A 65621-nucleotide genomic window follows, 5' to 3' on the forward strand; every position below is an offset into this window, starting at 1 on the left:
AATTTAATAGCTAAAGAATACCTATTACAAAGATTGTCTTCAGAATATATATGAGGCTCCACAGATCCTGAAACCAGTGGTACCATGACTGCCATAATAATTTACTGTAATATCAGCAGGTAAATTAACCCAGAGACAGCTTCGTATTCTGACTGTGTTGATCACATTGCATGCTACTGATGTCTATAGCAAGAGCCAGGCAAAAAATCTGAGCACAGCTTCTACCACTTGGAAACAGGTATGACAAAGTCAGAAAAGGTTTCTCAGCATGGATGTGATCAGGTATTGCTTGAGATACAAACTCAGAACAGGTAAAAATAAAGACGAGTATCTCAGATTACTTCCTATCTTTATACCATTTATTCCTACAGTCTTCCTAGAGACTGAAGATGCATTCTCACCCCTTTCATTAAAAGTCCATTGATTTTAATTTTTAAAAATGGACATTGTAGATAAAGGTTTGTTTATTTACCAGAATTATGGCAAGAAATATTTTTCTGTATCGGTTCCAAATGAGATTATGAACTATTTTTGCTGCTGAAATATATTAGGCAAAAACTTAGTATCATTTGATTATCTTGGCTATTTTGAATAATCTGCAACTACAAAAGCACTAAAAGCCCAATATATGTCAAGCCTGTTATGTTACACACACAAAAGTGCAGAAGCTGAACTCAGTGGATTCACAATCACTTTTCTGTTTAAATAAGCATATCTTTATGTCTAGATTAACCTGCCATTCCCAGTAGTGAGCAAAGGCGATGATGATGTGGTTTTCCAGTGTAAAATTGAGCTGTAGTTTGTATCTTTACACAGAGGACTGAGCTGTTATGACTACTGGGCAATTTGGCTCCTCCAGTGCCTGGTGATGGAGATACAAAATGCACAGAAAAGTTGAGCCATCCACCAACATGTTTGGTTTGCCATCCCACCTCTACTTTACAGGAGTTTGTGCAATAGGGCTATTTCTGCTGTAGGACTGAGACAGTTTCCATGGTGTTCTAATTATTCCATATTTTGGACAGAAAGATATCCCTGTTTTTTTCTACCTGAGAAATGCACCCTTATATTGAGGGCCCATAATGATTTAGACCCTTATTTGAAAAGTGATTAATATTCAAAACAGCATTTAAACAATTACCTAAGAAAATGGATGTATTAAAAACTTGTTATAATCAGAGGATTGTGAATAAAAATGCTAAAAGTATCTATTAGTTCACCTTGTCCTTAATGAGAATGAACTGGAGCACACATTTCAGCTCTCTGCTGAACAGTAAGCATAGCTTTGTCTTTTTGTTACAAAAAATGGAACAAATAAAAACATTATGTAAGAAATCTCCCCAAATGGTAGCAACAGTTGTGAGAAGTATCTTCTGGAATGTATCAACCCCACCCGTGCCTCCTTGAGTCAGGTCTGCATTCAGATCAGCTTCATGGGCCATTGGGAGGAGGATCCTCTGGTCAGGATACATGGAAACTTTCCATGGGTGTTCGCCAAGAACAATATATCTACCTAAGGTATCGCATCGTGTTATGGATGGTGACTTCCTCCTATTCTACAGCAAGAGCCTACCTTTAGGCTAACAAGCAGGGAGAGCTAGTCAGGTCATGCTTAGAGACAGCTCAAGGAAGTTGTTCTGGCCTTTAGTTCATAGAATCATTGAATGGGTTGGGTTGGAAGGGACCTTTAAAGATCATCTCGTTCCCACCCCTCCGCCATGGGCAGGAGCACCTTCCACCAGCCCAGGCTGCCCCAGCCCCATCCAGCCTGGCCTTGAGCCCTGCCAGGGATGGGGCACCCACAGCTGCTCTGGGCAGTCTGGGCCAGTGCCTCGCCACCCTCATCATTAAAATTTCTTCCCAATATCTAATTTAAAATTTACAGTCTTTTAGTTTTAAACCATTGCCCCTTGTCCTGTCGCTACAGACCCTACTAAAAGTCTGTCTTCATACTGAAAGGCCACAATAAGGTCTCCCTGGAGCCTTCTCTTCTCCAGGCTGAACAACCCCAACTCTCTCAGCCTGTCCTCACAGGAGAGGTACCCCAGCCCTCTGATCTCCATATCCCTCCTCTGGACTGACTCCAGCAAATCCGTGTCTTCCTTGTGCTGACGGCCCCAGAACTGACACAGAGCTGTGGGGGGTCTCACAAAAGTGGCACAGAAGGGCAGAATCACCTCCCTCGCCCTGCTGGCCACGCTGCATTTGACACAGCCCAGGGTACGGTTGGCTTTCTGGGCTGCAAGTGCACATTGCTGGACCATGCTGAGCTTCTCATCCACCAGCACCCCTAGGTCCCTCCTCCTCAGGGTTACTCTCAATCCATTCTCTGCCCAGCCTGTACTGACACTGGGCATTGCCCTGACCCAGGTGCTGCACTTGGCCTTGTTGAACTTCATGAGGTTCACATCAGCCCACCTCAAGCCTGTCAAGGTGCCTATCCTCTAGTGTGTTGACCATGCCACTCAGCTTGGTGTCATTGCCAAGCTTTTGCTGAGGGTATATAGTTGTCTCATTACTGCTAACAAACCATAAACCAACACAGAATTTTATTTTTACCTTGAGCCTTTCCATGCTTTCCACCATAGAGAATTCAGGTCCAAATGTGGCCTTTATAGGAGACAGCAGTTACTAAACCTTTTTGGATGGTTTGCATAGTAGTATTCAACCTGTGGCTTCTAAACCCACCAAGAACTATTCTCTTAGCCTAAGAACTGCTACTAACCTCCATATATCCTCCCCCAGCATTTAACTCCACTACCTGTGTGATATACAGAGCACAAATGTACTAAATTTACTGCACTGTAAGGTGAAGCAGCTTTGTTTATCCATGTAAGCAACAGCATGTAGCCCTTCTATTCTACAACTGGGACTATACAGTTATATATCTATGTATATGTATACGTATCCAAGTGTTGTGAGCATTGCCAGCCCTGCCTTCTGCCTCTGACTGGGCCCAGCTACTGCTGTTACATGCTACTGCTGTTACATGCCAGACAGTATGGCTGGATCCTAAACTATTAGTTGGGGGTGGTCCTTGGTCCATGGGAAATCCTAAACTTTACCCTGGGTTTGTCTGGAAAGTGTTGATGAGCTATGGCCTGTGTTAACAGTTTAAACAACAGACTTTGCATTGCACTGCAATGCATAGGATTGTGCCCTATGTAATTTAGAAGTATAAATATATAGGCTGAGCCATTATCTGCAGAGCTGTAGAACTGGAAGTTGATGGAAATTATCATGAAACATCCCAGTACTGGGGATTCATGTGCAGATGGGCTGAGGGACACACCAAGTAGACATGTCTAGTCAGTATCCCACAGGTATTTTAATTTTCCTTACCAGGGTGAAATCTGGCAAAATTCAGATTTTGTGTCCAGCTCTGGTAAGTCAGATGATATCTTTGGCTGGAGCAACATCCACAGTCAACACTTACTGCCAAGATTAAGACAATCTCTTCCTACATCTACATATGTTTCATTACTAGTTATACAATAAAGTCACGCTCTGATGCATTATGTCATTTGTGAGATAGTTTTACAGGAACTGTCCAGGTGATCAAACTTACAGCAGTTTAGGGAATTCAGAAATGTTTGTTTTTTTCCTTTTCTGACATGAGTCTACTAACTGTACTCATCTAGCCAGTTGTTTGGATCACGTCTACCTCAGACAAGTGTGAACTTGAAATTTGATGTACACCCCAGACAGCTGTGGTGTTTCCTTAGAAATCTTTAGAGAAGACCCAACATGTGGTCATCAGAAACCCCCTTGCAGACCTGAAAGGCTTCAAGTATTGCTGGCAAACGTTTGTCCCAGGCTGACACCTAAATTAATATAATGTAAGATCTGAAAATACAAATGGATATCTATTTAAATTGTATTTTAGGGCTCTGCTGCAGTTTATGCTGCTTTGTCTACTCACTTGCCAAAGGCACAAGATGAGGTCACTGGCAAGCACACTGACATGCTGTGATGAATAATTCCAACAGCTACCACATGCTTATGATAGTATTTGTGGTAAAGATGTTGCTCATGTTCCTGGAGCAGTGGTTCTCTAATGTTTTGACAGCAGAAGCCTCATGGACTCAATTTTCATTAATCTTCTGGTGGAGGCAAGAAAAATGATGCAACCATTTTCGTAGAAATGTCTTGACACCTCATCCTTGTCACCACGTATTACAGAAGCTGTGATTTGGAGAGTGTCTCCCTCCATGGAGAGATTCAAAAGCCATCTGAACATGGTCCTGGGAAACTGGCTTTCTGTGGGTCTGCTTGAGCAGGGGGGGGCTTGACACGACGTCCCTTCCAACCTCAACCATTCTGTGATTCTGTGTCTTCCAGACCACCAAATCGTGTATCAGAAATTAGATGGCTGCTCATTTTTACTGAATGTCATTGTATTATGAAGCAATTAAGAACTCCTAAAATTGTGTGAAATCTGGTCTGCCACTGTCTTGTTCAATGCTGACTTTGGGGAGAGAAATTCTTTGCATCCTTTGGCTCAGGGTCAGCTTGTCACAACCTAAAGGGTTACCCAGCCTGCAGGTGTAGAGAGATCGTGACTGCAGCTTCATCGGATTCTGAAATACAGAAAGGCACAGAGGCCTTTATGCTTTAAATTTCTTTATTACAGATTAGCACAAATAATCACCAGTAGCAAGTATACTACCACAAAATCACCACTAGCAGGTATACCTACGATTAATAGACATAATATATTTATATCTCAAGTTATTAGAAGTTCTATCAGCAATCAATCATATAGTAGCAATTAATAGCATGGCAGCAGTTAATAATAGCATCTACCAATCATATTGCAACAAGCACTAGCAGCAATAAACAAGAAGGTATATATTATTACAGGGTACTGCAAACTTATAATTAGTGAAGCAACTTATCAACAATATAATAGCTGATACACTTATGATAGATTATTTATATGGCTATATAATACCAGTATCAAGTGAATTCGATTTCAGAAGGGGAAAAACCTCCTCAAAGGGAAGGGAAAACCAATCCTAAAGGGGGACTCAACCATTTCAGAGGTGGGACAACAAGCCGATCTGACCCCAAAAGTGGACTCACAGGGGGACCAATAAGATAATGGATGGAATCTCACTTCAAAGATGATCTGTGTCATGGAGTCTGGAAGTGACCAGATGTCCCTGGTGAGAATCCAAGATGTCATAGAAAGTTCATGCAGAGAAATCAGCCAGGAAGGCAAGACAAGGCAAGGCAAGGCAAGGCAGGCCAAGGCAAGGCAGGCCAAGGCAAGGCAGGGCAAGGCAAGGCAGGCCAAGGCAAGGCAGGCCAAGGCAAGGCAAGGCAAGGCAAGGCAGGCCAAGGCAAGGCAGGCCAAGGCAAGGCAGGGCAAGGCAAGGCAGGCCAAGGCAAGGCAGGCCAAGGCAAGGCAGGCCAAGGCAAGGCAGGGCAAGGCAAGGCAGGCCAAGGCAAGGCAGGGCAAGGCAAGGCAGGCCAAGGCAAGGCAAGGCAAGGCAGGCCAAGGCAAGGCAGGCCAAGGCAAGGCAGGGCAAGGCAAGGCAAGGCAGGCCAAGGCAAGGCAGGCCAAGGCAAGGCAGGGCAAGGCAAGGCAGGGCAAGGCAAGGCAGGCCAAGGCAAGGCAGGGCAAGGCAAGGCAGGCCAAGGCAAGGCAGGGCAAGGCAAGGCAGGGCAAGGCAAGGCAGGGCAAGGCAAGGCAAGGCAAGGCAAGGCAAGGGAAAGGTATATGCAGAATGGGAAGCCCTCAGAGGCAGACACTCCGTTTTGGATAAAAAATATGTCTTTTTTATATCATAGAGACATACGAGCTTATAGGATATCACCAGTTTGAGGAGCCAGTAGATGCTCTTAATTCTGATTTTTCACCTGAACCACCCAATAGATGGTGATGGTTTTGGTTCTTTGAAACCAGTTTTATTTTCACAGACTGATTCCACTTTTTCAGGCAATAAATTGCTGTTACAGTTTCTTGTGCTTATCAATGGTATCTCAGGATGCCTCTGTCTTTTGGGTACCCTAGCTATACTTCAAAGAGGCCAGCTGCAGTTTTCAGGGATGTGTCTAGTTTGAAGGCTTAGTTCCCAAGCTCACAGCTCCCAGGCTGGCAGGCAATTTCTCTGCCAGTATTTTTCAGCAGACATTTTCTTCTGTTCAGTAATTTTTGCTTTCTTACCAGGCCACCTTTAAGGCTGCTCACATTGCAGCCTCCGCAGAGGAAGATACAGTCTGCTTGTCCTACATGTTTCTCTTTCTCAGCTGGAACTTCAGTCCCTTCTGAAAGGGATGCTGTTCTCTTAATGTACATATCTACCTTCACCTGTGTGAGCACCTTTATTTTTTCTTAAGAAAAGGGAGACTTTATGGAAAAAAATCTAAGATCCAGTTCTACTTTAGACAGGATTTAGGATGGATAGTACTACCTATTTATGCATTATGCTGTGGAGCTGAGAGAGGTCAAGAAGGTAGATATTATAAATCATCATTCACCCTTTTAACCAGAGGAATAAGTAGTACTGATGATGGTGAGAAATGCAGAAAATCGGGGGGAAAAAAGGAGAGGAACTGTAGAAAATAAGGGCAGAAACTACTGTTAGCCACTGAACACAATGTCATAAGCATTAAAAAATGCCATGTTTTAGAGTCAGTAAAAACAGGCTGCTTTCTGAGTGGTCTGAAAAATTCTAGCATTCCTTGTGTTTTCAGCCCTGTTAGTCTTTAAAATATTTTTTGTCAATATGTATTGCACTTCCGTGTAAGTCAAAGGCTCAATTTGTTCTTAGGTGCTTAGGTAATGAAAACAAGATCTTTGCAAACAGTTAAGACTTAGAAAAATCTGTGCATAAAAAAGTTTGCAAGATAAATTTTATTTTATCTTGTTAAATATTATGCCTCTGCCATGAGCTACCTTGAAACGTTGTCTTCATGATATTTTACAAAGGAAAGCTAATCTGGTATTTATGACCAACTTTGAATTGTCTGCAGTGAACCTACACTCTGTGTGTGTGTGTGTGTGTGTCCCAATTCCCAAGGACTATAAATCATGTATCTGATGTCTATGTTACCTGACTAAGGCTAAGGTGAATCACAGTTTCCCTTATAGCACATGAAATTGAGTTCTTTTTATAATCAGTTGTGGATTTTCTGCATTTTCCTGAGATTGACTGTACTTACCAGTGGCAAAAAGAAAGGAAAGGATTTGCAGGAACTACAAGAAGTCAAAAACAGGAACTTGCGGGATTGCAGCAGATCGATTTATAGTGTTTACAGATTGTGTGCCCAGATAATTTCAAAGCACATGGTATAAAGGGGTCAGATCAGCCTCATGCCAACATTTTTTGCAGCATCAGGCAAGACTGTCACTTAAGACCTAGCCAAAAGATTTACAATGTAAATGGCTAGTGCATATGGGCATGAGATTGCCTAAAGTCCCCAGCTGCCAGTGTAGACAAAGCCTTAATTAGCCAATAATGCTGGAAATTTGTGCGAGTATGGAAGTTTTCTTTATTCAGTAAGCAGTTCTTCAAATATTCCTGAAATGAAATCAACAACCGGTTTGACAAGCAACCGAGGAATGTAGCTTTAGCTCAGTATTTATTAACTAAAAATTCAATCAGTCAGCTAAGTTAAAAGTTTATCATTATATTGCATGAAACTTTTGGTACACTAAGCAAATGAGAACAAGTTTCTTTTAAGAGATTAGATATCTATATTTGGGGATCTAATTCCTTAAGGAAAAACGATTACGTGGCCAGTTTTTATAGATTTAGAGAAATACAGTGCCCATGAGAGTTATAAGCAATTTTAAACACTGCAGACAGTTGAACTACCTGTGCACACTGGGCTAAGAAACTCAACAGGTCCTAAAACTCTAGACACACACAGTTCTTAGAGGTGTTAAAAATATCAGCTTCTATATTCAACCTTTGATAAAGCCACCAAAGCAGACAAACCTCCTTCAGTAGTTTATTTTATCCTTTGAATTAATTGTGTTACCCAGCCCTTATTTTCTTAATGTCTGAAACTATGAAGCTGCAAAGAATGCTAAAACTTAGGCAGACAAGTGAACTTTATCTTATAATTCTAATTATGGAAGTCAATGTGAAAGTAAGTTTGCTTGTTTTTCTCAAATATTTTCTGACTGGTATAAACTTCTTGGCATTCTTTTGTGTATAGGCAAAAGAGGAGCAAGAAGTATAACAATATTATTTCCAAAAGCACAATGTTTCTGAATTATCTGATGCACTGGAGCAGAGAATGTAAAGCAACAAACAGCTAACCAAGCTGGTAAAATCTACACTAGGAGAATGGAAACCTGAATCTGATGGCACTGAGCAGCTCTGAAGGCTGATAATCTGTATCAGCTGCCAGCAATAATTTTTACTCTCCTCGGCTAAGATAGAAAGGGGATACTAAAGCAAAGCAAGAATCAGAAAAGGGTGAAGAGAAAGCCTTCCTTCAAAGATGAGATCTACCTGATGAGATTCAGGGCATTGATAAGGGGACTCAGGAAAGGGTTAAGGTTTAAGCTGTTTCATACTAAAAAAATGACAGTTTAAAGTACAGAGTCAGATTCTCATATATGCAAAGTCTTTGTGTATATGAGTGTGATTTTGGCAATGTAAACAGGTGAGATGGGATAGTAGCAAGACATTTGCTCACATTTGAAGTTCCCTTTAGGCTGTCACAGTAGACCAAAGAAACCTTGGTAGAAATGGAAGTTAGGTCAAAGTGTGTAAGGTACATACAGGCATGCAAGAATGATCAGCTCGGTGTTGATAAGGACATTTGAGATGTGTCCAAAATACTATTTTGAAGCACTTGCTTTGTCTCATTTGTATGCCATTCTCCTTAATTCTGGAGATGCCTGAATAGTTTCATAACCTTTCCTTGACAAAAGGGAGCAAACTCTCAAAATGTGTATTGTCTAGAGTTTTCCTATAGTTAAAAATCCTGTTATCCAAGTATACACCCCTCCTGGCTATCTTCACTCCAGGACTAGTTTGATGAAACCTAAACCTTCATGTTTAATGGTCCAAAAGCATCCAGGACAGTGGTGGGAAACCAATCCTAAGTATTGCTTGAACTATAAAATTTATGCTGCATTGGAAGAACCAATTTGCTGTGTAGCACTGCCAATAGCAGCAACAATGGCAGCAATACATCCCAACATTGTGCCAGGATTTTACTACTTGCAAGAGCTAGATACTGCTGAGTACTGCTGTTAGGATATGTGCTCAGTTTCAGAACCCATCTAATTATGTTACTGTTAAGTTCTCCCTACAACAGATAAGGCTATGAAAATGAGTGAGACCAGCATTTCTCTGCCAATCCTAGAACTTTATGTAACTTGGAATTCAGTTGTCTGAAAATTAGATAGACACCAGGTATTCATTTCTCCTTTGATTAATTGGGTAGAAGCTGCAGTACCAGGGAGCAAGGTTTCTTGTCTTCTTTGCAATAGATAAGAAGAAATGATTTTGTTTCATTCTACATAATTTCAAAATTTCAGAATAAATCTAGCGATCTGGATTTACACACCTTACCCCAAGAGAATCCCCTGCAGACACTGTCCTCCCCTTTGCAACAATGGACTAAGCAGGAAGTGAGTAGATGACAGTAACACTTGTGAAGATTCTGTGTGGCTTTAGTAATGTTGAGTTGGTTAATCCATTCCAAGTTCAGTCAGGAGGATTTGACTTGCCTGCTTGCTTTAAACAATACATGTTTTTATTAACAAATGCGTTCATATCTAGTATATAACGGACTACTTGTCATGTAAACCGAGATGGGATTAACTGTTATGGCCTTTTAAATTCAGAACAAATATGAGTAAATCAGTGTGAATATTACCCATGACTGCTTGCTTTACTGTGAATCAAAGAAGTCAACAGAGCGTGGTATCTGTGTTACATACATAAAAGAATAAAAACTCCTACCTCAGTTTTAAAGAACACTGAGTCTTGCAACCTTTGCTAACAGGTACTTTCAGTACATATTGACAAGGTCTCAGTATCTTGAATTTAGGTACACTCGTAAGGGTGAGATGGAGGTCATCTAACTTTAAGGGTGATGTTCAGCACTGGTCTGTAGGTTGGAGTATCTACGGTGTAATCTGTACATCTGAGCAAGATGACCAAGTTACTGTTGCTACCAGTGGAAAAATAGGATGGGATTAAACATTCACATGTAAGGTCATTTTAAAGCACTCAGAGGTGTCTTATCTAGCATTCAGCTGCTTCTCCAGAAGGCTTTGGGTACACTATATAATCACCCTTCCCTGTTAGACCCATGCCCAGAGGCATCTCAGATTGCTCTAGATACCTATGATGTATGGGCAAGCCCCTATGTCCATAGTGTTGACAACATGAGATAGTCTTAAGTGTGGCTAAACCCAATGAAGAAGAATGTGAACATCTCACCTATTTTATATCAACCTTAAAATGAGTTCGGTCCCCTCAAGCCCCTATTTTTTTCTGTCGCCTGTAAAGGAAGAATGGGGCTGACCAGATAAGGCATTGGCATCTATATGCTAGCCATATAAATATATGCAAATGAGTCATACTGTCCTACTCGTGGAAGTGGCATCCATGCCAAAGGAGTAACTGCTTCTTATATCCTCTGTTAGTATTGTTGCTGTGGGGCTGTTCTCACTGATGTCAAAGAGCAGCTGCATAGAGGGGTAAGAGCCATTCACTCACCCATCCGTGGTCAGCTGGAGTGCTGCCTCAGTGCATGTCTGTGAGTATGATACTATTTGCATCACCTGTTGGGAAAAAGCCTCTTTTTAAAAAGCAAGGAGAAGAGACATGCTGCTTTCTTTATATGACTTCAAAGAATAAAAGTGGTAAGTGGTAAATAACATGCCTAGGAGTGCAATGACTTCCCAATGTTCAAATGCGATGGCTCCTGTGGACCCATACCACCCTTACAAAACCAGTGTCAAATGAGCTGGTACCAGTGGAGCATATGCATACATTTTGCTGGTTAGCCTGGTGGAACAGAATTTTGTGAAATAAATGAAGTTGATAAAACCTGAAGAGATGGGGGGATACCAAGCCCTTAGCAAAGAGATGATTGTGGCTGAGCCCAAGCTGGAGGTGAAAAATCCCTTCTTTGCCTTTTCCCTTCAGTGTCCTCTGACACTGCCCCTTTTCCCTGTCCTACTCATAAGCACCACCCCAAGCCAACCGGTTGTTAGCATGTTCAATGCCATCCATTCACAATTCCTTCGAGAGATAAGAGCATCAGCAGGATGCATTAGGGTCAGGGTGTCATTCCTCCAGGACATGACTACTAGACATACCTGCACCCCTAACATGCACATAACCCATAACACAGGGATGCTAAATTAATCCTCTTTCTCTTCTTCACATGAAAAAGGTTAAAGATGATTGTGAAACACTCATCCTACTGGCCTGGAGCAGATGAGAACAGTCCCTCTAGTGTCATCAACCCGAACTAAAAAAAGAGGAAAACCACGTCAGGTATTCCTGCCCAGATTATAACCACAACTCTGGGCTTCAGGAGTGACGCAGTCTTCGAGGCTTAAAGAACACAGCTAATGGTAACTGCAGAGTAATCCATGCTAGCTGCATGTCCCCTTTCCTTTCAGCAGGTTTTTGCAAGTACGAAGGCACTTGCTCACAATGGAAACAGAGACACTCTTGCAGCCACCCACAGATCCAACACACCCATACACCCATACTATCCTGGTTCCTATAAAAGCATCATTGAGGTAGAAAAATACTGAAGAGGGTTATATCATTGACACAGAAGAGATTAGTACTTGTGGTACAATACAAAATAGCTGTTATAAGAACACATTTCCAAATTTAAATAACAACTAATTATGCCTACTGTGCTGTACAACTATAGTATGGCTGTATTATAACTTATCTATACTGTATCATCTTCCAGTTAGCCTTTATTTCCTATTAAGTCTTGCTGTCTATTAACTAGGAATATTTCTGCCTTGCCTCTCCTTGTATGCCAATCAAATTCCCTGCTAAAACAGCTGGAACTTCTTAATCTTTTTTTCCTCAATGTTATTTGCCTGGACACCGCTTGAGAAAACTCAAGAAAGATACTGTTTTTACAAAGGTGCGTCCAACTTTTGACCACAATGTAACTCTCAGAGATACTACAATGTTTTTGGTTTTGTTTTGTTTTGGGGGTTTTTCCCCATGTTTCTAAACTCCTAAAGAAAATTCAAGGTGTCTTGCCTAGCTGCAGATTTCTAAATGTTAGGGATCTGATCCAATCTAGTCTGTCCATGATCACTGGAAAAAATGAATCTCTTGCAGAGAATGTTTATCCTACTGTTTGGAGAAACCTGAAAAGGTGTGATGAACAGCCTTCCTTCAACGGTCTCTCTCTCTCCATCTATCACACAGGAAGCCTACACAATCCGTTAGACTGAGATCCTTAAGGTGAAAAGATTCTTAGGTCAGATGAATTCTACCCTCTGTCAAACTACTTTATAATTGCCTTTCCAATGGAGTAATTATGAATAAGATGAACACCAGATCAAAGGAATGAGATCTGATTTCTCCAACATTTTCTTTTGTATATAAGACCCCCTTTTTAATTCTGGAAGAGCCAAATAAAGGATTTTTCTTACCATGTAGGCAAATGTGATGCAGGAGCACACTTGTAACTTTTGCTCAGGCAGAAATTCAAGGTTTTGAGGTACAGAAAAAAAGGAAGCCTAACATTTAAGCAAACTGACATCTGTTTCATTAACAGACAACCTGGATAACTTGGGTTTGTGTGTAAGAGGTTTTTATTTGTCATAACTCTGCAGACTGAAGGAACTCTTTAATCAGCTTCAGCAGAGCATATTCCCCTAACTTTGGTATTTTTTCCCTCACAGCATTTAGCAATGCAAACAATATTGTGAATACCTGGAAGCATTGCAGCAGATTCACAGTAGCAACCTGTCATAGTCTGCCCATGTGAAATTGTTTCTGAGACAAAATAAAAGGAAATTACCAAAAGAAAATTACTGTCATTTGGGAAATTCGTATTAATTGCCTACAGTCATAGTCAATGTCAACTGACTCATCAAGGAACATTTAACATTAAGGTTTGAGTAGTCCCCAGAAAAACAGGCTCTCTGTTTTAAGTCACCTGCATGCTGTAACAACTGCCAGAATAGGATTTTCAGTAAGTCAGGCGCTCCATTGATCTGGAAATGACAAGATTTAGGACATATATTTACATAGAACAGAGGTGGGGACAGCTTGGAAAAGTTAGCAGGGTATGGAAATTTTCAAGAACGTAAAGCTGAGGTTTCCATCATGGACCATATGGGTGCCACTAACAGGCACTGCTAAATAGGTTACCCTGTATAACTAAAGCTATTGCAGATTGGCAGCAAGCACAGAAAAATGGAGAGGAAAGAGTGCTGGGGAGAAATACAGCAGTTATTCAAGCAGAGACGGTTTCAATTAAAAACAAAACAAAACAAAACAAAACAAAACAAAAAAACCCAGAATAATCAGTAGCTATTGTTGTCCATGAGCACCTCTACACAGCTAGACTACAGTAGAATCCCCCCATCTCAAGACAGTCAGAGGAAAAGGAATGAAAAAAGGCAGAAAGACCCAAATCATCTGTACTAATCCCTGGGATCTCTATGATTGTCATGGTGGCCTGGTTTCTGCAGGACACAGCCAATATATTTTTGCCATTACTGAAATTCTTGCTTATCTGTGGGAAACTACTCTCTTCCCCAACATTAACACAGATGAAGCTCTTATTTTCCTTTCTCCTAAGCTTCTTACAATGTAAGAACAATGAAATGGGACTTTCTTTTGGCCTCACCTCTTCCTCCCACCTTGATTTACCCCCCGTACCCATTCCCTTGTGTATTTTTATATATATTTTTTTTTTTTGCATCTCTGAGAAGGATCTGTATCTGTCTTCTCTACAGCCCCTGCTGAAATAGAAATTAGACATTCCTTGCTGTCCCTCTCTTCTCTAAGCTGAACAAATACAGCTTCCTCAGCATCTCTATTTATGTCATAACTCCAGCCTCCAGTCAGCTTCATGGCCTCTGTGGTACTTGAAATTTGCAAATATCTTGCTTATAATGTGTGCACCAAGCCAACAACACCCATATTGAGAAAATCCAATGGATAGATGGAAATCATTAAGTGTTCTAAACACTGTTTAGATTATAAACCATTAATCTTACAGTGTCCAGGTTACGTACCTGTAGTATGCAGTCAACATATGGCCCGAAATTCATGCTAATTTATAGTAAAGTAAAGATGGCTCTTATTCTGTGTGTACTAAAATGGACAAAGACTTCACTGGTGCAGGATGAGTACCAGTAGGAGTAAAAAAGCAGTGATTTCAAATGTACTGCATTGGTTTTGGGCTTTGGAAAGATCTGCTTCTTTTGTTTTGGGAGTTATTCTATTGTCCTATAATATTGTTCTTTTATTAGAGAACATTCAAATGGCACATTAAAGGTTCTATTTTTTAAAAAATAAGATACTAAAGAAACAGAGTAATTTAGAAAATTCTTTACATGTCTATCTGAGCAAATCAATTTAGCTGTGAGTTTTCATTTTCAAAGCTGCCTTGAGAGGATGAAGGTAGAATTCAGCTGACCTGCCCTTGAGCATGTATACAGAGGTGTCCATGTTCAAGTTAGGTTCCTGGGCTCCCGCTACAGCCAGCGCAGGTTGAGTCAACATAGCCAAAATTAATAGCTCTGCAGACTCCATTGATTCTCTCAGCACTGTAACGGGTAGAGTATCTGTCTAAGTCTTTCCCAAATAATGTCCAAGCATGGTTCAAGAACCAGCATGAGGCAGAGACCATCCTGAACAGGCAGTGTTACTGCAGTCATCCAGTTTGGAGGCTGACAGGCTCACCAACATGTCTCACAGCTAGAGATCAGCCCCTGGCACAGATTTATTTGCTATGCTTATATGTGTATACACATATGTATATTTCTGTATGTATGTACAGAGAGGGGGACAAGGATAGAGAGCCTATGTATGTACATATAGGACAATATATATGTAAATATATACACATACAACAAAGCCTTAGAGGATACAGAGCTAAGACCTAAACTCCAGCCCTTCCATTTCAAAATTTATTTACCTTTTCTTTCTTACAAACTAAATGTGTGACAGCATCACTTATTTGGCAGCATTTAGGCTCATATTTGTGTATTTACTCTTTTTATGTGCTGTGCCTTTCTTCTGGGCTTACTGTGCAAGTTCAAAACCTGAAAATTACCATTCATTTTATACATTAGGAAAACTCTGTGCTTCTAAAATCAAACAAGGTCTTTCAGAAGAGAAAAACATTGTACATGGAGCCAGCATATAGTTCACAAGTCTACCAACAAAATTATTGATGCTTTCTCCAGACTCATTTTTCTAGGCTCTGTTTTGGGTGCCAGCAGGATCCTTGATGGCAATTGCTGAGCTGTGGTTGGATATTTAAGAAATTACTCATCTGGACGAGGTATAACACCAAATGAGTACCCCTTGACATATGAAAACTCATGGAGATTTATCTTACTGAAGCAATAAACTATTTCTGCGTAGAGCCATTGCTTCCTAAGCTAAGCCACTATTACATTACGGCTGAATGACACAAGGTTACGCAGCTACCAAAGCATAGAAAAAAGCGTCAAGAACCTCAGAGGAAAATGAGACATTTATCAGTCCTGGAAGTTCAGGGGGATAAAAACAGTGATTAGCAAAATGGAGAAAGTGTAAAATTCCACCTGTAAATAACTATAAAAATAGTGTGAATATTTAATATGGATTTGGGGGATTTTTCTTTGTTTCTTTGGTCACAGATTCTTACACAACCTTGTTCAAAGTTTTATTTAATTACTGAGAAAATTTTAAATAAAAAGTAAAGTCACATCTGGCTTTAACAAAACAAAAAAAAATCTAAGTAGAAAGAAAAATCTTCATTAAAAAGTCAAAATTTTTGAGTGTTCAGAAGAAATTGGGATCCTTTAGTTATCTGTAAGACAGACATCTGTGTCAAAGATCTCTGTAATCAACAGAGTAGTACAAGCATTTCCAGAATGCAATGCATCTTTAGTTGTTCAAGTGGGTTAAATCATGCTCCATTGATGCTTTTTTCAGCTTAATCACTACAGGATATCTATATGACTAGCTTAGACCAGACATTAGACTCTAACATATGAAGACTTTGTTAAAAATTATCTTAGCATGCATACCTAAATATGGTTATGTTATCCTCTGATATAAAAAAGAAAAACACCATCTGTTTTGTATAACTGATCAATAATAGGCCCTTGTTCTTTTAGAAATGGAGTGAAAGCTAATATGAAAAAAACATTTGCAATGGAACTGTAACTGATTTTGAGCAAGGCAATTCTGGGCTTCGTGTGCAGATCTAGTGAATACAAAGAAGCTATTGAATGGTGAGACAATGGCAACTTCTTGAGATTATAAAAAAAATAATATAGAGAGAGCCCACCTTTGTCTATAATTTAATCCCCAGATGTACTGTCATGTAGCAACATTAAGGCATAATGAATCTGCTCTGTTATTTGCTTCGCTGTGGGCTTGGAGCCAGGGAGTCATTCTGCCCGAGAGACAAAAGACACTCTGTCTGCACAGAGATCCCTGCATCTTCCCGACACGTTTCCTCATACATTTTGTGAACTGTCTTTCCCCTCCCCTCTCCCTCTGTTATGTTAGCTGTGAACTGCAGTGAAAATCTGTCTGTGACAGACACTTTCGGTACTTGGTCAGCTGTCAGACAAGCGTGAGGTGAAAGACTTCAAATATGGCATTGGGCTCACAAACACACATACACACACACATAGAAACAGCCATCACTGGCTATTGCTCAGGTCCAAGCATGAAAACAAAAACAAAACACAGGAAAAAAATCAAATCCAAGGAAGAAAGTGCTTCTATGTAAGTCTCAGATCTTGCAAACAAAGAAGGCGTATTTAATGGTTTCATTAAAATCAGATTTGTAAGATCTAAACTCTAACTGCAGGGTTAGTAACATCTTCCTTCCATACCCAGAACTCACCTGTGGCAGTATTTACTCGAGGAGGTCTCCTCTTTGAAAGTTATTTCCATTAATGCCTAGACAAACATAAGGGAAAAAGGCTTGATGAGAAACCTGTGAATGGATGAATGGCCCAGGCTGACTCATAGAGTATGACCTACAAATCACCCCATCACAATCCACCTTCATTTGGGTACTTACATGGCACCTGGCATTGCATTTTCATCGGTCTACCACGGCAAGGGCCAGGCTGTTAGGATGCTGTATCCTTACTGCATTAGATTAGTACACTGCAGTGAAGTCACAGTGTTCATCCAATGTGCTAGGGCTCCAAAAGATATATCCTTTTTGGGTCTTGTACTATAATAAAAAGGTGTTGTCTTCTACAGGACCAGCTGAATCCTGCCTGCAAACACAATGCAGGATTCAGGGAAATAAAAGGAAGCATCTCAGCATCTCAGTCAGAGATCAGGACTGGAAAAGCCTTGTTTGCTCAAGATCTAACCAAATAAAGCATCTGTGCTGGAGTACACAAATGGCACAAGAAACTCCTTGATTTTCTGGAGACTCTGAGAGACATATTTTGGATCCACTGGTTGCATGACTCTTTCAGCATAATCAAGAAATCTAAACAAACACCATGGTCCCCATTACTATATCTAATATTCAAAGACATTCCTAATGTCTCTGGATGCCTGTAGACAACTGAATCTGCCAGTGATTACAAGAGTCAGGGCATGCAGGTCAAGTGTAGACACCAGCCATTAGGTGTGTGAACTTGAATCCTGCCACAGGATCACTCAGGCACTGCAGAGATACAGACGCCTGCAGAGGGTGGTTCACCCTTTCCTAAGACTCAGAAAAGACCTGTACAATAGAAATTGGATAGAAGTGTCTGAATTTTATGCTCATGGAGTATGGATTAGAGTTCTAAGAGGGACTATATGCCTAATATTTAGACAGCTGAGTCTCCATTTCTTTCCCTAAGCTTAGCTATTCCTGGCTGTGTAAGATGCCCTGGCATATCTGAGACAGCCACCCAGGGCTGTCAGATATGACAAAACATGAATGGTAAGCTCAAACTTCCTGAACCAGTAGCTAATGTTAAGGCAGAATATCTTACAGCATCTGAAGACAGTGCCAGGCGATGAAGTTGAGGTAACTGAATTCAACATCTGAAGGAAAGTGACTGGATCAGAGACTGGGCTATATTCAGCTGCCCAAGCTTTGGTATTTAGTGTCATTTTAGAAACCATGAAGATATGACAGACAACTTCTGGGAAATCCCCAAGGTTTGGAAGCATAACTGAGGCCAGGTAACATAACTCATGATGCCTGAAACAATAGGGATGTGATTCACTTGCCTGAAAATAGACATTTAGGGTTATTTTACGTACTGCAGGATGCCCTGTCTAGCCTTCACCTGACACTCCAGAAGGGCAGTCTCCTATAAGTGCTGTGCAATACCTGTCAGTACCATGCATATGTCTCAACCATGCTATAGCAAAACTAGGAACAGACATCCATGTTTCAGCAACAAAATCCTCTCTTACATGTCTCCACTTCAAACTTCCCTGAGCATGTGGAGATCCAACCTTGCAAGTTGTCACCCACACAGCACAGAACTGCAAGTACCAGCCAGCTAAGACACAGCTAAGCAGTACGGTGCAGTATGGTGTGTGATCAAAGGCAGATAACCCCCATCCCCAGGCAGCGCTCATGGCTCCATAAATGGAGACATTTCTTCCTTCTTGCAATTAATCCAAGCTTGCTCAGCCTTCTTTACTCTTACTACTGAGGACATACCCGAAGAGGATGCTCATCCCCTTCTGGTGGATGTAGAGTATACAAGATCTGCATCGTGCAAATCTCTCACAATGACATTTTTTGTAAGAGAAGAAGGAGAAAGGAAGGGCTGGCTTTGTGTACAAAAATTAAATTCCATTTGTCACTGAGCCACAAACTTCCTGCATTTGACAAGCAACTGTTTTCCTCTTGTTTCCTCTTATTGCATCCGGCAATTAATATTACTTCCCCTTTTCTGAGATAACTTGGCTGGACACATTCATTGATGCTTATTAAAATATGTCCAGGAATATTTTTACCACTGAAATTTTTAGAATCCTCAGGGGTTCTTGCCAGAGAGATAACAATCACAGTTACAACCCAACAGTACTGAACATTCTCACTTCTCTTCCGCCCCTATGGTCCTTTTTTGCTTTCTCATGAGCACGAAAAAGTCCCTCTTAACCTCCACAAACCCGGCCTTCATCTAACAACGGAGTTCACTTTCTCTTCCACACTTTAGCATTTGGCATTCTCTTCTTGCCCTGGCTCTGACTGGATTCTACTTTTTCTCAGACTGTCTTCTCAAATGTGTCTTTCCCCAGCGCAAGAAGCCAGGGGACATGGCACACAAACCAGAGAAGCTACAGAAATTCCCTGTGAAAAGAACAGAAAAGACTTAACTCCCCAGGGGTTGTGCACCAGCTTTGAATGTGCTAGTCCCTTCCTTCACCCATTTCCCTCAGCTTCTGCTACACTTGTGTATCTTAACAAGGCTAACTTTTAGTATCTCTTTCATTAATTAGTTAAATAAAAATAATTTTTTAAAAGGAAGAACTAAAAAATATGACCATTCAATAATCATAAGATAAAAAAGTACTTCTAGGATGCAGTATGATTTTGTGTAGATGTTAACTTCAGGATGGGATGAAGCATGTCCCAAAGATATCTTTTAATTTCCAAAGTCTCTGAAAGGAGTCTTGCTCAAATGTAGGTGGCTGTGTTTGTTTAAATTAATTCCATTTCAGGTACCTAAAGGACTTGGAGCATGTGGTCTTAATGGCCTTTGTAATACTCTTTCATTCAGAACTTTTCACCATTTTTCTCAGTAAACCTTGTTTTTAAGTGAGTTCAAAGGGGATGTGACTATATAAGCCACTAATGCCAGGGACAGCCACAGCTATAATGTATAGGCTGCCAATACTTGCTTCTTTAGAAGAAACAAACTACGTGATTCAGTAGCATTGTCTGTTTTTCTTTCTTACATTGTAATGACACTTAGTTTTGGCACAGTGGTTCTTTAGCTGTTTAGGTTGATAGATAAAGTTTCCTGTATTGCGTATGTCTATTAACATAGAATACCTGGGGGGAAAAAAAAAAAGATTCAGCTTTTATTACCTTTATATGTGTAGAATTTAGTGTGACGATGGATACAATATTACTTTAGAAGCCAACTGGAATCATGTCCAGGTACTTGATACCAGGATATGTTTTTAACCTCTAGAAGGAAAAGAAATTATTCCCAAAGATTTTGGGGTTTCTTAATAAAACTGGAAGCACATTATTCATAGAAATAATTATTAAATTCTCCAACTGTGATGAATTTATGCCTGAACATTTCCTGTTCGTGGCATCAAGACAAGGCCTTTTTGTGGGAGACAGTTCAAAAAGATTTGGGGCTTTTCTCTTCCAGTGAAAGGCCACAGGGTGCAATTCTGCACTTCCATTAACTAGGGCCTACGTGTGTTCCTGGAGATACTGAAAAGGTCCACAGAAGCTCTGTTGGCTCTTGGAGCCTTCTCCATCCTCTACACGTTGATGAAGGACATAATAAATAGTAAACGATACTGGGCTTCAAGTCTGAGTGGACACTCTGGCTTTGGCCATAAGAGGAGATGTGACACTTTAGTTTTCAGAGTCCTTCATGGATAACACATATGCCACTGCAGCCAGGGAAACAGTGATGGAATTTCTAGCCAAGTTGTCTTGAGTCAGCCCAAAAGACCTGAAGATTTGTTCTGATGTGCATGCTTGGGGAACCGCAGGTGCTGGAGGAAAACAAATTTGCACTGTGAACATAACTGACCTTGCCCAGTGGATTTTCTTCTCTACTCTGAGTCATGGAGAGATAAATGAACATATCCAGGGATATAGAAAAACAGAAAAATAGTTTTGCCACAAAATCTTTCTCCACTCAGATTTCTTGATAGAGTTACTTCTGAATTCCAAGTCTACTTCATAATAAAGTACATTACTAGTCTTAAACACAAGATTTTGCTATGTCTGTAACAGACTCTTGCATTTGACCACCTCAGGGTTTAATCAGGCTAAAGGCTAGGCTGTGCCTAAGAAAACCCTTCTGGAAAAAGAGAAATGGGAGCCTCACCAGTCCAGTGCACCGTTAGGTGAAGGTACTGAATTTTGGAACATACCCATGGATGTACTCTTACCTTAAATGACCCATGTTCAACAAAGGGTAAGAAATATATATCAGACATTTATAAAAATTCACAGAATGCTCCTTTTCTATGATCTTTTCCAGGCCCAAAACAGTTATCACAGATGTTCCCTTCTGTGACATCAAACAGGTTCTTGACATTTTTTAATCGGAACTGATTGATAACAGCAGGCATGCTGGGAATTAACTGTACCAAAGATCTAAATGAGGCCTTATAGAAAAGCATGATATGGTACAAGGATATTGGTATACAACCTTGTTACATTGCTAAAATAGTGGCAAGCGACATCTCACCTTAAACATGGAAACACTTCTTTCAGATAAACTATGGAAATTTAATTTTATTTTTAGTTGCATTTTCCTGTGTGACTGCCTAATAAAATAGATCCTTGAAACATAATCCTTCTAAGTAAATGTACTGTTGCTAAATGCATTTTCTATGGTAGAAGTTTGACGTCACTAAATAAAGGAGTTGTTTAACCTTCTTCTAAGTCATGCTTGCTTAGAGTTACTGGCTTTAGTACTCTGGGAAGACCTCCAGAAGAGCCTGGGTATTGTGCTCTGTCTGCAGAAGGGGTGATGGAGAGAGAAGAAAGAGTCATTGGCCTTTGAAAGAAACCGTATCATCTTTAGGATGGAAGCACCGTGCCCCAGCAGTTGCCTTTGCAACCAGCCTGTTCCTAGAGATGCAGAGTGGAGCCTTCAGGATACTGTTCTGCAAAGGTTGTGCTTAATGGCACAATATTTCTATCGGTTTACTGGTAAAACTGAGGCCTTCGGAAACACGAAAGTGAGGCAGAAGTAAAAGCTGAGGCATCAAGTTTCTTTCAGGATTATTAATACAGTTTGGACTTTCAATAATGGACTCAAAATATTTAATCGAGCAGGTGTTCTGGGGTTATACTGTTCACAAAGGAATTATCTCCCTGAGATAAATGCAGATGATATGTAGGAAAGAACACACTTTTGTTCAGGGTAATAAAAAAAAATTATATGCTTGAGTAATTGAGGACATTTTCATCATATGGAACATAAGAAAAGAATGTGGCCCATTATGTCTAAAATACCGGTGGGAAAGCTGCCAGGAGGCCTCCTTGGGCTTTAGGAGCAATACATCTATTGACTGTTCCATTTGCGTAACAGGCATGAAATTCCAGATGAGCATTTGGGGTTTTTGCTTGTGGCGAATAGAAAATGAGACAGCTCCACCCATGTGTAAAGCAGGACTGCTGAACAGAAGAGATTGTGTGGTTGGAAAGGTGAAATTTCTCGCTCAAATGTTTTGACATTTGTAATTCAGGTGTCTGTTTTAATGCATGAACAGGGATGTCATGCAAGGTTGGCCTCTAAGTAAGATGAATGTGGAGGCTACCTGTCCTTTTAAAGGCTAAAAATGAATTTTTAGATGAAAAAACTTAATTGAGATTAATCCTAATCCATGAAAACAACTATTTTTTCCTCTACTGGAAAAATTTGATTCTTTCTGCATCTAATTCTTTCTACAATCATGAAGTGGAACAAGACCAGGAACATCTAGATATTTGGAGACTGCCTCTAACATACGGGATTTTCTTTTTGCAGAGTGAGGTTTTGGAGGCTTCTGTGGCTTCTAGATTAGGTCAGGCTCTCTTTGTAGCCAGCAAGAACAGAAAAATACTTTCAGAAGCTAATTTATTTAATACAGTTGTCTATGGTAGGAAAAAAGAAAGATGTCACCTACTTTCATGACTATTGAGGGACTCCAGACACCTATTTTGTGCTAGCTATGCATTATCTGGACATCTAAAGACAGGTGAGAGCAATCTGAAGTATGATTCTTCATGTAGTTTATTAGTGCTTTTTGTTCTTACTGTGATAACCTCTGGGACCCTGTTCTGTGCCAAGAAACCATTTTAGAAGATGCTGTACAAATGAGAACAAACGGATGCTTTTCCTCCTAGCTATCTACCAGACAAGATAAAAGAGGGGTACAGATAAACAGGGTTTATAAATGGAGATTATAAGGACAAAATAAAATTATTTTGACCTATTTGTAAGACAATATCCACAGACTAGAACTAGCTAACCTTACTGAAGTATGTTGTAGGCATAAAAGTAAGGAAGATCTAGAGATAGCTCTGCAAATGTTTACTAACCACTTTCCCATAACAAAACCAAAGATGCTGAAAATTTATTATCTAATAGGTGAAAGCAAACACCAGGGGCTGTGGAAGCCATGGTCAGATCTGAAGAGTGGGTGAAAGATGACTTCAGGAGACAGAGAGGGTCTGAAAATGTCTGAAAAATAGAAACAAGTAGCTTATGATTAATGAGATGGAGCTGGGATAAAAAAAATCATGGTTAGGAATAGTCTTTATATTAGCAATGCCAGTCATACAGACCCATTATAAATGCCTGAGACTTCATGTGATTTACTAGAAAAGTGAGGTTTAGATAATCATGTTTTCTGTGTGCGTGACCACTTTGCTTCCTCAGTGGATGTGATTTACTTCATCATCCTTTAGTCATCTTCAGTATAAAGTCTAGAGCTGAGTTAGTTGCTCTAGGCTTTATTTAGAGAAAATGAAGTAAAACAGATGTTTGTAAGCTTTTGTGGATATAATATATTTTAGATAAGTAATACAGGATTACATGATTCACATCCTGGAAGTGTCCATTTTTTCCCATATGCTATCAGGGGAGAAGCGCCTAACTAGTTTCAATGACATCAGAGAGTTTAATTTCCCAAATTTAGTGAAAATCACCATAAAAATAAGGCTTTTTTGGGTGGGGGAGGGTATTAGATCAACTATTCCTAAACATTCAAGAATTTACATGTCTGTCAGATCTTTAACAGTATGCTTAATACTGAATTTTCCGATTAGGGATAACAAAGCATTTCAGTTCAGTGTAATACTAAAATTAATTCTGAGAACAAAACAGTACAGAATAAACTAAGGAGAGATCACTAAAAACCCAGTTGTTTCCTCTCAAGGGTTAGTGCTGGGACCAATAATACAACCCTGGGTGATGGGACAGAGTACACTGTCAGCGGGTCTGCACATGATACAAAACTGAGGAGAGTGGCTCACACACCAGCTGGTTGTGCTGCCATTCAGAGACCTCAGCAGGATGCAGAAGCAGACCATCAGGAACCTTACAACCTTACAAAGTCAAGCAAAGGCTTAAGCAAACACCAGGGTTTGCCCCTGAGGAAGAATAGCCCCATACGTCAGTACATCCAGGAGACCAACTGGCTGGAAATCAGATTTACAAAGACCTGGCCATCTTGCTATACAAGCTGAATGTGAGCCAACAATGTACCTTTGTGGCAAAGGTGGCCAACTGCATCCTGGGCTGCAGAAGGCAGTGTTGCCAGCAGGTCAAGGCAGGTGGTCCTTCCCATCTACTCAGCACTGCCTGGGGAGCTGCATCCAGTTCTGGGCTCCCCAGTGCAAGAGAGAAATGAACATATTGGAGCAACTCCAGAGAAGAGATGCTATGACAAAGGTACTGAAGCATCTCTCATATGAGGAAAGCCTGAGAGAAATGGGTCTGTTCAGGCTGGAGAAGAGAAAGCTTAGGGTGGATCTTATAGGTATGTAAAAATATCTGATGGGAGTGTGTAAAGGCAATGGAACCATAATCTTCTCAGTGATATCCAGGGAAAGGATGAGAGGCAGTTGGAACTAACTGAAATGCAAGAAATTATATTTAAACTTGAGAAAAAAACTATTTTACAGTGAAGGTGGTCAAACACTAGAATAGCTTAGCCAGAGAGGTTGTGGAGTCTTCATCTCTGGAGCCTTTCAGAACCCAACTGGACTCAGCCCTGAGCAGCCTGTTCTATGTGACCCTGCTCTGAGCAGGAAGATTGAGCTACATGTTCCCCAGAGGTCCCATCGCAACCTCAACTCTTCTGTGATCCTGAGATCAACATAACTAAGGCCTCCAGCAAGAAGAGATTTCTGTAAAAGGGCAAATTTTACTTGAAGGTAAATAAGATCCAAAGTCTAGAAATGGAAGGCATGGAAATTCAGACTAGAAGTGCTTCATTCAAATAAATCTATAGTTCAAATAAGAGATTGAACTCTAGAGCCAGAGAGGTAGTTTCTAAGCCTGTGTTTATGCAATGCATGTTTTTGACAGTCAAGATAAAAACACTTGATACAGCCACCTTTTATCATCCCTGATAACACATTTTAGCAGTTAGTTTTGCTTCAGAATCTTGGGGGTGGGGGTGTCAAGTCCTCTGTGCAGAGGGAAGTGGCAGTCCTCCCACTAGAAAAGCTTTAGTAGAAGTGCTTTATATACAAGTTAAAGTCAACAAGCAGGAAGAACTGGGTCTCCATGCCCAGTCTGAGAGTTACGATGTCGTATCGTAACCAAAGAGCCCAGTATAGGCTAGGATCTGTGCGGCTGGGGAGTAGCCTTGCTGAAAGGGACATGAAGGTCCTTGAGGATAACAAGATGAACATGAGTCAGCAGCATGTTGGTGCAGCAACGAAGGCAAATTGGACACAGGGCTGCAACCTCAGAAGCTAGCAGAGATAAAGATGTCATCATCCCACCCTACTCACTGCTTGTCAGTCCACACCTTGAGTATGGTGTCCAGTTCTGGTACCCACAGTTCAAGAAAGACATGGACAGATTGGAAAGGGGGCAGAGGGACACAAAGATGGTTGAGGGGATGGAAAATGTACCCTCTGAGGAAAGACTGAAGAAGTCAGTTTTTTTCTCCCTGGAGAAGACAAGGCTCAGGAAGGACCTCATGACAGTATTCCAGGACTTAAAGGGCTGCTACAGAGAAGACGGAGGCTGTCTCTTCGCAAGGAGCCACATAGAGAAGGCAGGGGGCAACAGGTCCAAGTTGCACTGGGAGAGGTTTCACCTCAACATAAGAAATAAATTTTTCATAGTGAGAACAATCATTCACTGGAACAACCTCACCAGGGACATGGTAGAGTCCTCATCGCTGGAGGCTTTTAAGATGTGTTTGGACAGGCTGCTAATCTCATCCAGGTTCCCTTTCCCACAGACAAAGATCTTTTGTTGATCCAGATGATTTTTTTGAGGTCCCTTCCAACCTGGGCTGTTCTATGATTCTATGATATAAACTATAGGAACAATTTCCGAAATGTCGTGACAGAATCTCTGCACAGGAATGTTATTACAGGATAGTCTGTTGTTCTGAATCATTCACTTGGGTTTGTAGACAGGCCTTACACTTACATGGGAAGTTGATTCAAGACTTCTCCGTGTATATAAAGCAGAGAGATGAATGACATGAGCATAACAGGATATACTCTTTATCTTAGGATCCACAGCTCAGTGATTGCCTGAATACGATCTTTTTCTTAGTAATGGTTATAACGATTATACTGGTAACACTTAGTCCCTCTAACAATTAGAGGTTCCCACTTTAACTAATTAAACTGTCATATCTGTCAACAAGTGAAATAAGGCAAGTCTCATTTGGTGCCTTTCCAGTGCAAACAATACAAAAATCACACAACCTTAGAATAGTTTTTGTTATACAGGACCTCTGAAGCTCATCTGTTCTAACACCACGTTCAAAGCATTGCCAACTTTAAAGTTTGCTCAGCACCTTGTCCAATTCTGAGTACCTCCAAGTAAGCAAAAACTACCTCCTAGTCAATCTACTTCAGTGCTTTAACAAGCCTCAGTGTAAAAATTATTTTCATTTATATCTAGTCAGGGTAGCAATCTGTGGCACTTACCTCATGTCCCTGTTGTAAAAGAGTCCATCCCCACCTTTCCCCTTTCCATCATGGTGGCCCTTTGTTAGGCTTACTGCAGTTTGTTAGTGTCTTTCTTGTACTGGGGGTTCCAAAACTGGACAGAGTAGTCAGACAGCTTCAGAAGTACTGAAAAAGTGGCTGTGATCACCTTTCCCAGCACTTGCACTACGCAATGTCTAATGCAGTGCAGTACATGGTTAGCCCTCACTGTTGCAAGGGAGCACTGAGTCATACGGAACTTGTTGTCTACCAACAACCCTCAAACAATTTTTGCTAGAGCTGCTCCTTGGACAGTTGGTCTCTCCCAATTGTTTACTTTCACATCTTTTCCATCAAGTAATTTCTTCATCTTTTTGAGATTCATTCATCCTTATAATCTAGCATATCAACTGCTCCCTGCAATTTGGTTTAACCCCCAAACTTGCTGACAGTGTGCTCCTTTCCATGTAATTACAAACCAACAAATCATACCACTACCATTTTGTCTGGTAAAGCCAATAAACAGGTTTCCCAGGTAATGAAAAGCAAAAGATTATTCTGAAGGCACACTTCACCAGGGACTAGGGCAGGATTTGAGTGACCATGAGGAAGGAAGACCTGAATTTAAATAGAAAAATAACAACATTTTATATAAAAGCAGACAATGACAACTGCTCTCGTCAGCAATTACTTGAGACTGAATGTGGACAGAAACAGTCAATGTGCACACAAATTCCCTCCTGATCTGGCAGTATTTCCACCCATTCTCATCTTACCTCACCTAGCCGGAAATGCCAAAAAAAATATATGCTTTAATGTTAGTGCATACGATAATCTTTTAATCTTTATCCAATACTGGGTAAAAGTAGTAATTACGGAAGTATCTTTGTCTCTTTTTTTTTCACTTTTACACTACAGGATTGATGTAAAGAAGCCATAACATGAAGAGGAACTTGGCCCGGGATTTTTTTTAGCCCCATGGAAAAATCAATAAGCAAGATTCCATCTTAGTAACGATAGTATCAATCTGGAGACACCTCAGTAGCCAGCTGAGTTGATTTGCATTGCTGGAGATTAAGATCAAGTCTTACTACAACTGGATGTTTCAATCACTAGCAGTGAGCCTTTGTACCTGGGGTTCGCATGGACTGCAAATTCACATACAAGGAGCAATGCATATACAACTCGTTCCAGTGTAGTTCATCTCTTCCAGTACCAGAAGTAAGAGGAAATAAAAATGGAACACAAACAAACAACCTTCTTCTTGGAAGAATGTGCATTTGACAAATGCACGGTTCTATCTGGTCACTATTTGAATTTTATATTACCTGTGACGCTGAGTCACCTTGTCCTATCAGGAAACAGAAGAGTTATAAATCACCCTCCAGTGAAGAACACCAGTCATTTCCACAACCACCTGAAGAAAGACAGAAGAAACATCTGATCTTCCTGGAAACAAAAGGTACAATTTATACTGATTTGGTTTAAGTATTGCAATTTTTTTCATGTATTAAAATTCAACCTAGTGTCAAAAGACTTCTTGAACAAATTAAGACAGTCACAGAAGGAGGATTTTATTCAGTGAAAAATAAGGATTACATAGGCAGTAGTGTAACACAAGATGAAAAAAAGGGAGAGAAAATTGATGAACAATCAAAAACAGATGAAAAGCTGCCTGTATGCAAGAAAGTAGTATCTTGGCAGATTATATGTACATAGAGAAGGAGACAGAGACAGACAGAACATATTGAATTGGATATATATTCAGTTCAGTATATTCTGTTGCTGTATGTAGCCATCACCACCTATTTTCAGAGTGGGGAAATTACCACCTTGTGCAACTTCCCACTCTTGTGCAAGGGGGCTGATAAAAAGGACATTGTGCAACAATGCTATAGAAGTGCAATGACACTTTGTATTATTCCCCTTTAGGTCTTTTTCAAGGATAACAATAACAGGGATGTTCTTTTGTAATAGATACTCAATTGTATGAATAATTTAGGATACACCTTTTTTTTCTTTTTTTAGGAGGAGAGATGGGAAAAACATATTCACACAAGTTTGCTAAACTCATACAAACTAGGGATGCTAAAGCACCATCTTTCAGTGGCAGATCCCTGTACACAGATGGAGTTGCAGGAAAGTCAGTAAGACTTGGCACGTGTCCTGATTTATGTTGATTGAGGGGGAACAGGGGAGGGGGACAGAGAGACTGATTTTAGGACCAGTGCCTAGAAATTAATGCAGAGCAATTAAATTTACATCTCATAAACCATAAGCATTTGGTTGAAATCAGTGGAATTGCCAAAAGTATGTTAATATCTTTGAGCAGGAAACCCACTGGGTCTTAAAAAGCATTCCAATGGCATTTTGAAACTTATATCATGTATTACATTACCAATTACATTTAATTTTAAGTTAATTCATAGAAAATATTACAGTGAATGAATACTTTGCCCATGTCTTTAAGTTAGATTTTTCAGTTTGGTTTCCAAAATAGAAAGCTTCACAATTTCAATAAAGAGTTATTTTTCCTTTGAAACAAAGAATTTGGTTTAACATGTTACAGGTGCAAAAAAGGTTGTTTTCTATTTGCATATCATCACATTTTGCACTCAAAAGACTTATTTTTGCTTGTAACTTGGGTACAGCTAAAAAAAATAAACCACCACCTCTACGTACTTTCTAGTTAGAAATTAAGTGAATTAAGATTTTTTCATGCTATTTGGAGTATAATCTTATATTGCTAAACACCTAGGTCATACACGCTGTGAAGTTTTGTAACATCTCTGAGAAATTAGTGGTAGAAAAGTTAGTAAGAAAAGACTTCTGTGACCATAAAGTACTTCAAGGAGGCATAGGTGATGTCAAAATTAAACTTAAGTGATGCAACGTAATACTAAGAAAAGGAAATCAATTACTTCTACTGTTAATTACCAGTGTGTTTTTCTCCTGGATCAACTAGGTCTTTCCTCAACTACAAGTGCTTAGAATAAGCCACCCTATTTTGAAGGCTGTGAGAGTTTAATTGTACCGATGTGGCCAGTTTGCCCAGTTTTTTGGCCTCTAAGCAACAGCTGCCCACAGCCACAGCCCACTTCAACGGGCTTAGCTCTTTAGTAGGGCTGTAGCCGTGTCCCTGCCTACAGGCTGGGGACTGTGGGTTGCCCAAAGCAATGTGAGCAAGCGAGTGAGGAAAATGGGCCTTGCTGTACCATTTGAAAAAGCAGAGTTTTTCTTACCCACACGTTCTCCACGAGCCGGAGCACCTTGTGTTTTATATAAGCTGGTTGCCTCGAGGTAAAGTGGCTTTGCTGAATATGAAAAGATCAGCAAAGCCTATTGGCATTTCCCCAAGAATAAATTAAAACTAAAACCAGCAGTCCCTCAAAAACAAGTAACTTAGGCTAATAATATATCTCTGCAGTAATCTGCCCATAAATTCCCTGGGAGTGGGAAGCTGGGAAGAATGCCAAAATAAGTAAATTTCCCCCTAGTCACCTGCTTGCCTGCCCAAGGTAGCTAAGGAGAAACCAGATGAACATAACTCCTATGACTGATTGCAATCAGACACTTGAACACTGAAGTGACTTACGTGACCTCCCGGATCATTGCAGTGGGATGGTATGGGGCTTGGAGCCTCCTGAGCAAGCAGAGCCTTAGAGTCCAGCCTCTGGTGCTTGCTTCTTCCATGACAGAAGGCTCTCATTTCTGCTGTTCTTTCACGCTACCTGTAATATAATTAAGAGCTGTCTTTGAAAAAAATAAAAACCAGAAAAGCTTTCTGAAACAAGTCTTTCCCAGGAAGCCAGCGCTGGTCCATTTCTGGTCCAGGCAGTTCTGCTTCAGCTCGTGCAAGGCTCCACTGTGCTGGCTGTTAAGGGTTTTGAATCCTGACTCGGACACCTAAGTGTAGAGGTCTGCATCTGGGCTGAGTGTCTAATTCCCTTTTAACCAATGCAGTCCAGTCAAAGCCAGCAACAGGGAGTAGCGGAAGCGTCAGACTAACACAGACACAAACAAGCTAAAAGCAGCATCCCTCCCCAGCCATTCCACAGGGTGGGAAGGAGCAGAAGGTTTCCTAGAGGAAGGGAAGCATGAATGTCCTTCTGTACTGTGAATGCAGGTAGAGGTATTTGGACAGGATTACAGCAGGGAGCATGAGATGTACAAAGCAGTTGATTCATAGAAACTTGGAAATGCAGAGGGGGAATGAATTTTATTTTTTTACTACTAAAAATGGGAGGAAGAGAGAAGGAGGAAAGAAAGTAAACATTACCTTGCTACTACAAATACACAGGAGAAAGAGGCATTATATATTCAGAGAATCGAAAGCTTCACAAAAAAATAAATTAAATCCTCCCTCTCCTCTTTTCAGAGATGATTCTGCCAGTGGTATTTCTGTGTCTCGCAGCTGTGCTGCCTCCGTCCATTGGAGAGGTAGGATCCACAATTTGTACTCGGAAAATGGGGGTGGGACCCGAGGCACTTGTGGTCTAACTGAATATTGGTTTACCCCTGTGCACCGATCACATGCAGAAAGAGTTTGAGTAGATGTCTAGGATCTGGAAAGCATTTATCCTTGAAGTTTGTTTAACTTCAAAGCAGTAGATTGGTTCCACACTTGCACACTAAACTGTCTCTAGACTCAGTGTTACTTATGAGTTAGGTCAGAGATAGCTATGTTTTCCAGAAGCTTCCATAGACACATCCAGTAATCTGGATGTCCCTTCCTATTAATTCCCCACAGTTTTACAGGCAGCACTTGCCTACTACTCTCCCTTTCTTGTCCTACAGATCCTTGAGCTGTGTGCCTCTCTGTTTGTGCACAGTCCCATCCTCTCCACATGTATCACCGATTTCCCTCAAACAGTTAAATGAACTAACATACTCAACACACACTTAAAGTAGTTCCTCCCAACCCATACTTAGTGTGAAGTTTGAAGTTTGCTACTTCTACTTCAGAAAAACTGCTGTGACCAAAGGCTTGATTACATTTCCCCCTTAATTACTCAGTTTCTGCTCTCCATACTTCAGTCTAGAAGACTAGTGAGAATGGTCATAAAGAGAAGGCTCAGTTCTTCACATGGATGTGTTTTAATGAGAAAACACAACAAAAGTTTGGAAAATGCTATCAGTTTTGGCAGGAGTGGAAGAAAATCTATGGCATGAAAAACAGTTGCACTTTTTTTGTTCAGTGGGATGTCCTGATGAAGTACCACAAGAGGTCTGTTATGATCTTGTGATTAAACAACAGGTTCCTAGAATAAAAAACATTGATAGGCATGTTTAAAATACTGAAGAAGGGGAACACAAGTTAAGCACATTCATGTCTTCAGATGATTCTTAGATCCTGTTTCCTCAAAATCTCATGAAGGGAATTATGATAATAGTAAAATCAGTCTGATTCAGTTGCCTAAATTTAAGAGTCTACAGGCACACGAGGCATTCCAGGATATCTCAGCCATCACAGAAGGTTGGCAGATACGACACAGGAGCTAGTGTTATTAGTGTTAACCTCTACACTGTGAAACCACTGAAAGTGCTACTTCACATAGAAGCACCCCTAGCGACGCTTAGGAGATAAAGCATCTCACAGTACCTCCTCCACCACGAGGATTCTCTCTTTGGCTGATAGCAGCATCTTGGTATTTTAATATTTCCTAGACAGGATACAGGATTTAGTTACATTCAAATTAAAACGAAATATAACATGTTCTTGCAATTTAGGAACCTGAAGGTCTGGATGCTTTGTCAACTAGCAAAGCAGATCAGCAAAAGCTGATTGTTGACAGACATAATGCCCTCAGGAGAGGAGTGAAACCAACTGCTAGCAACATGTTGAAGATGGTAAGTTGCATGCTGTAAATATATTTTTAATGTGTAAAGGACTCTGAGAGATACAGGACTGTATGCAAGGCCACATTATTTTATGTAGCCTCAAATTCACTCTCCAGACATTTCCTAAGGGTTGAGCGTGGCCAGCACCAAGAGAAACATAAAACTGGGTAGGTGGAAAAAAAAGTCTGGAAACTTCTCTGGTGTATGAACAATAATGTCTTTTTCTTTTGGAGGAAAAAGAAAAGGAGAAGCCATGGCATGGTGCATTTCTTTCTTATGCATTATTCATCAGTCTTTACAGTTTCTATTCTCTTGGGTGCATAGTGATTTTGTTCCTACTGTCCCTGCCCCCCAAAAAAGGGGAAGAAAAGGATTTTTTTTTTTTTTTCCGATTTGAAGCATAATTTCAAAATTTTCCTTCAGGAGGGGTTATTAATTAGTACACATCTGAATTACTCCTATTTTCTTTTTTCATTAAGGCATGGTGTCCTCCAGCTGCAACGAATGCCCAAGAATGGGCCAATCAATGTACTTTAAGTCACAGTCCCGCTAGCATGAGGAGAACCAGTAAGTGAAGCATGAGTGCTAACTGAATGATGTCATACATGTCACTGATGTGACCGGTTCAGTTGTTGGGGTTTGGTGGGGTTTCTTTGATATGCCATTTATATTCAATGTGATTTTGTTGGTGCATGCGACAATGGCAAAAATCTAGATATAAATTTGTCCAGTAAGTAAGAAAAGTTTAATCCCATTCTCATCCCAATTGTATCAGTTTTACATAGATGTATCCCATTTTCTTCAGTAGGTGGGGAAAAAAAATCATAGCGAGAGCACATTCTCTCAAAATATCCATCAGAAAGAAGAGAATCAAGACCCAGTTAGCTGCAGAAACCAGCTTGCATGTGCTGGATGAAACTGTCTGGGAAGGAAGGGGAAAAGGGTGAAGGTCCAAAACCAGCTGGTGGTACTAAGCATAATTTCTAAGACTCATAGGTTTTAAGTCCCCCGGCAGCTTGCAACCTATAACTATCTCAGAGACTCATATAAACACTTCAGTCACTGAATATTGAAATTACAGCTATGCTATGTTAAAAATAGCCACGATCAGTGCCTGATGTGTTTTGACTGTCTTCTGTCTATGCTGTACGAAGATGTGGACTGTCCTTCAGTCCCCATACTGTCTGCCTAAAAGCCAAATCCTCTGCTTCTTGCTGAGCTGAATCCCAGATGAGAACTAATGTGTACACAGTAGGGTTGGACCTGGATAAAACAGTAAGTGAAGACAGTGTAGACACCTTCTTGTGTACCAGAAGTAAGCTTTGAATTATTTGGATTTTCCCAAGACTACTGAGCTGTGACCTGAATAATTACTAGGTTGCTAACTTCCAAAGAGCAAAATTACAGTCATGAATCTGTGGTGCATGTATGCAGGTGTAGCTACAGAGATGCAGAAGGTATGGCAACAAACAGACTACCAGCCAAACAGGCTGGCCATGCTGCAAACTTGTCCAGTGACAACTTCAGTATTGACAAAAGGTGATGTCCCTGAACTGGGAACAAAACCACTCTGCTGTCCAATCTAGGATGAGGACTTCCATGGAAATCATACCACATTTTACTGTCTTTTTCTCACAAGTGTATCTTTTATGTATTTCTCGATACCTTTCTTTTTTCAGCTACACAGTGTGGTGAAAATCTCTTCATGTCATCTGCCCCTTTCTCATGGCCAGATGTTATTCAGTCCTGGTATGATGAGGAGGAAGATTTCAAATATGGAACTGGAGCAAAAACACCAGGTGCTGTCATCGGCCATTACACTCAGGTAGATGCAGCTTTTTTATATTTCAGGCTGAATAAATAAATATCTATATCTGAGCTAAGCAACTTTTACCCTCTGATTATCTTTAAAGGGAACAAGTACAATCAAGACATGCGAGTTATTCTGACAAAAGATGAAAACTTTCAAAGTAACAGAATTAAAATGAAAACAATAGGCTAAGTGTCCTTACAGAGTAGAGGGTAAAGATACTGATATTATAAAACTTCAGGAAGAAACAAAGGGAAGAAATTTATTTGCTTGTTTAACATCTGACAGCTGCTCAGGCACTGGAAGAATAGGGTTGTTTAACTATCAGGGAGGAAATATAAATAGGTTTGTTACAATCTTCAGCTTTCCATTGACTCAGAGAATTTCCAGTTGGATAATGGTTTATGATAATCTCCTCTGTTCACCTGCACAAAATACAGGATGCAAAATTTTATATGATGATTCCTACATCTTCTTCAACAGTTTTTAATGGAATGAAAACATACATAATTGAAACAGTTTAACTTAATTGTTTTATATATGTGTGATAAATTATTATCATTATATCCTAAATGTTCCTTGGATCAGAGGTGAAAACAGGGGGAAAAAACTTTTTTCTAGCAAGGTGGGACTTGCATTTTACTTTAAAGGGTAAATAAAGTGCCTTAACTTGGTTGCAAATGTTTCTGTAATGCATATTGTACTTTAATGATTTTTAAATGTGTATTTTTCATTCTCCCATGATTCTTTTTCTTATATCTACAGATGGTTTGGTACAATTCTTACCAAATTGGATGTGCTGTCGCTTACTGTCCCAACAGTAGATACAAATACTTCTATGTCTGCCAATACTGTCCCATGTACGTATAAATTCTTATTCTGGAACTTCTTATTACATTATCAAAATTAGTCGGGAGATGGTGAAATTTGTAATAGTACACATCACCCATAGCTGAGGAACAGGTCTGAAGAATGTATTAGGAATATGAGACAACAGAAACATACTCATCAAAAGAATTGTCAAAGAAACAAAAGCATAAACTACATGCAAGTGACACTGATTTTCAGATTAAATACCATTTGCTTAAAAATCCTGATTTTCATAGTAATAAATCACAAATATTTTCCATGTTCTACTTAAAATCTTGGTTCATAAAGGCATATCAATATGTACAGTACAGTTGTGACTATAAATAATACTAAAACCTAAAAGGCTGAGTGGGAATTTTGAGGCAGAGTGATGATTTCATAAACTACCTAAAATTTACTTTCATATTCACATTCACATTCACATTGCAATACGTTGTGGTGGGTTGACCTTGGCTGACTGCCAGTGGCCACTTTATCACTCTCCCTCCCCAAGAAGATGGGGAGAAAATATATGACAAAAAGCTCGTGGGTCAAAGTAAGGACAGGGAGGTCACTCACTATTTACTGCCACAGGCAAAACAGGCTCGACTTGAGGAAATAAACTTAATTTATTATCAATCAAACAGATTAGGATAATGAGAAAAAAAAAATCTAAGCCCACCTTATGCCCACCCCTCCCTTCTTCCCAAGCTTAACTTCACTCAGAGTTTCTCACCTTCCTCCCCCCGGGCAGTACAGGGGGATGGGGATGGAGCTTGCTTTCCGTTCATTGTACCTTGTCTGCACCGTTCCTTCCTCCTCATGTTCTTCTTCTGCTCCAGAATGGGGTTCCACCCATGGGAGACAGTACTTAACAAACTTCAGTGTGTGTCCTTCCCACCAGCTGCTGCTCATGAACTGCTCCACCATGGGTCCTTTCCATGGGGTGCAGCCCTCCAGGAACAGACTGCTCTAGTGTGGCCCCCCCACCAGGTCACAGGTCCTGCCAGGAGCCTGCTCCAGCACAGGCTCTCCATGGGGTCACAGCCTCCTTCAGGCAGCATGGATCCTGCATGGGATCCTCCATGGGCTTAAGGGTGGATATCTGCTCCATCGTGAGCCTCCACAGGCTGAGAGGCACAGCCTGCCTCACCATGGTCCTCACCATGGGCTGTCAGGGAATCAGGGAATCTCTGCTCCGGCACCTGGAACACCTCCTGCCTTCTTCTGCACTCATCTTGGTGGATTCAGAGCTGATGGGCTCATCTTTGGGCAGCAGCAGGTCCAACCTGAAGCTGGCTGGCACTGGCTCTGTCTGAAACAGGGGCAGCTTCTGGTGGCTTCTTACAGAAGCACCCCCTGCAAATCCCCCCTGCAAATCCTGTCGTCCCCACCCACCCCACCCCACCCCGCCCTAACCTTTCCAGAGAAATCCCACACATATATATAAAAACTCACATATAGCCAAAGACTGAGTGTAAATTACTATAGGTATGCATCTGTATATTATTCTCAGACATGTTATAGTGACATTATAGTTTATGTTGGTAATGTTGATGTTTCAGGGGGAATATACGAAGTTCAATCCCGACACCCTACAAAGAAGGAGAACCCTGTGGTGATTGCCCTGATGCTTGTGACAATGGATTATGCAGTAAGTTTTAAACATTTTATTTGTGACTTGGGTAAAGTTGATGCTTTTAAAAATACCGATCTGTTTATGCAATTCGAAAAGTTTTGAAATTATTTGTTCAAATACAGGGCCAAAAGTGCTATTACAGACCCACGCTTCACTGTGCTAGGTGCTTTACCTAGGTGGGATGACTTGTGGAGTGAAACTAAAGAAGGAATCTGTGCTAAGTGTAGGCAAATATTAGACAGTGTTTAGTGTGCATTGGGATGCTGATACCCTCCAATTCATGGATCAAGATATGCCCTAGATATCTTCATCAAAGATGATAATGTCTGGGTTTCTATATGGAAACTCTCATGAATACTTCCTAGTGTAAGAAGACATGTTGGCTGCAAGTGAGGTCAAGGATATGTTTATACTAATGGTAGCACAAAATATGAGCCATACCAGGAGAGGCAATTGTCATCTTTGAATCTAGGATATGCCAGGGAAGGAGGGGACTCTTTTATCTTTTTTTCTTCTTCTTCCATTAAACAAAGGTGACCGATCAAGTAGAAATAGCAACACACCTGATAAGACCAAGTAGCAAATCTGAATTTTAAGAATTCTAACAGAAAAGCATACGGGCTGAGTCTCATAATGCAAGATTTACTTTCAATCTTCTGTTACGGAATTAACCTAATTGTCATAACAGGCTGTTGAATAAAGGAATAAACCCTCAGACCACCTTGCAAATTCAGTGAGAAATCTCTTTGAAAGAGTTAGAGATTTTTGTCTGGGTGATCAAAGGTTTTGGATGCTGCTATGGAGTAAATGGCAACAAAGAGGAAAAAAAATTGAGAGAAAAGAAATACTGATAAAAAAATATTCTGAAAGGAAACATTGTGAATTTTCAATTCCCATTTAATATTAATATTGTGTTTCAATTATTTTTCAGCCAAGCTTTGAAAGTTTGAAGACATTTATTCCAACTACCTTGGCATAGTCTCCTGGATTTCCCATAGCTTCATCAAGTTCACTGCCCTGCTTCCTGCCAATGCAAAACTGAAATAAGATAAAAGGTGCAACTTTTCCCTTCCTGGACATCCATCTCCTCAGTGACTTTTTTCCCAAAAATAGACTCAACCCTGCCTCAATTTAATTTAAATTTAATTTAAATTAATAATTTTGCCGATAGTATAAGATTGCACTTAGCATAAATACAGGTAACCAAATCTGCCTTCTAATGAAGAACAACTGACTGAGAAAAGGGCTTAATTCATACTAAAACATAGCTAAGGGGAGAGGTATTTGCATTTCAGAACTTTACTTTTAACACAAGTCTTGCAGAATTATTTCTTAACTATCTGGTTTTGCTCTATCAATCATTTAGTTACACATTTTTCACTGACCACTTCACTGTGATTTTCATTCTTTCTTATCACCATGAAATACAGTTCACTAAACTTTCACCAACTTTGTGACTTTATTAGCATTAGATCTTGAAGGGAGCCTGATTCATTAGCAGGATAAGCAGAAACAGTCCATATGAGAAACTGAAGATTTCCTAGGCAAATACAGGTCCTTCAGACTCTTTCAGACAGAAATGAACTTTAGCATAAACAACATGCGGTATCCACTTCTGTGACCTTTGGGAAGCAGGTGTTCTTCTGTGAAGTCAGTAGTGGGACTAAATGTTATTTTAGTCTCACCTGGCAATGGTTTCGCATTCCAGTCCTCTTTTAGTAAGGAAGCTGCTGTCATAATTAAAATTCTCAGTCCCAGAGTCTTTGGCACAAAATAACTTCAGCACACATTTCTGACTCATTCAGTTCGTTGGCAATTTCAACACACATTTCTAAATCATTCATTTCAGTGGCATTGCTTCTAGTATGAAAGATGAGCATTAAGTATAAAAGCCTGGATTCACTATTCAAAGTGCATATTGTTGGGGTTATTTTTTTCTCATTCATCTCCACCACTTTTTCCCTCCCTGATATACAGCCTTCTCATTTGAGTATATCCTTACTAGTAAATTAAGCAATGCCAGGACATAGATGCGAGTACTGGGATGTGGCTTATTGCACTCTTAAGTAAATAGCAGAGGTCCAGGTAAGAATGATGATGCAATAGCTCTTCCAAAGTTACCATTAAGGAAATGGGTAGACCTGTTACCCCTACTCCTGTAAAAGTCCATGGGTCTAGAAATCTCTTCCCTGCTGTCATAAACCATACCTCAAGAATTAATTTCTCAGTCACACACAAGAGGAAAGAAGTAATGTAATGAAGTGAAAATTAGCCCTCACACATCTATCTTATCCATGAGGACACAGGGAACTAAAGGTCAATGAGTCTGATTTAGATATCCAGGAAGACAGTGGAGCAAATTGTTTACCTGACATTTTTTAATCAGTAGAGTAGAAAATACCATAATGGATTTGTCCTGAGCTGATCTTGCCAAACCAAACTTTCTTCAGTGAGTGACTCAGACGAGTGGATGTTGTTTTGGCTTTGGTAGTATGTTCGACAAAGCTGTGGAAGACATTTGCAAACTAGGGAGATGCAGTTCAGATGAAAATAATAAGACATGGCACATACAAGCTGCTGAACACACACATCTCCTGTGCAGGGGGCAGACACAAAGGCATCTGGCAATGTGGTTAGATGTCTGCACAGGCGGCCAGTACCACCATCCAGAGCTAATTGCACAGCTCTTGCATGTCATGTCCGTGACCTTTGCCAGCCACAAGTTACAATCACAGCTGAAGACAGCTTTTGCCAATGGATGGAAAGCCCTCACTGAACACTTTTCTTGGGTAAAGGTGGGTCAGATCCACATTCCCATTTGCCACAAGCATATTTAGGGCATTTTCTTGGACAAAAACAAGTTCTAGGTTCCCAGATTACTTCCAAGAAACATGAAGAGATGATTCTGTGCTAAGAAATATGCAGGGATTTTAATCCATTGCAGTTTAGTAAAAAATGGATAACTGGTACTTAGGAGATGCAAGATATGGGGAGGTAATAACAATCAATAGATTTATGATGGTATAAACAACCCTTAGAGCAGGAACCCCAAGATGTCCTGTGCTGTGCCACAGAAACATTAACCTGCTCCTGTTTGCTTCAAGGAATTTTATATTATTCTTCTTTCCAAAGGGACATACCTTCGATAAGTGGAACACAGAGCGTTTCCCTCACCCATCCCAAATAACATTTAACTTAGGGCTTACAGTACCTTCTTCATAAATGTTGGCTGTTCTGCAGACATTGTGCCAGTCTCCTATTCCCCCAACACATTCTTCCCCTACAAAGCAAATTGGTAAAAGGCAGACCTCCAACAACAACCTTTTTTTATTTAAGCATATTTTGGAAGGAAGATAACTATGACCACTGCTTTATGTGAGGTCCAGCTACTGGTGTTTCTAGGGCATGAGAGAAGTTTAGTGACTGACTCTGGTACCCAGCGGTCATGTTGCAACCAGGCAGTGCTGGTAAAAGATTTAAAAGCCATTATACTATATGCTTTGTAACGCATTGCAAGACAGCAAGCCTTGTCCCTGATAGCTCCTTGTGGTCACTGGAGTCTCCACATCAGAGTGTGCATTTCTCCTAGTATGTCCTGTCCTGGGTGGTTTCACTTTTCAAGGTAAAACTCTTGAAACCCTTCCTGACTTTACCAAGGATCCAGAGGGCACAAGGAGCTGCCATGGGAAAACCCATAGAAAGGGGTCATTTCCCATTTCTCCTTCTCGCCTACTTCTGATGGAGCTCCCTTCCGACAGCTGGCTGCTCTAGGACAGTACCTAAAGTATGTCCCATATCATGGGCCCCTGGTTCACTGTGGAAAAGTACACGGAAAGGAAAGGAAAGGAAAGGAAAGGAAAGGAAAGGAAAGGAAAGGAAAGGAAAGGAAAGGAAAGGAAAGGAAAGGAAAGGAAAGGAAAGGAAAGGAAAGGAAAGGAAAGGAAAGGAAAGGAAAGGAAAGGAAAGGAAAGGAAAGGAAAGGAAAGGAAAGGAAAGGAAAGGAAAGGATTCAGTTGGCATGAGCCTAAGTAGTCAAACTGCCTGACCACAAATCAGTTTAGATTTATGTCTAAACTGCAAGAATTCTTTCACTTGTGCAATGGTGTAACAAGAACAGCAAAACCTGCTGATATGCATAGTTCAGCTAAGGCAGTATCCTGCCCCTTGCTATTTGAAAAATATTGTCCTTTAAAGGCAGGTGGAAAAATCCTGTGGCAGGCAGAAATGAGTTTGCTCTTTCCCCAGATTTGCTATCCAATAGTCATGACATCCTTTTAGTGCTAAAAGAGAAACTTTAAAGTCATCAATAGTTATGAAACTTCTGGATATTCCTAGGATGTATGCAGCCTTCTGAAAGCTGTAAGACAGATGCATTTTATACCTCTCTCATGCCGTGAGCCTTAATTCACTTAGTTTTCAGAATCTGAAGAAATGTTCTTGCAACCTGCAAAGCAAAAACAAACACACAAAAAAGTAGGCTTTTAAATGTGTGCCTAGAGCCTTGATTGATTTAACACTTTGAAGTGCTACAACGTTTCAGTAGTGAGGATGGAAAAATTTTGAAGTCTTGTTATGTGTGGTGGGTTTGAAAAATCCCTCCTGAAACCATGCATTGCTTTTGACTTAGGCTTTGTCCTGGCTGCATGAGGCAAAAACTCTTTCCCAAAGTTCAAGGAGAAGGTATTCAACATGTTTTACAATAAAATTTCTTCTCTGTGAAAAGGACCTGAAAGAAACAGAATGCACATCCACCTGAGCAAAGTAACTACAAGAAGGATCTCTAGTTTTTAAATAACATCCCTCAACACAAAGCTACCTTTCCTTAAACCAGTGAATGTTTTAAATGGCAGGACAATACCATTTAACAATGCACCTGTACATCCAATAGGCTTTATAAGAGAAGTAAATAATGAATAAATGGCAATGCATTTCAAAGCTTGGTGAGACCTATTATAACCTCCAAATTGTATACATGTAATCAACAGCAGGAGAAAAACGACTCCATGTTGTCTTTCTTCAAGACTATCTTCACACAAATAGGCTTTTTTTTTTTTTTTTTTTTTTTTTTTTTTTGCTTCTTTTTGCTTGCATCTTTTTATTTATTTATATCCATATAACATCCAAGGAGCAAACTCCACATTTTAAAAGACAGAGCTAGTAACCAGACAATCACATGGCCTTAATACAAGGATAACTCGGAAAGTGGGCAACACAAACCAACAAATCTCACAAATTAAATTAAACTGTTGAAAATTGACTTTTGATGATATGTCCAGTGAATTTATTGCCGTTCTTTCTTGATATTTGAAAAGGGAGCTCTATTTCTTTAATCTGCCTGACAGCTTTCACCAAAGTTCTGCCTGACATGTATCACAAAGGCAAGAATGTACTTACTGAAAAAGGCATCATCATTAGATAATACAGCTGACAAATATTAATGTTTTAAAATATGCTAATGAAATTTAACATCCTGTCCACTTATTAATGTAACTTACTGACAGTTACATTTTTAATGTAACTATCAATTCTTTTTCCCTTTTTCACACTAAACATAAGTTATTAACATTTGAGGAAGCCAAGAAATGTTGGCTCTGCAATCACTTCAATATCCTGCTATGTAAACTTATATGAATTCATTGATCAAAATGTGGAAAATCACGTAGAATTCAAATACAGTCCTAAAGAAAGTCCTAAGCATTGAAAGGAAATACAGCTTGACTTTTTGAAATGCATGTCACAAGTAGCTGAAATTGCATGGTAGATAAAACTTCCCATTCCTGAGCTAAAACTAACTGGATGACGACTAAAAAGAGAGAGAGTGCAGTGAACATACAAAGATTGGGAGTATAGGACCATAATGAAGTTGTATTTAAACCTTTCACACAAGTTTGATTGCTACATTGAATGAATGCATTGTTTTTTAGTATATTTGTTTTCCTGCATTTTTGCAGAAGGACATACGTTTGGCTTAATCTTCTCTCACATAATTATATAAATACAGAGAAATTAGTTGGAATTGTAAGTTTACACAAAACAACAAAATATATGGGGGGTTGGGGGGGGTGGGGGGTGGTGGAGGTGCTCCCATCCAGTTAATTCCTCTCAGTGCTGTTCATCCTTCCGTACTGTTTGTCTAACTTTTAACCTGTCATACGTAACACTGCTTTCATCAAACAGATTTCCTCTGAGGCTGTCATTGCCCTATGCTGTATCTAGTACCAGACTTTTCACAGTCTGCATCAGGCATGTTTTTATTCAGTTCTGCAAGAGTAATGATGGCATAAAAAATATAATGGACTTCATAATGGCCTTAAAAAAACTGGGACTTTTGTACTTCAACTATTAGTCATGTTGGGCAGACAGGTGTCTTGTCCACTTGTATGGGGATAATCCTCATTAATTTTGTCTGTAACAGTTAGCCACAGATAAGCCTTTTAGACCAGTGTTGTACAACAAAGTGATGAACATTTTTCACCTCTTTCCATGCCATTTTTGGATGGATCTTCTGACTTATGTCTGTCGACTTGCTCTGCTGCATCAGCTTGCTGGACAGGTAAGAAAGATAAGACAACCTTTAAAGAAAACAGAAATAATCTACAGCTAGTTTTGCATATTTGTAGTTTATTGTTTTATCCTTTTGCAGTTGTAAAAGAAAACAAGAGGTGTATTCAGATCTTACGAGGACCAGAGATCATCTGTGCCCTCAGCTGATCCAAGAAATGCTGCAGAACCTGATGTTTTCCACCCCGAAATCCAGCCGTGGCATCCACAATCATCTGTTTGGCATCCAAGCTGCCTGCACAGTGCCTTACACAAGAGGTGAGTGTCTCCAAATTAGATGTAAATTGCAACAAAAGACTGATGAAGGAGTGGCTTCTTTAAATTTAACACGAAACAAGATTTTAATCCTCCCACTCCCTCTGTGCTGTGGCATGCGTAAGGGTTACAGATTTCCCTTGGCATGGCAGAGAGCTATCAGAGGCAGTTAGGGCCATACATCTGGATTTAAGCAGCTGTATTTGTCCCAGAGCTCTCTGCAGGAGTCCTTTAATCTGAGTCTTAGCCTGTCCACAGACCAACCCTCACTAATATGTCAAGAATAAACCTTTTAATTTTTCAGCTGTCAGTGGCAGGGAATGTCCATTGCTGTAAGTATAGTTATTATTCTGCCTATAATATGTTTTGGCCATAGTTTGCAAAGCTTATCATTTAGCAGTAGTGCTGTGACAAACAATTTATGTCAATTTTTCCATAAGTTTTGCTGCTAATGCTGTTCTGACAGCACCATGGAAGCAAAGTTACCTGGGGTGGCTTACAGAGGTTACCACTGTTGGAAGAAGAGGATCATCTCCAGTGCCACCACTGTGTTTCCTCCTTACTGAGTTGATTCCATTTCCTAACTTGACAAAAAACTATCCACAGTCCGGCTGCTACTGAGACATGAAGACACAGAAAGGAACAGAATCTCCCGCAGCAGCAGTGGGGAACTATCAGATGGCTTCAAATCAGCTTCATCCCAGGAGTGTATTTAGAAGAGATGGCTGAGCTCCCTTTTTCTCTTCTTTCATCTCTTTCCCCACTTCAGCTATTGGCACAGTCCCTCCTAACCCACAATACGTTGATGTGCTTGTAGTCCTTATTAAGTAGATGAGCTGTGGAGGGAAAAAATTAAAAGGAAAGGATAAGGAAGGCAGGACTGTGGGTGGGAATCGGTCCAGCAGGCTCACCTCAACTGCAGGAGCTGGTTTGGGTGAAGATTGCCCCAGTTTGGTGGGAGGTGACTTTGAGCTCGCTCCAGCTTTTTGCATGAGTGAAAGCAGCATGACTCGAGGAATTTTTTTCTGTCTAGTTTGGTCTTGTTCAGGGTCTTTCAGGAGGTTTCTTCTTAACCAAGGTATTGTGTGGGCTAGAGATCAGGAAAAGGCACTGAGCACCTCTTAGCCATGTGTTAAAGAGCACAAAGGTGTAAGTGCAGCAGCTACAAAGGAGCAATCCCTCACTCTCTGCTACTGACATCAGATAGACATGCACTTGGAAAGGTTTCATTTCGCAGTGCCATTTTTTAATAGAAGGGGAAAAACTTTGTTGAGGTTTTTTTTTCAAAAATGTATGAAATACAAGCTTTTTTGTTAGCTGCTTCCCAGGAAGCTGACATCGGGAAAAGTTTCTTGTGAGACTGACTGGCAGAGGTTGGAAACCCTTGCCCGGCTTAGACTGGTGAGGGGTTTGGTGTCACTGAAAATCCTACCTTTCTGACCTGGAAAAATATAGAAAAAGGATAGTGCATCAAGAAAGCTGCATCTTACTCACTTCCACTTCATTAGATCAGTTGTTTTCCCATTTAAATTAGCTAGGATGAGGACATGGATCTGAATGGACTTGCAGTGACAGGCAATCTGTAATATTAAGTATGGATTGAAAGCCAGTGCATCTATCACAGGTTTTCTTTCAAATTTTCCACTCTTTATATTGCAGCAAAGCCTTGCCAATGTGCAGACAAGTGTTAAAAATGTCCCAAATTAAAGAGGGGTTGGGCATATTATCACAATTTAGTTCAGCATCATTAGCAAGGTTCCTCTGTGCCACTGAAATAAAATAAACCAAGCCATACTCTTATGATGGTATACCAACAAAAACACTGTTTGTGTCTTAGTACCGTGAGTTTTAACTGAACTAGTCACCCAGCCAGCTTTAGGAATGGGAAACAGCACCAGGCAAGGTGTGGGGAATCCCATGTGCTTGCCTCCAGTGACACCATGGCTCAGTTACTGATGTGTTACTATCTCTACAGACTATCCATGCTGTTATTAATTTAATAACTGAACACCATGTGGCTCTAAATGTTTTTTTTTTGAACTGATTTTATCCTTGGCTATAGCTCAGGTAGTACCAGCAGCCTTCACTGCTCCACAGAGTGCAGCTGCCCTGGTATTTACCCCCTGACCTCCATGGGGTTTGTAGCCTATGCAAGAGCTCTGGGTTGCCCCCAGGATCAGGCACAGCCTCAGGCTGAAGGAGAGACTGACCGCTTGGTCACACAACAGACTCACACCATTACCACCAGGTGAGCCAGTATTAACAAGGAGCTGCATTTCCCTAACCCACCCCTGCTTCTCCCTCCTCACCAAATCCACATCTGGTGCATAGTAAGTAATGAAGATGGTTTGGGCTGTCTTCAACAAAAATGTCCTGGTGCTTAATTAACCCTTGCTGAGGTAAATCAGCATGCTAACCCAGCAGAAAATCATTCCGCTAGTCGTTTTTTTCTTAGAGGGGATCACTCCTCTCCTCTAATCACAGCATCAAAGCTAATCCAAAACAGGACCTTAAGCAACTGGCTGTGTTTGACTTGTCTGTATCCTGCACCTGTCCTGAGCTGCTAGCATTAAACACCCACATCCACACAAAGACAGAAAACTTCCCGAGGCATGGGGAATGGCTAAACAAGAATTTGTTTCTAGTTTAAATGTGCCTTAAGATCTGCAGCTGCAACACTCTAACAAAACAGAAAGCAGGTCAAAAGAAGCACTTGTTAAATGAAACCCCTCTGCAGTGTTACTGCTAAGATTTTTAGCGCCAGGGGAATACATTGCGGAGTCTGTCATGTATTTATCTCTCAGCTTATCAGAGGATTGTGTCAAAGAAAATGATAAGTAAAAGATAAGTTAGTTCGAGACTGACAAGACCATGTTGTTTAGGTTGCTTGAACAGCAACACAGCAACATGTTAACCAGCATCGTTAGCAAAATTGTAAATAGGAACTACATGCCTGGTGGCACTTGTGAGGAGCAGCCACCATCTAATGAGTGCCACGGGTCTTTGGTTAGTGCCGTGTACTGCCAGCTACATCTGTGAAACAAGGCGAAGATAAAAGATAAGGAATAATAAAGTAGGATGTCATTAATCAGCTTCTACAAAAGTAGCATATCAGTAGATAGTATTTAATAATACATCGCCCCGAGCAGCTCGATGTCTGAGCCTGATCTCATCTTCTGCATAAAGCATCTCCCTTGAGCCCAAGCTGTCTTATTTCACTTTATGAACCGCAGCATCGGACCTGCTTTGCTGTTAGTGGGCGGTGGCAGGAGGCTTGTCCTGCCAGGAGGTGATACACAAAACATAGGTTACCCTTTTGCTGCATTTAAGGAACTAACAATAAATAACAAGGCCATTCAAGTTAACACATCACCTAATGAGCTGTAACTGCCAACCAGTCCACCCATTACCAATTAATAAGAAACAAGATTGCACATGTTAGGCACTGAACACACCTGTTAGCCCAGAGGTATCCCACAGCTCCTGCGTCAACCAAAGCAAATGAGCTTACCCATTAAAGCATCAGGAATATCAACATGGGGGGTGGGATCCATCCTGAATGACTTCAGCCATCTACAGCCAGTTTGGTCATATTGACAGTCTTTAATGAGGAGAAGGGAGAGAAACTGGTAATGTTGTGGAACAATTCACAGGAAACTCAAATTTTTTTCTCCAACAGAGGCATTATGTCATATTCTGGGTTGGCAAAGATTGACACAAGCTGGTGGGTACTCTACATGCTACAGAAAAATGAAGGAATCATTTTAGACTGTTAAAAACAATTTCTATAGGTCCTTGTCTTTGCAATCAGTGAGGCTGTTTGCCATTATATATATTGGTTCTGGCTGGAAGAGAATTAATTTTCTTCATGGTAGGTTGTATGGGGCTGTATTTCAGATCTGTGACCAAAACAGTGTTGATAACACACTGGTGTTTAAGCTGTTGCTGAGCAGTGCTGACACAGTGCCAAAGCGTTCTGTGCCTCTCCCCCCACCAGTGAGCAGGCTGGGGGGCACAACGGGCGGGGAGGGGACACAGCCAGGACAGCTGAGCCCAACCTGCCCAAGGGATATTCCAGACCATACAACATCATGCTCAGCAATAACAGCTGGGGAAAGAAGGAAGAGGGAGGACATTTGGAGTGATGGTGTTTGTCTTCCCAAGTCACCATTACATGTGACGGAGCCCTGCTTTTCCAGGAACAGCTGAACACCTGCCTGCCGATGGGAAATAGTGAATAAATTCTTTATTTTGCCTTGCTTGTTCAGGCAGCTTTTGCTATGCCTATTCAACTGTCTTTATGTTAACTCATGAACTTTTGCACTTTTATTCTTCCAATTCTCTCCCCCATCCTACTGAGGGGGAGCCAGTAAGTGGCTGTGTGGGGTTTAGCTCCTTACCGAGGCTAAACCACAACCATAAAAAATTTCCATCAGGATGTTCCTGTCCATAATAAGAGGGTTGGAACTAGGTGATCTTTAAAGGTCCCTTCCAACCCAAATCATTCTATTACTGTGTAAAATGTATTGTTCCATATGAAAAGCAAATCTTTTCCATGCCACTGTTTCCAGCAGTGTGTCATGTGAAGGTGAGTGTATGAGCTCAATTCTGCAGCAGGCATGTTTTGAAGACAAAATAGCAGTTGTGCAGCATTACCTGGATATTTCATATATATGGAATACATATGGTATGTGTAGTATTCATGCTGGTGAAGAGGTGTTGTGTGACTGTGCAACTGGGAAACACGTCAACAACTGCACTGCATTCTAAAAATAGCCCTCAGATCTAGGGCAGGAATAGGTGATGTGTCTACACGTCAAAGCTATGAAGCTCCTTGCAATTAACCAAGCAGCTGAAGAAGTGGAAAGGTGCAATTTTCCATTGCTTCTCACAGAGGAAACACAGCACATTTTAATCATTCCTACAGACCACAGAGAGACACCATCAAGAAGGCTCCAAAGGTAACAACACACTGATGAGAAGATGAATCAGTTGGGAGTCAGTTTTCCTCTTGGTGACTTTGTGCTGCAGTTTCCAACAAACATGAGCCAGCTCAGGCAGGCCTTCCTTACATGTGTCCATTGCAGTTTAACACACTCCCTGTGTATTTTAGAGGGTATGTATACACTGCTGGTCAATCACCAATGGCATCCTACAGCAGGAAGAGTAAATGCTGTCTCCATGGCATGACCTGAATCTGTTCTTTGCTTTATACCTTTTTCTAGATCTTCCTCCAAATGCTTTCCACCCATTCTTTTTTTCCATGCCTATCTATATTGATAGGTTACAGAGAGCCAGAATACAGGCTTGAACACTGATGTGATTTTCTCTACCTTTATAATCTTAGACTTACTATTTTGTCTTAGACCAACTAGCATTGTCCTCCAGAAAAGCCTTGACATGGCTGAAAGGTTAGTAATGCCAAGGGCCCTTCATTACCAGCAGCTTGGAATATGTCACAGTGGTTCAAAAGGCTTTGCTTTATATATGTGTTCAGCTTTCTATATAGATTCTGCTATACCAACCAGAGTTAAACCAGCTGGCCTTACCGAGACACATAGTGCTATAGAGATAGCAGCATTTCTATCCTTACAGTTCCCCCTTACCTCTCTTCCTGAAACAGTTGTTTTCCTCAACCCTGTCCTCAAAGAGATATAGAATAGTGAATGACTTAACTCACATGATACTTTTTTTTCAAGTCTTGGTGATGCCAAGGCAGTCATTTAACTTCACTGCTCATCCAGCCTCTCCCAGACATCTGCTGCAAGAAGAGATGAAATGCAAACCTGACGTGCCTCTGTTACCTCTAAAGGCAGCACAAGGAGAACAGCTCTGAAGTAGACCCCTAGCTTCTAGAGCTGGATGAGATGAATCCCACCCCAGCGGTCTAGATCGTACTGTTGCAGGGACAGGTCTTCATTATCATCTGCAGCCTCAAAAGCCTTGTGTGGAAGCTAGCTATAGTGAGGCTAACTAATGGCAGCAGGCTTGGCTGGGAGGTGAGGGATCTGCAGAGCATAAGGGTCCTGGCTGAAAAGCAGGAGACTGAATAGTGGAGATACTGGCAGGCAGTTAAACACTCCGAAATTTTCTGCATTGGGTCAAAAGGAGAACTTTAAGAAGCACATTAAGGTTAGTAGTCGCAAAACACTTTGGAGAAGTGACTGGTCCCATTAGCTGAAATAGCTAGAGATTCCTCCTACTTGAATCCTGAAAGCACAGAGATCAGCTATCTCCTCCTGAAGTGCAACATCACAGGTTCATAGGAGACCCCATATTCTTGATCTCCTTTCGATTACAGTACAGATGATGAGTTTGGCCCAGAACAGACCGTGGCTGAATACATTAGCTGGAGCACAGGAGGCAGCAAGATGGAGAGGTGTCATCACAGAACAGTGCAGTTAAAGAAGTCATCTTACTACAAAGCACATTTGTGACTAAAACCCACACAGATTTTCTCCGTGATTTTCTCTGTTTCCGACTAGACCGGCAGGTCACAACCATGTGGCATCTGTAGATCCAGGGAAGACCAGTGATTTTGCAGGCTCCTCTGGTAGAACTATAACCACCTGGGAAAAACTGTGACAGAAAAAAATTGGCAAAGATGTCCATAGGAAAAAACACAACTGAGAGGAGAGGACTGGGGAAAAAATGCATGCTTACTCCTATGCTAGCTCAGCCTGGCTCTTCCTTGTTGTCTCAGCTGGCTTCACATAAATGCTTCCTTGGTGCAGACCTGAGTGTGAGTCTAATTTCAGGCTATTCCTTCTCACCGGCTTTAGAGGAAAGGAAAAGTATTTACCTGTCCAGTTTAAGAGCTGCTGTGAGAATCTGTTGCTTTTGACATGGTGCCAGAACATGTAAACCATTTGGTGTGTCATACTTCAAATTTCTGCTGACTCCGTTCATATATATTTTAGTCCAATTACCAGAAGAGTTTATTTCCTCCTAAACTGCCTTTGTCGACTACTTCAGTAACTAAACAACTAGACTAACTTTAATAAATCCTTTAGGAGGCAATTCAGCATTGACAGAGCCTGTTAAGAAATGTGTTTAGATAAAACAAACTCCTAATTTTCTCCAGCATTTTTCTTCAGAAAGCTTTGGCTTCCTCAGGTGGATGCCCTAAAAACTGTGCCCTCTCTTCTGGCATCGAAAAACAAACTACCTGGATTTTCTTCGTCCAAGATTATTACCTAACTACCATAACATTGTTCTAAAAACAAGTAAAAAAGCTTACAAAATGCTCAGAAAGCCCTATAATATATGGCTCCGGATAGGGACAGAGTCCAGCTAAACTAAGATTCTCCAGTTGCTACAGATTTGACTGCAGATATTTGTTTTTTATTGTATATTAATATAAATTCTCCAGCATCGAAGCTACAAAATCAACCCAAGCTGCATCGACTCTCAAAATGATTTAATATTTACAACAATGTGGATTTCTATGGACTAAGATAAAATCACTGGGCAGTGCAGGGAATGTAATACTCCATAGAAAACACTGACATTTGGTACCAACCCTGGTGACACAGGTGGCCTCGTTCCTTCTCAAAAGGAAGACACAGATCCTTTCAATCCCAGCTTAAAGCAGGTCATATCCTGGCCACACCAGACCCTGTGTGTATGAACTGGTTATTTATTTTATGTGCCTAAGCCTGACACATCTGGCATGCTGAAGACTGGTACAGGACTTGGTGGCAGCGGGGGGTGCCAGATGATGCATAGGTTTGGCAGATGTGTGACTAGGTGAGTCTTTTTTTGCATTTTTCTGTCTGTCACGTTGCAGCTAGAATTATAGCGGACACGCCAAGCTCTGCAAACCTGCCCAGTGTGTTTAGAAACTTGCCTTCATTAAAAATATAGGAGTGCCCTCTGGTGGAAAACTGAACATCAGTGTCACTAAAAATCACTTTTTTCCTCAAATGCAAATACATGCAAGTTGTTGCTGGTAGACCAAAAGAAACTGCAGGACCCAGAGCAATTCTTAGTTATGTCCCTGGATATTTTCACCTAACCATTGCCCCTGGCTAGACAACCTGGAGATTTTAATTTTTTTTCATTAAAAAGTGGGTTGAGATTTCATCTTCTTTCCTACTCTAATAAAAGCATTGGGACACATCTCCTCTTGGTATATTAGGGATTGATGTTTCATCTCCTGAAACTGAAAAATACTCTCTGTTTAACAGTTACTGAGTGTAACACATTTTATGTTGCACATATAATTTTGGTGGGATTGTAGCATATGGAGTTCTGGTTTAGATGACTAAACTTTCTCTGTATGTACAGGAGAATTAGGCACTGCCAAAAGGCCATCCTCTGTCAGAGATGTGCCAAAAAAACTAATCCTGCATGTAGGGAGAGCTATTCAGCTCCTCTCCATGGTTTTTGGACTTTGGTGAACATCTTGTACAAGTGTATCTATAATCATAAAGGATGTCTAGACTTAAATATACAACATTTAGACCTCCATGCCAGGGCAGAAGTAACCCACCCCCTCCACTGGTGACAGGGGAAAGTCTTGGTCTCTTTGATGGCTGTAAATTCCTCACACTCAAGGGAGAGCACAGTAAGAACAGAAAAACAACCCCTGTTCATCCCAACACTAGACTTCTGTCAGCTTGGCCTTGTTATAGAGAAATGGTTTCCATCTAGCAGGATCCCTTCATTGTCAGAATTATTTATTTGAAGCTAACAGTCACGCACACAGAGTCTGATTCACCAAGATGCTTGGTCTTTTGGCTTGAATATAAAAACTCCTGTGCTTGAACCTAGATGTGTGCTTAAATATTTGTCTGGATCGGGGCCCAATGCTATCAACTACTTCTTCTGTCAAAATTGTACTCAGAAACTAGTTCAGATATCCTGAAGAGTTTTGCACACTTGTGGGCTTTCCCCCAGTCATAGTCATCATTACTACAGCACAGCAAAGTACTCCAGTGCATGGTATCACAGAGTACAATGTAGTTAATAAAAACGCTGCTAGTGTACCCAGAATGGGGTCACGCCAGAAAAGAAATGGCACCCCTGGCTGAATATCTGGTAAGTATGTGCAACAAGGCTTTATGTATCCTAAGGGATGTAATACAGCACAAATGCAGCACCAAGTAGAGTGCATCAGTGTCCAGGCCCGGAATGGTCGGGTCTGGGGAGATTCTTTGTGATTCCCAGAGTGAGATTAAGACACAAACGAGGTCAAATGCCATAAAGAAAAGAAGTTTAATGGTACTCGCATAGTGGCAGGAAATGGAGAGAAAGAGAGGAAAAATAAAGTAAAGAGAGGTGCAATAGCTACCACCGCATGGAGCTGGGGGTCCCATCAGCCCGGATCGACTTCACGTCAGGTGGGGAACTCCACTCGGTGCTGGTTGTCACGGTTCTTTTATAGATGTTCAAGAGCTGTTCACCCAAAAGTCTCTGCTCCTTCCAAGAGCTGTTTTGCATAGCCTCACCCCTCACTTGGCAGCAGTGCAAGCACCCATACCGTCTTATCAGAGAATTTTTCATCCTCTGGGGTCTGGGCGTACTTGCTGAGATGAGGGTACAAAACAGGAGATGTGTGGTTTTCGTGGTTAAGCGGATGCAGCGGTGTTTGGGTAAACGTCCGTGGTTCGCCGAAGCCAGATATAGACAAGTTCTCTACAGAGTCTCTGTGTCAGTTAGCGGTCAGCCAGCAATGTTGAGACAGATAGCACTGTTCTAATAACGTCCTTCACAATCAGGAACTCATTTCCAATTTGTCAAGTTTATGAGTTATTTTGGCGCTAATTTCTACTGAAAAGAAAGGTGGAGGAGGTCCATACAAAACCACAATGACTGGTTTCAAAAGTGAGAAGATTGTAAAACCTGATTTTTATGTTTGGCAAGGTCTTGTAACCTGCCTTTCAGTAGCTGCAAACAACACCTGCAGCATTATTTTAATAATAGTTCACCTTGGGTTTTTGTCATATGAAATTTTCTTCTTAAAACCCATTGCACTATGTTTTTGAAATATTTTGTGGTTTTGAAAGTTATTAGGCCAACTCAGGGAAGAATAATCTGTCAAAGGAATTAAATACAAATACATTGTCTCAAATTCAAGGAATCCAGCAGGGGCTGGGAGATAGTCTGAAAGCATCATAGCTTTATCCTGCCCTTCAGTTCTTCCTAGGAGTTTACTTTTGGCCTTTCCTGCAGATAGACAATGAGGTTAGGCTGACTTTTGCTGTGACCCACTTGTGCCATTTCCATGTTCTTATTCATTTATCTATTTAAGCTTGGATTCACTAGGACTCTGCTACAACGCTGCAAGACCAGCTGAGCAAGTTACATGCAGAAGTAATGTTAGCTCTGCCTTGTAGAGCAAAATGATGGCTTGTCTTCAGCCTCAAGGCTCTGAAGACTTCCTTGCAGACTGACAAAGCTCAGGACCAGTTGGAGCTGACAGCAGGGCTCTCCCCATGGCAGGGGTGCTGAGGGGGACCATTGGTTTCGGGACATTTCAGACCCTTCACCTTCAGCGAGAAGGCCAGGAAGGCAGGTGCCATGTAATCCTAACTCTCAGAGTGGATCTATGTCTTTTATCATATCATAAATACCTTTGACATTACAAATAGCACAGAAAATAAGCAATAACTACAGGCAGCACATATTCAATGCGGCTTTTATGTGTACGTATCTCTGTATTTATATGTCAATGCAGCTTTTGTGTATCTCTACATTTATAGAGAGAACAATATAACAAGAAAAAAGAGACAATAAAATACAGAAGAAAGAAATGAGTCAAGGTTTTTCATGGGAAATACAACCCACCTACAAAGCAGTCACAGTTTGTACAGAATGTGTGTGTTACACATGCAGAATAACTGTGTATTACCGACAAATGACATGTAGCACTGCTGTGGTTTCACCCCAGTAGGGAGCTCAGCGCCACACAGCTGCTCCCTCGCTCCCCCACAGTGGGAGGTGAAGGGAATTAGAAGAGACAAAGAACCTTTTTAGATAAAGACATTTTAATAGGTAAAGAAAAAGTGTGCACACAAGAAAAGCAACACGGTTTGGAATTCATTTGCCACTTTCCATGGGCAGGCAGGTGCTCAGCCATCCCAGGAAAGCTGGGCTCCATCATGTGTAGTGGTGACTTGCGAAGAGAAATGCCATCACTCCAAATGTCCCCCCTCTTCCTTCCTCCCCCAGCTGTTTTTGCTGAGCATGATATTTTTTGGTCTGGAATATCCCTTGGGTGGGTTTGGCTCAACTGTCCCTGCTGTGTCCCCTCCCAGTCCCTTGTGCCCCCCAGCCTGCTCACTGGTGGGGTGGGGTGAGGAGCAGAGAAGACCTTGATGCTGTGTCAGCCCTGCTCAGCACTAACAAAAACATCCCTGCATTATCAACACTGTTTTCAGCACAAATCCAAAACACAGCCCCACACCAGCTACTGTGAAGGAAACTAACTCTATCCCAACCAAAGCCAGGACAAGTGCTAACAACATCCTATCAACAACAGAGAAAGAAAATATTTAATTAGTGATAAAATAAGAAGACAAACGTTTTGTGACAGGATTCTCTTTACTGGCACTCAGCCTGTCTTCAGGCAGAGATTTCCATTCCAATACCCCACCAATATTGGAAATTTTTCTCTGAAGGAACATAATCTTAAATGTCTTTCCATATATTTATTTAAGGTTACATGAGTGAGAAAGAAAATAATGTACAGCTCATCATACTGCAATGTGCAAATGACTGGAACAGCGGGTTATGTTATTTAATAGATAAGTGTTGTGTTTAAAGTTTGATTTTATGTTAATTTATTGTTTACTTTGAGAGACCAACTTCTTGGGAGTGGGTGGGGGCTGCAGTTGTCTCCCAGAGCCAACTCAGCAGAGACTAAATTCAACAGAGAGAAAGCCAGTTTAGGCAAACAGCTGGCTGGAATGTCTGTGGATTCTGCAACTGGGCTTTTCAAAATTTCTTCCAACTCTATTTTTTATTTATGCAAGTACCTTCAAAGTCAAATGTAAATTACTTTTCATTGCTCACCATTTGTTTATATCCTTAAAAGAAAAAATGAAAAGGGTCTTCTATAAGGAAAAAATACTAGGCAGGGTGCTTCAAATTAAAATGACAAATCACCAGGGGCTTCTGGAGGTACTGTCATCACCCCACGGAAAAGTAAAGCAGCACAAGCCAAATCTGTAATTTCAGCTGCACTGACATAAAAATGTCCTATAGTGATACAGCTGTCCCAAATGGGAACAGGTCTGTTCTATTAATGTCTAATAAATCTGTGTCAGTATAAAGCCTTTCTGTCTGTGGGTTAGTGTGTGTAGATTTGAACCTGCAATCAGATATCAGAAAACCCTGAGCTTTATATTGCTTTATATTTTGTATCTCTTGCTTGAATAATTTCAGAGCAAACAGACCCAAAAGAGAGGTCGTAACACAGCAGGTGACTGAACAACGAACTGGGAAGCTGGAGGCATCCATAGAACCTCCCTCCAAACTACCTCACCCTCACCCTGGTCCACACATTTGACCAATATTACTGTCACTATACAAGGTTTTCCCTGCGTTTGCTCAGGCCTTTCACACAGGAGTAAGGGACAAAGAAAGAAAAATAATTAGGAAGGAAAATCAAGGAAAGGAGTTGTCATTTTGTGATGATGTTCTTTTAAGGTAAATATACATTAACTTGCTTATTGATAAGCTGAATGGAGCTTGTGATTTATTGCTTGGCACTAAAAATATTCCTGGAGCAGATGAAAAAATGCCCTGGTTGTACAACATGAAATATCAAAGAAAAAATACTTTGGCAAACAGAAAGTTTCATGGTAAACACTGTCAGGCTCTGTGGGAGTGGTATTTCACTGACCCAAAGTGTTTGCTTTCCACAAAGCAAAGGACAAGGAAGACGAAAGTCCACAAGACTGTAATCTGCAGATCCGTCATATGAGAATGTCACAATGTAAAAAACTTTTTTCTGTTTCTTTCCTAAAGCTACACAGATCCGGGGATGACCCAGGCAGTGAAATTTAAACACCCAGTCACACACAGAGGAAATGCAATAAATCTCCTTTTTTTTAAAGCTGTCTTCACTACAACAGAAGACAGGACAAATCCATCTGCAAGACTGAAGGTAGCAGTGAGGGGCAGAGGTGTAGTCAAGTCTGGTGAAATTCAGTATTGATACTTAAGAAACGAACGGAACAAACCTATGAACCATGAAAAACCAACTTCATTAAAGCAGTCACCTCCTGGAAGAGGTATTTTAGAGCTTTGGGAAGATGAATTTGGAACTTCTGTCTAAAAAGGAAACGAAAGGAGCATTTAAATCATTGGCCTGGTTTGATCCAGGAAAAAAATCTGGATCACGTTATTGAAAAAGCAATGCATAAATCCATAAATGCTTTGCTAATTACAAAAGACTTCCAATATTTCAAATTTCCATCAGGCAGGTCTGCGAGGTGAAGAGGCCTCATGGTATAGCTAAGCCCTTACAAGGGAACTTTTACATTTCCTTGATGTATGCAAAGCAGAAATGTGAAACAAATTACTCTGCTGCTCTGGTATGCAAACCACTGGCACATAAGACAAGCAGCTGCTTGTGTTCAACTGGAGCTAGGCAGAAGAATCAAGGCTAAAACAGAATAATTATATCAAGTGACTGGATATGGTAAAGTAAATATAACCAGTATGAACTGGAAAATGTCAGGGGCATTTGATTGGGTTGCAATGGCACTCACACCTACTGTATCAATAATACCATACGAGGGCAAGGTTGCCTAGGGAATGTTATCAGAAATATCAGGTTTTGCATACACTGGAAGCAAAACTTGGATCAAAGGGGGAAATGTAATTAGGAGAGGAGACTGAGAAGAGAATATGGGGTGCAAGGGCAGTGAAAAGGTGGGCTCAGACTCAGAAAAAAAAGGAAAATAAAGAATGAAATCAAAGTACAATTGTAAGTGAATCTTCTGGCAGCAAGAGTGTGGACACCTGCAGACATGCCAATCTGCAGACCTGAGTCCACCAGGGCTGTTGAGGGTCCCCCACTGGACAACCCACTGAACTTTGTATTAGGTCAACAGCTGGCGGGGTGGGGGAGAGAGGCTTATTTCTTGCAGATACTTGAAATTTTCAAGTTTTTTTGCTACTAGAAATTTACAGCTGTAATAAGCCCAGTAGCATCATTTCTCCATCTAGAGCAACACTTTACCTCAGGCAATGGGAATTTTGGTGAGGATACATTTGGCCCACACCATATATCAAGACCTTCCTCAGTTTCTCAAGGTGATTGTGAGACTGAAAATATTTGGGTAAAAAAAAGATAGCAGGAAGCAGTCTGAGTAACTGGAACTAAGGGATTTATTTATTCTTCCATTTTGAGGGGGAAGGAGTAACCAGACCAACGTGAATAGGTGGTCAGAATAAAATACAGCATGCAATATCATAATAACCAAGGTCAAGGTTCTGGGTGGCCTATACACTGCAGTGCATATTTCAAAAAAACAGGAGATCCATAAATCAATATTTCTCCTTCATAAAGCAGCAATCTTTAAAAAATGACAGGACAAATAAAAAAAGGGGGGAAATCAACAAGCACCTTTAGCAGAAAGCTACAGCAAAAGCCTTAAGATTTCATCGAAATGCTTTAAATGACAGTGTTAGAACTTTAATTGTACTTGAAACAAGAAGCCTGAAAAAGTCACCATCCTTGGACTCCCGTAGCTGCTTTTAAGTGCTCCCCAAACCAGTCGTACACATTTTGTATGTTTCGAATCCAGCGCATTGTTTCCCCAAGGTTATGAGATGGTTCTTTGACAAGAATTTGCTGAAAATAATTGGATGGAAGTTATTTTTCAGATCTAGATAAAGACTGTTCCTTTCTCCTACCAGACCTTTACAAATGGCTCATGGGTTGAGATAAAGACAGTTAACAAAGAAAGCAAAAGCCAAGCACGCAAGCAAAGCAACACAAGGAATTCATTCCCCACTTCCGATGGGCAGGCAGGTGCTCAGCCATCCCCAGGGAAGCAGGGCTCCATCACACGTAACCATTACTTGGAAGACAAATGCCATCGCTTCAAATGTCCCCCAGCTTTATACGCTGAGTGTGACGCCATATGGCCTGGAATATCCCTTGGGTCAGTTGGGCTCAGCTGTCCCAACTGTGTCCTCTCCCAGCTCCTTGTGCTACCCCCAGCCTGCTCGCTGGTGGGGTGGGGTAAGGAGCAGAAAAGGCCCTGGGTTGGTGTCAGCCCTGCTCAGCAGTAACAAAAACATCCCTGAATTATCAACACCGTTTTCAGCACAAATCCAAACCATAGCCCCATGCCAGATACTGTGAAGACAATTAACTCTATGCCTGCCAAAACCAGCACACCCATACCCTTCAGAAATAGAAGGGAGAGGCCAGGGAAGATCTACATGTCATCCAGAGCCACTCTAGGCACCTAGATCTGTGCAGGGTTTGCAGTTTCTAAAGGAATGCAGGAATACACCTAACGCTGCTTCCTAGGGGAGTGTCTTAACCATGGGGCTGCAGAGCTGATGTCAACAGGGGAGAACAGCCTCCTCAAAATAATGTAGAAATCCCTTTTGGGGAGGTCTGTGAAGAGCTGCTATGTCTTCTCCATTGAATCAGAGAGAATTCAACTGGATTTCATGTAGCCTGCTTGGATGCTTTAGTCCCATGCCAGTAGGAGGAAGGAACGGTGTTTCTCCAACCCTGAAGAATTACTTCCTGACAAAATTACTGGCTGATGTGACCCAAACCCCCAATACTTTCATGGTAACTAAACCAGTTCTCTTCAGCTAGCTCACAATTTTCCAAATGAGGATACCAAAGCAACGCTATCCTACTTCTCTAGCTGAACATTCTGGGCCAGAACCAGCAATAATTTTGTTCACGGTTGTGGACCCACTGGAGCTTTCCCACTCTGAGAAACTGGTTTGTAGCTGCATCCTCAGTCAGACTACAGTTCTGCTCTCTCTGAGTACAAAGCCTATTTTCACAAATTGGTTTCTTGCAGTTTTTTACGGGGCTAAAAAAACCTCACAAATTCAAAGCAACCCAGTAATGTATCACAGCAGCAATTTCTTCACCTTAGACCATCCAAATAAAGTATTCCTTTTCCTCAGAAAAGGCTAGTATGTAGTTCAGGAGTCATCTAGGTTTAGGGCCAGCTCGTTATGGCTTGCAAAAGGGACAAATTAAAATGTGCATCATGTCAACACCTCTATCTACCCTTTCTCTGTAGGGTCTGTTCTCCTAAGGATCAGTGAATGTCAAGCATTGCTGACTCCACAATGCAAGCTGACATAAAAAAGTGGCATCCTCTCAATATCTCTTCATATTTGGTGTCAGGGGTAGGATGTGAAAGATCTGCTGCTTGCAACATCAGAGATATTGGTTGGTTTTTTTCAGCTTTAGGTTGACTCCCATCTGTGTTCTCCCCCTCTAGACCACAGTTTTGCTATTTGTCTGGCAAGCACATTTGACTGCTTAGTTTGAGCTTGATGGATAAAAAATCAGTCCTGGAAGAGCCTCCACCTGCAATGAACGGCCCTAGGCTACCGCTACACTGCATAGCACTGATCGTAGGCTTCTGCCGCTCTGCTTTGGTTTTATGAGCTGTTAGCCGCCCTGCATTTCCTACCCTGCCCATTTCCTCTCTGCACACAGCTGCAGCCTCTGCAAATCCACATCCACAGCTGTCACCACAGAAGTGGTCTCTCCCGGTGCTCTCCAGCTGTGCTGATGCAGTGAGGCACAGGATTCCCATCCCCAACGTCCCAAATGTAAGCAAGGCACTAGCCAAAGGTATTAAGCTGTTCAGAGCTGAGGACAGGAGAAGAGTGTTAGTACCCATTTCTTTTTGCACCTGCAGGTTGTATAGCCAGGAATTTTTTGCGGTGACTTCTCATTGCCAGCAGTGGACATGAGGAGGAAAGCATGTGTGCTGTTCTAGGAGCTGATGGCTAAATTGCTTATTTAGCTGCTGACAGGGTGGTCGATGGATACAACAGAGCAGATTTAGCTCTAACCACCTGAGCAGTTCACTGTCAGGCTTTCTCCTCAAAGTACAGTTGCAGGTGGGGATGAATTCAAGAGCTGTGGTGCCCTTCAATGCCCCAGTTTTGTAGCTGGCCTTGCTTTGAGTATATCCGTGTCTTGCTTTTGCGTGGTTCTCTTTTTATGCCCTTTTCTTTCTCCTCCTCCTCATTAATTCCTCCTTACTGCGTTTTGCATTAAGGTTCTACCATGTCCCAACACGTACCAGGCAAACCAAAGAGAAAAGTAGGTTTGGTTCCAGTTTTGAATGGAAAGATCAGAATGTCAGAACACAGGACAAAGATGGGAACTTAAACCAGACATGGTCAGTAAATGCACTTGACTTTGGAACAGTAGTTGAAACAAAGCCATCAGGCCCATATCTCTGAACAGAATTGTTCTGAGCAAGATTAATTGATTTGGATAGACATAATTTATAAGACTCAGTTACACAAGGAAACCAGAAGGCTGGGAGTATTTATTTACTGTGCTTCTAAAACAACTTCTGGCTGCTGCAAGTTTAGTTTTGCATGACTTTTCTTCTCTCTGCAGATTCATTTTGAGATAACTGGTCCAAACTAACCTTCCTCATAGATAACAGATCCTTCCAGCTCATTACACGCCATTGCTGAAGAGTAGGAGGTGAAATTCAATCCTCCTGGACTGAAATATCTACAAAGCAGACTAATTGCTCCAAATTACTATTATTGTTAGTTGAGAAAAATACATGTTTCTAATCCCAGATTTTTTGGTCTGTTTTAGGGTGAGACATTTGTGGCAATGTATATCGCAGAAGTGACTGGCTTTCTTCAGTGACTATAAAGGGGTGTTCTTCACTGTTTTTCTTCAGTGACTATAACATTTAAATGAAGGCAGCTATACTATAAGTGTATACAGTCTGGCTATAAGTTGAATTCCACTCTAGTTATTAAAAGATTGTTGTGGGTATGTGGAATCATAATGGCAATATTGCAAGTCATGAAATAAAAGGTACAGGAGTGCAAACTTAGAAAATAGGGATGCCTTAAGTGCTACTGATCTCATCTGTCTTTCCCTTGGAGATTCACCTGATTCTACAAGCATAGCTTTTCCAAAGAACTGTTCTGGGTTCCTCTCCTTGGTGGAGCTAGATCAATGAGACAACACAGCCTGATACACAGTAAACCTGGTGAAATGTATACATCTTAACATAAAAGAAATATCACCCAAGACACCCCCCCATTGTCTCATCTAAGTGTTTAATTCACTTGGGAGTCCCCAATCTCCTGAGGTGCCCCATAGTATCCTGTCAGGGCTCCAGCCACAATTTGGAAGGGCACAGGTCTTCCAGTTGTGCTTTGTAACATCCTTAGCTCCACAAGGGTGTCTCGGACACCTTGTTTTACATTAAATGAAACCAAGTGCCTCCATATGAGATGCTGCATTTAGACTTAGGTGTCTAACTTAAATGATCTCCTTCCTTCCGTTGGGACAACTAGCTCAGTTGTAGAAACTTACATTTAAGATACCCTCTCTTGGTCAGACACAACTATATTTTATGACTTCTTTCAGAAGAGTCTATTTATTGATTTATTTGCTTTTCCCCACCTTAACCATAGAGAAGCACTAATATGTACACATGTGCTTAAATACCATTGATACTAGTCTAAATAACTGGATACTTTCTGATAGCAGAAACTTGTAAAAGATGCATACCAGTTTCAGCCAGGAAATACATTTTTCTTTACCAGTTATTTTTCTACAGTTCATTACAGAACAGAGTGTTCCAGGTTCTTCCTGGATTGTGTGTACCTTTTCTAGCAGATCACATCTCTCAAAAAGACAAAAACATTACAGGACACAGAAACAGAAATCTGTGCCTCCCTTTCCAGTGCTTTTTCTCAGGGCCTTTTTCATGCAACTAAATACCCGCTCTTGCTTTTTTTTCCATCTAGGCCTATGGTTCCTGCACGTCAGACTGTGGAATGGCTCAGCTTCAGCAAGGTGTGTGGAAAGCTCTCTCAGTCAAGACATGCTGTGAATGGGTATGTAATATACCCTCTGGTTATGTAAGTTAGATTCATCTTTTATCAAGTAGTTTCCCATTTCAGACTGTTAACCTTTACGTTATTACAAAAAAGGTGAAAACTGCTTCATGAACAGGCTTGGCTGTGGCCGAATGCAGTAAATTCAGTAATTATTGTGAGTTAAACTGCAATGAACCACCAATATCATTTCCAAATGACTCTTCATGCTGGGATGCTGTGATTTTAAATGGAGATTATCAATATTTCTTTTCACTGCTCCAAATGTTTCTCATTTGCCTCCTGCAAGCAGTCCAATAGAACAGGCCATGAAGGACTCACTGACTTGCAAATCAGATTTTTGTGTTTTCTTCTACATTTAAACATGCCTTTCAGTCTCAGCAAGTTCAAGATTTCTTACCAACTGTACAGTGTTACAAGACCAGCCTTTCTGTGCCATCTACAATACCTCTGATATACTCTTTATGTCAAATGCATGAGAAGGCTAAAATGCTTATATATATGGAATTAATTTAGGACTGACACATTTTTAAAGAATTCACAGAAAAAGTTCCCACATCGTCATCACTACTGTTAGATTAGAGAAACACTTTTTCCCAGCAAACACACGTAGCAACCAAAAAGGTATTTATGAAAAACTTCAGCTTGTATAACCTGTTTTACACGGAGATATTTATGGCTGAAGTCATTAAGCATGTAAACCTAAAGATGAGCCTTAAAATCATTTTTATCCATGAATAAGAAACAAATATCTCCAGGTTGCCATTACATTTCAGGTATCTGTGATAGTTTGTATTGCTCTGTCTTTCACTCTAAGTTAGAAGGAAAGGGATGTATATTCCACTTCCTTTAAAAAAAACCAATACACTCAATAAATCATCTATATCAAGAGTCAGTTTGGATTCTGAGAAATGATGTTGTTGTTTGCTTTGCTTCCTGTTGGCCAGATTTATTTCAAATAACAGATCTGTTCTAAAACATCAGCTGGGCATAGCTATGTTTTGTTTAGTTACATCAGACAGAGGAAGACATATGTGAAAAAAAAGCCCCTGTTGTTCCATATGGTGTTTCCATACAGAACTCTCCTGTGTTCACTTTCTTTGTATCCTTCCATATTATTAACAGTCACTTAAAACAGGCACTGGTTTACTTGTTTTATGCGAGAAATCTGATTGAAGGGATGTAGCTTATCTGTCTCATTGACCTGTGTCTGACAGATTCTTTTATTCTAATCTAACATTTTAAATGCATTAGTCATGTTGCTTCCTAAAGATGACTTTAAAAGTATGTTTTAGTTATTTACAAGAAAGGGAGATGAGGAAGACTAGCTCAAATGCAAGTGCTTTCACTACTGAGTTGTCCCAGGAGTTGGAATGAATTTTGCTCCAGATTTCATTTCTGCATCCAGATCCTTGATGTCCCATAGTATAGATTTAGAAAATGTTTCTAATCAATTACCAGATCTAAATTATAGCTGAAGTGCTGATCTGTATGCAGTTAAAAAACAACAATGCTACATTTTTACATTGCTCAGCTTCACCACATTTTGACAGAGAAGATAAAAAAGAGCATGAGTTTTCATTTTTTTCAAAATTGAGTTTTGAAATGAAAAGTGTATGATTTTAGTAATTGAATCATTTTGGACTTCATGCAAATGACTTAACCACCCATATGTTAGACTTTAAGAACAGTTTTTGAATAGTAAGACTAGAAAGGAATGAAACTTATTACCCAAGGAAACCATGACTTCTTGCCACAGACTTTTAAGAACCATGCAGAAAAACATCTGTCAGGTGCAGCCTATTTATAATACATCCTATTCTGGGCTCAGAAGGGAGGGAATTGACCTAAGTTGCTGTGCTTATGCACTGTTACTTCATTTTGTGTTTTGGATTTTTCCCCTGGCTTACGAGCAGTCACATAGGCAGTGGTTTCAAGTGTCATGAAAGGAGACTTACTGCAATCACTAGGGTGATCACTGTCTCATCTGGGCACTGCGAAAAAGTTGAATTCCTTTAGTGGGGGAAATCCCTTGAGGGGGATCTAGAATCATAATTTTTTGCTTCAGGATGAATCTCTTCATAACTTCTTTGCAGCCCTGATGACTGCAATTTGTGCATTGCAGTGAGTGCTGTCTCCATGTGCTTGAGAGATCTTGGGTTTTGCAGAAGCAGGAGAGTTTAGAAAAAAATAATATCCCTGAGCCGAAAACATCTAGCAGTATCTTATCCCCCCGCAAAGGGGAAGCATATAGAAAGGACACAGTAGGACTTCTTGTTGGTGTGCTTAGCTCCTACTTCATATGCTCTTAATTGAAGCCACATGCCTGAGACCCCAGACTTCCAATGGAAAGAGTGACCTGTTGGTTACACCTGCCTCACCCACTGAATGCTGAGAGTTAAGACAATGAGTTTGCAATAAATGCTTAACTTCCTGACAGCCAATGTTGAATCTCATTTCAAATCTGGTCGTCAAACCTTTATTCAATAAAACTAGCAAATTAGCACACACTCAGTGGTAATTCCTATTGTAATGATCATAAGTGAGAGAATGGCCAAAGAAGATAGACTCATATTTGACCATGAAAAAACAAATTATTTTGGGTTTTATTAACAA

General features: G+C 40.7%; 1 protein-coding gene and 1 long non-coding RNA gene across 2 annotated transcripts; one reads left to right on the forward strand and one right to left on the reverse strand.

The window, feature by feature from the left end:
• Positions 1–24281: 24281 nt before the first annotated feature.
• Positions 24282–41504, forward strand: LOC308064967 (cysteine-rich venom protein TEL1-like). Its single transcript, XM_080390323.1, has 8 exons — positions 24282–28456; positions 31373–31434; positions 32725–32844; positions 33315–33402; positions 34515–34660; positions 35411–35505; positions 37060–37148; positions 38065–41504. Exons 1-8 carry the CDS (start codon positions 28282–28284, stop codon positions 38073–38075), a joined length of 786 nt encoding a protein of 261 aa, XP_080246449.1. The 5' UTR covers positions 24282–28281; the 3' UTR covers positions 38076–41504.
• On the reverse strand, positions 39560–44950 carry LOC308064968. The gene is made up of 3 exons (XR_013928612.1): positions 44535–44950; positions 41515–41577; positions 39560–39638 (listed from the first exon to the last, which is right to left on the reverse strand). It is a non-coding gene; the product is annotated as an uncharacterized lncRNA (long non-coding RNA).
• Positions 44951–65621: the final 20671 nt, after the last annotated feature.

This window comes from Falco punctatus, assembly GCF_963210335.1.
Source record: "Falco punctatus genome assembly, chromosome: 5".
NCBI classification, from domain to species: Eukaryota; Metazoa; Chordata; class Aves; order Falconiformes; family Falconidae; genus Falco; species Falco punctatus.

Coding starts and splice junctions, on each gene's coding strand:
- LOC308064967 (XM_080390323.1), top strand. CDS start 28,282: ATGCACGGTTCTATCTGGTCACTATTTGAATTTTATATTACCTGTGAC. Junction 28,457..31,372: donor GATCTTCCTGGAAACAAAAG/GTACAATTTATA, acceptor TCCTCTTTTCAG/AGATGATTCTGCCAGTGGTA. Junction 35,506..37,059: donor GTCTGCCAATACTGTCCCAT/GTACGTATAAAT, acceptor TTGATGTTTCAG/GGGGAATATACGAAGTTCAA.